Below are 72,089 nucleotides of genomic sequence, written 5' to 3'. Positions count from 1 at the left end.
TTTGTCGGGGAGAGTTTTTAGGTAGCTTTCATGTTCAACTGCACATATGTAATTGGTGTTCACACCAAAGCATGCATGTTCATACTGCAAAAACCCATATTTATTTGTTTCCATAATAAAGTATTCAACAACAAGATATATGCTTTAGTAGATACTCACACATTCATTCGTTGCAAGCTACTTAGCAATGCAATCTCAAGAACCTTGGTGGGATCTATGATAGTACAAAGGACCCTACAATGTCTCTCCTTTGAGGTGGAAAACTTCTCTTTGATAGATTCAGTCCATGCAAGCGTGTGATGGTTGCCCTCCCAAACATAAAACATGTGGTCTGACAGATCTACAAACCTTGGTTGGCTTTTGAGCTCCAACTCATAGTCCTCATTGATTTCTATCCAAAGAGGATCCCACTTTTCCTTGATGTCATCTTCAAAACAAGAAACCAAAATTAGTGAATTCAAAGAGAAGTTTTAAAAGAGAAATTCACTTAACAAATTTAAGAAGCTTCAACTTACCTGTAGCAATGGTTTGCTCTCTCTTAAATGTCCAAAGTGAAAAAATGAAAGCTCCCTATTCTTGCATATATCCTTCCCTTGCAAAAGCCGTTTTTAATCCACCTAAATCATCTCTTAAACCTCTGACTCTAGCATATGGAATCAACCTACACAATGGTATAGGAGGACAGTCGAAGAAACTAAACATACATGTGGTCTGAAGTACATCAGCACCTATATGCATAAAAATATTTTGCTCCTCGTCAATCTCTGCAGCTGCAGTTACCTCATCTCACATTTCCCAAGGGATAATTTGAAGTTCATTTTCTTCAGGAGCCAACGTGTCATCAATTTCATGCATAGACCCTTGGTCAACATCCACAGAGTGAATCTCTTCCTCTTCAGTGCCATGACACTCTGACATTTCTGTTAGTGACACTGATGACACATGTTCACTACTTTCAAGTGGTTGTGTAGACTTTTCATTACGTAGACTTTTCTTTAATCTTCCACGAGATGGACTACAAATAAAATACACAATCAACATCTAAAAAAATTTGTACATTGCCTCTAAACATGAACTTTAACATGCATGTCTATAAGCAATGAAAACTTGCCTCTAAACATGAACGTTAACAATGAAAACATTGCCTTTAAACATGAACGTTAACATGCATGTCTATAAGTAATGTTTCAAACAGAATTTAATATTTACATAGTCCATTGGAGGAGACAAAAAATAAAGATTGAAGAAAATAAATACTATCTCCAACAAAACATTGCTTGTAAAAATGCACGCTAACATGTAACATGTATGACTAGAACCTCTTTTGTGCGTATAAACAAATTCTAGAAATACAACAATATATTCTGCTTCTCTAATGAAACATTGGTTTTAAACATGCACATTGACATGTAGGTCTTTAAGTTGCCCTTCAATAAAATACACAATCAATCTTTGAAAATATGTGGACAGCACCTCCTTTGAATGTGGAACAAAATTTCAAAAAATATGATAATCCAATGGACACCTCACATGAGGGTTTCTTAATATTGAATTAAAAAAAAAAATCTCTTTTGAAACATTAATCACTTTTCTCTAAACATGAATGTTAACATGCAGGTTTTTAGACACTAATTGACATTTTAATTAATCTGAAATTTAGCAAGCTTGGATGATTTGAAAGCTTTTTTTCATATGTAAACATCGTCTCTAGGCATTCACATTAACATGCAGGTCTTTAGACACTAAATAAAATTTAGCAAGCTACAAACATTCTCGTCAACGGGCAGTTCTAGAAGCAATTTGCTTTTGTAAAAATATATACATTATTTTTTATACAATTTGCTTTCAGGCATGCACATCGACGGGCACCTCTACATGTATAATAATGACATCAAAAAATGGTGAGAAAATGTACCTAATAGGATGGCGTCCTTTACGTCCCGCCATTGCTCCTCTCCGATTTTTTGGTGATGTTGGCATGGAGATGCAAGCTTTGCATCGATACTCGGATGACAGATGCTCTAACGCTCAGACTCCGCAGGTGCTTTCTCACCTGCATGTGCAACTCAGACTCATAACTATATTTTGAAAGCCTCAAGAGACCACACGCTCACGGTGAGGATGTCTTAGTAATGTCTTGCTTATTTGAGAGAGAGAGAGAGAGAGAGAGAGAGAGAGAGAGAGAGAGAGAGAGAGAGAGAGAGAGAGAGAGAGAGAGAGAGAGAGATATGGATGTGCGTCTGTTCAATAAATTTGAATATGTGCTTTTGTAGAGACCAACACCACCGAGGAGTAAACAGCTATAAGCTAATGCCAGAGCTGAGTGCATTCAGTCATCATGGGTGCATGCATTCTATACTCTCCACATACTATACTCTGAGGAATTGAACTCGTCACATTCTATACTCTGCACATGTGCACCAATGCTCGAAATAAAATATTTTCCAAAACCTTGAAACCATGACAGAGAAATCTTCACACATTATGGTGCTCATGGTGCTCATGTGACATGTTGGGACTCCGTTGGGCCTTGCTGATGTGTAGAGTATACTAACAAGGACCAAAAGAACACTACCCCACAGATTTCATTCCAAAGAACCAGAAAGACAAACCGCAAAGTAAGGCCGATTGAAACCCAACTTGATTCCTTCTTTTGAGAGCCACACTTCCTACCATCACTTTGCCTTAAGCTTAAAAAAAAACCACACCCTGAGCTTTAGTCAAGGCTTGGATGAAGCTCTTGAAATTTGCATCACTTGAACCAAGATCTGAGCTTTGTACTGCACGCCTTTCGTCCTCACTCAGCTGGATTGCATTCTGACGAATCTTGGCATCTGTCATAACTACTCGAATCTTGCTCTCCACTACAGAGTGAGTGAGCAACTCCTCTCCATGATTCTTAAGGGCCAATACATTCCCCCATTGCTCTTCTATACATCGACAATTCAACATCTGATCATCAAAATACGGGTATCCCAATAGTGGCTTCCCTTGAACAACCCCTTCCAAGACAGAATTCAAGCATGCATGTGTGAAGAAAGCGCCTATAGCGGGATGTGCTCATGGTGGTCATGGTGCTCACGGTGAGGATGTCTCAGTAACATTAAGTACATACAAAGGCTCGCTTTCCACTTAATAAAGAAAATTTTAATGAAAGTAAGTAACAAACTCACACCTGTCGAGATTTGCCAAAGACGTGCGGAGACCTTCCGCGATTTGCTGAGTCCTGCCGCTGCCGAGTCCCGAGATTTACTCAGTCCTGCCGAGCACTACCTCGATTTGCCCAGTAACTGCCGAGAATTGCCAAGAACTGCCGCGATTTGCCGAGACCTACCACAAACTGCGCCGATTTGAGCCTGCTGATGGACACCTGAGTACTCTGCTCCCAAAGACCGCACGTTAATGTGCGCTCACTGATCAGCTAAGCTTTGGTTTTTTGAGCCCAAAGACCTGCTCCCAAAGACTGCACGTTAACGTGTGCTTTTCTTAGCTTTTTGTTTTTGAGAGCTTAACGGATTCGAGGTCTTTCTTTGAGAGTTTCTGTGACACCTGCTACCAAAGTGTGTGCGCTCTGCTGCAGATTTGAGAGCTGCTTCCAGAAGTGCATGTTAATGTGCACAGGAAAGCCAGAGATCTTGAATGGGGTAAGGCATTTGTTAGAATAAACTAGAAGAGTGGAGTAGTGATTTTGAGTTGGTGGAGTAGTTATTTGTTTTGAACGACGTTTTTTGGTGCATTCATGATTTTAATTTTTAATAATTTTCAATCATTAAATGTTCACGCTACTGATTTTTAAAGTTTATATTAAATCTAATTGTATATATATATATTTTAAATATGTTGAAAAGAAAATCGCCACTAATGTGTCTTGAATTGCGGGCAGGATATGGAATAATCATTTGCATGAGAATCGTGAAACAAGAATCATGAAACGCTTTTGTTGCAAAAAAATTTAAACTTTATATTAAATCATGTTTATTTATTTTTGTAAACATTAAAAAAAATATTTAGATTTGTTAAAAAGGGAATCGTCATATTTGAAAGCTGTTGTGTCATTCTAGTGAATTGCAGCTACAATGGGTGGTCAGATTACTATCTATGGTCCAGTTCGTGGTTAGAAACTTTTGTTACTTCTTGAAAACAGATTCCATGAATTACCTTTGCAGTCAGTGAGAGAAGGTTTTGGATTGTTTACCAGTTCGTTTACTCTGCACCCAGTAACATTGAATGGGGAACATGTAAAAATGGAATCCTCGAGGTCAAGTTCTGGTGAAGAGGTCTTTTTACTGGGTCATGAAGTGTGCCAGTTTTTTAAAGTTCGAATAACAAACACTCATGAACATCAAGGCTCCCCGGGAAGTGAAGCTTCTCCAATAGTTCTGGATATTGGTTCAAGTGATGTCACAAAGAATCAGACCAGTGTCATGGATATAATTCGATCAATGCCCAATAAAAACAATCTTCATTCTGCTTTGAAGAAGACTAATGAAATTGTTCAATGTAAGGAGATTCCTGCTCAATACGATGGATATGTTGCATTTGAATTGCCACCAACAAGCAACGACAATACAATGGTTGGCATGGAGCAGCGTCATGATTGTCATTTGTGGACAGAATATGTCACTTGTAGTAGTGATTGCTTTACTGGTGCCATTCGCTTCAGTAGGTGTTCAGATCATCTCCGTTGTGTCAATGATGCATGTCCTTCCTATTTGCAAGCAAGAGTTCATAATGAATCACAATGGCGTGGTTGTCTCTCTAAAGTTATTTCCATTGGAATATTGACACCTGAGCTGGGGACAGTGGTTTGTGTCCATTGCAATCAAATGCCTTTTTGTGTTGCAACATGTCCTGCTGTTATTTATTATTGTTTGCCAAAAGATAAGCAAAGAGTTACTCAATGTGCTATTCATATGGGAGAGCATAAGCACCCTTGTGTTCAGGGAAATAATAGGTCTGCTGAGAAAATGATGATTCTCTTCTGCAAACTAAATCAAACCAAGATACTTTCACAACCGCCAAGCAATTAGAACGTGTTTCTACTCAAGATGTGATAATAGATAAGCTAGTGATGGAAACTGCTGGCAAAAATGACACTATTGAAGATGGAGAGTTTTCAGAATTTCTTGATACCATTACTCCTCTATCTAACAAGCGAAGAATAGAGAGGAGCTTAGAGATTTCCAAGAGGTCAAATAATTTCAGTGCAAAAGGTTTGGAAGCTGTCCTAGACCTCAAGAGCAGGTGTAGGAATCATTTCATTCATAGTGTACTTTTTCCTGGACAGCTTGGAGGTTCAGAGCAGTCACATGTGTTCAAAATGTCGATCATAGGTCCAGGGAGTGGAGTTGACTTGGTGAATAAGATGCATCCAGGAGTAACTTTAGAGAAAATGTGGGTTCACTTTGATCATGTGCACCGGGTTCAAGGGTGGCCAACAATGTCTGCTCATGTCGACAACCCATTTGTGCGTGAATTAATGACAATAGAATTCACTGTTGAAAATAAATTTGCTCAAATAGAGTTTTGGAAAATGTTAAATAAAGTGGTGCAAGATCAAGGGTATGAAAAGCCAAAATTCAGAGGGTTTATGGCAGATGAAGCAAATGCAAATTGGGTTGCTGTTCGGAAAGTTTACTTTGGTGGAGCAAAAACAAAAATACCTTCCAAAGAACAATCATGTGGCTTTCATTGGGAGCAATCCATGATTCAACATGCAGTGAAATGTATCCGTCCATCTTCACAAGAGGATCACAAAATCTTGTGCTGAAAATGGCAGAGTGCACGAGAATCAAGCAGACATTTGTAAAGAAGATCTATGCCAATTTGGAAGGCAGGGCATGTTGTCGATGGAGAGATGGCTTGTTTAGAGACTTGGATGGCTTGGTGGGATGTAAGAGTACAACACTAGGGAGGGAGATTTGTAACACATGATGAGTCTGGAATTTTTGTGCCCACAACAAACTTGTCTGAGGTTAAAGCATGCGTGCATCTATTGGTTACAAAGAGAAAATTAGCTTGTATGAGGCAGTTGGTGCAGACATGGCAATGGCAGTGCTACAAAGCGTCAAATACAATGCTTATCTAAAAGGTGTTAGGTTTGCTACTGGTCCTAGGATTGATGATCTCGCAAAGCGATTTTTGGGCCAATCATCAACAAGGTCAGCTTCCAAATCCCTCATTGACTTGACACACTCTTCAATGTCTGAGATGGGTTTTCAAAGCCCTGAAATGAATAGAGCTCCCTTGCGAGAGAAGAGTGTTAAGAAGAAGCGACCAACATTTGTTGATGCAGAGAGCTGCTTGATGAAGACAGTCATAGACCAGAATTTGTGACAGTTACAGAGCCGGTTGTAGGGCAGATGTGCATCCAGAGACTAGCTGTGGAGTTGGCAAATATTGCCACGAGGTTAATGTTCCAAAGACACTTTGGGCTATAAGAAGAACTGAGACTGGTCGAAAGATGAATTGCTTTGGGATGGTTGATAATCAGAGTGTGTGCATGATACATCAATGAAGGGAATGACGATGTCACACGTGGAACTGCTGCTCCATGCTTTTGGGGACGCAGAAAGTATCCTGCCTCTGGTTCAAATCCAGGTGGTTTAGTGGAAGGTTTTGTGTGGTTTTTCAACTCCAATAACATGCATACATGGTGGATACATGAAATGATTATAGGGGCTCCAGAGCCAGCACCAGGTGTTTGGCCTATAACGCAGGGAACACAATTGTTTCCAGTTGAGGTGGAGCACTTGCAAGCAAATGGATTTTTCCTTCAATCGACAACAAAAGCTACCAATTTAGGTAGTGGTTTTCGATCAAGAAATAGTGTTCCCAATGCCTTCCGTCCTAGGTATAGGAATGGGAAGATTGTTAAGTGGAGATCAAAGCTGACAAAAGATTTTCATACAAGGATTTCTTTGGGGAGCACACTTGAAGCAAAATTGGTGAAAGAAGTGATTATTGTGTGCAATGAAACACATGTTTTCTATGTCAGTACAGAGGGGTCCAAGGCAAAGGGGATAACATACTCAGTGACAATCTCTCATTTTCCACGATGCACATGCGAGGACTTCCAAAAGAGAGAATAAAAAAAACAGACCTACGTGCCGTGCAAACACATGTACTATGTATTTCTTCATATTCTTGGGTTAGACTCACATGCCCATGAGTTCATGCACCATGCTGCTTTATCCAAGGTAAAAATTTTCCAAGCTCTGGGGGGCACTAGGGCAGCTGTGCGTCCTTAGGATACTTACATAACATGATGTTCAAATTATATACTGCACACCATTGCAGTAGTTTTTTGTGGGCATTTACGTTAACTATCAATCACCATCCTAGGAGTTTTTAGGTTGCAATTTTGAAATTTTTGGGAAATGTCGAACGTAAGGCTTCGAACACATAAACTTTCCATGTATTTAATATATTGTTGTCGTTTTTTGTTGGCATTTGGATTTACTACCAGCTTCTATCCTGGGAGTTGATAATTTTTGCATCTTTTGGCTTTGCCTTGTAAGGAATTGCGTGAGTTCAGTTCCTTAGTATGCTCTCGACTATATTTGGTTAAAAATTATAGGTCGTCAATAGCAATGTGTTTAAATGTCTACACTGTTTTTTCATTCTTTACCAACAATCATGGTAAGGGAGTTCATGGTTTTGAATATATTGGCTTTACCTTGTACGACAACACAGTTCTAAATCATATGGGTTTACCTCGTAAGAGGCACGATAAACTATTAATTTATTTCCTTGGAAACTATTGGTCATCAACAAATATGTGTCTAAATGTTTTCAATGTCTTTGCTCGATTTAGTGCTCACTCAGATTTGCTCGTTGCAGTAGTTTTTTGTGGGCATTTACGTTAACTATCAATCACCATCTTAGGAGTTTTTAGGTTGCAATTTTGAATTTTTGGGATACGTCAAACATATAAGGCTTCGAACACATAAACTTTCCATGTATTTAGTATATTGTGGTCGTTTTTTGTCGACATTTGGATTTACTATCAGCTTTTATCCTAGGAGTTGACAATTTTTGCATCTTTTGGCTTTACCGTGTAAGGAATTGCGTGTAAGGAATTGCTTGAGTTCAGTTACTTAGTATGCTCTTGACTATATTTTCTTAAAAATTATAGGTCATCAATAGCACTGTGTTTGAATGTCTACACTGTCTTTGCATTCACTACCAACAACTGTGGTAAGAGAGTTCATGGTTTTGAATATATTGGCTTTACCTTATACAACAATATAGTTCTAAATCATATGGGTTTACCTCGTCAAAGGCATGGTAAACTACCAATTTATTTCCTTGGAAACTATTGGTCATCAAAAAATATGTCTAAATATTTTCAATGTCTTTGCTCGATTTAGTGCTCACTTGGATTTGCTTGCTATATGAATCCTTTGGGTTTTCCTTGAAAACCATTGGTCATCAACAAATATGTGTCTAAATGTTTTCAATGTCTTTGTATTTGTTTGCTCGTCTTAGTGCTCGCTCGGATTTGCTCGCTCGGAGATTGGGATTCTTTGTGAATTAGGGATTGGAAATGGCTGGAGTAATCTAGGTTTCTTCCCTCTATCATACTTAGTATTTTGGCATACCACACATTTTGCAACATACTCTTGTATGTCCACTTTCATGGTAGGCCAATAGTAGTATGTCTCTACTCCTCGAAGAGTAGATTGAATGCCTCTATGCCCCGCATAGGGAGGAGCATGGGATTCATACATGACTTTCTCACGAAGGGAGTGGGTAACACGTAGCCTATTGCCATGGACAAGATAACCACCCTGCAAGGTGAATGGTTCCTCTTTTTATCCAAAGCAAGGGCCGACATTACATCTTTAAAGTCAGGGTTAGTAGCATACTCATCTATCATAGAAGATAGATCATTGTGAGTTGCTATAGCCACCACATTGACTTTTGGTTGTCGTGAAAGTGCATCGGCCACTTGATTGTGCTTACCAGCAATGTGAGCGATATAAAGATAAAATTACAAAAGAAAATTTTTCCACCTCATTTGTTTGTCGGAAAGCTTGGTTTGCGTCATGAAGTACTTGAGACTTTGGTGGTATGTCCGTAAAATGAATGGAGTTTCCAATCAATAGTTCTTCCATGTGTCTAGGGCATGTAGAATACCTAAATTCTCTTTCTCATAAATGCCCATTCATCCGTATCGAGCCTTCGGCTTTCATATGGTATGGCATGCCCTTCTTGAAGCAAGACTTCTCCAAGGCAATCACCACAAGCATCACATTGGACCTCAAATGGCTTTGACAGATCCGAAAGCATGAGAGCTGGTTGAGAGGTAAGATTCTCTTTGAGCTTGTCAAACGCATTTTTCTCCTTAGCAGTCCATGAATACTTAACGTTCTTCTTTGTTAAGTCATGTAATGGTCCTTCTATTTGAGAAAATTTTGCTACGAAGCGTCTATAGTATGCACACGTACCAATAAAGCTTCTTAGTTCGTGTAGATTCCTTGGATTAGGCCATGCTTTTATTACCTCTAACTTTGATGGATCCATACGGATACCATTCTGAGAAATAATATGACCTAAGTATTGAATCTCTTGAAGGAAAAATTGGCTTTTCTTTTGCTTGAGAAAAAGCTTGTTCTCCCTCAATGCTTGAAAAATCACTTAGAGATGTTGCTTGTGTTCCTCCAAGCCCTTGGAGTAGATAATGATATCATCAAAGAACACTCCAGTGAACTTGCAGTAGGGTCTAAATATTTTCTCCATCAAACGATTGAATGTGGTAGGTGCATTGGTCAAGCCAAAAGGCATGACTAGATATTCATAAATACCAAACGTTGTACACAATGCGGTCTTTAGGATAACTTCATCCACTATCCTTATTTGATGATAGCCACTTTTAAGGTCATTCCTATTGAAGGAGGTAGAGCCATGTAGCTTATCAAATAGATCTTCCACGTGAGGCACGGGAAATTTATTTTTGATAGTGATATGGTTTAGTGCTCGATAATCCACACACATGCGGTATGTACCATCTTTCTTTTGCACTAAAAGGATTGGAGAACAAAAGGGAGAGGAGCTAGGCCTCACCATACCTTTGTCTACCAATTCTTGTACTTGCCTCATGATCTCCTCTTTTTGAGCTTGGGAAACTTGATAAGGAGGCTTGCTAGGTGGTGAGCTTCCTGGTAGGAGCTCAATTTGATGGTCATCATCGCCTCCTTTTGGAGGTAAGTCCATAGGGATATCATCGATGAAAACATCTTTGAATCCATTTAGAAAAGTAGACGTCTAACTCTTCTTGATTCCTACCATTTTCATTTGATAAATCAAAAGCGTCAGATTCTTTGACACAAATCATGTACGTAGAAATTGAGCTTTTCATTGGCTTATCAAAAGTTGGTGAACTTACAAGTGGTATAGTACGACTAGACTCATTAGCATCTACATACATGTTCTTTTCCCTATATGTGAGGTAGATTCTCCTTTCAAGTAACTTCATGTTGGTAGCCATGTGATCAAACCATGGTGCCCCTAGGATAGCATCCTCATGTTGGAGAGGAGAGATGAAAAAATATTCTTTGTTGACATAGCTTTGGGCATGAAGCCTCAACTTCCCAATCAAAGGAGTAACGGAGGCTTGCTGTCCCTTGAAAGCTGTGTCATCCATAACAATATCTCCCATCTTGAAAGCTTGAATGCCCAACTTGGTGGCCAACTCCATTGATATGAAGTTGTGAGTAGAGCCCGGGTCAAACAAGATGAAAGCATCATGCTCCCTTACCTTTCCCCAAGCATAGGAGAGAGATGATTATTTGCAATGAGCATCCTCTTTTGGAGCTTCGACGGTGGAAACCCTAGGAGTCTCATTGCGAGCATTTGTTTTGGGGCAAGAATGATAGCCATGTCCTTGCTCCCCACACTTAAAACACAAATGGTCCTTTCGAAAAGCTTACAGCTCTTCATGAGAGAGTGTATTTTTACCTTTGTAAACTCCCTTCTCCTTAGACCTCTTGTTGTTGTTGTTGTAGGACGTGCCTGGGAAGAATTTTGGCCATTGGTTTTCCCCTTTGCACCATTTTTGTCTTTGTTTTCCATGGTTTTGACATTCTGTCTAGCCCCTTCTTGGAAATTGATGCGGGAAGCAACCATGGTGTGGTGGATTACTTGGGTGATAGAACTAGGCCATTGAGAGTTGACATACTCGGCCACTTCTTCAGGTAATCCCACACAAAATTGTTGCTTTTGCTCGGCAAAGTCTATCTTTTTGAAGATAGTAGCCTTGAGATGTAAATCCCAAAACTTGTCCACATATTTGTGAATAGGCTCGTGTGAGAGAAGATTCAAACTGTGCCATGGTAGTTACTTTGTCCTTTGCATCGCTTGCAAGGAATTGCTTCATGATGGAAACTCGTAAAGATTTCCATGTCTTTGGGGCTTCATCGTTGCCATGAAGGCTAGCCCACCATTGACGAGCCTATTTTTGGAAGTGCATAGCTACATTGTGTAGCTTGGAGGACTCCGTGAAGCCCTCGTCTCCAAAGGCCGCATCAAATTGTTGGATGAAGGCCAATACTTTGTCGGTGGCACCAAAGGTGCCATCATAGGTGAGAAAAGAGATACTCTTTCCTCCCTCTTTGAACTTCTTGAGATTTTGTGATCTTTGCCATGTAGGGTATGATTTGCAATGTCCTCCCCTTTTGTATTATCTAGGAGAATAGCCATAGATTTTTTCAAAAGAGGAGGAAGGTGAAGAAGAAGGAGAAGAGGGTGACCTTTTCTTCCTTTGTTTTCTCTCTTCCCTTTTGGAGTGACAAGGAGAAGGACTGTGTGTTGACGGTTTCCTCATGGGAGGAGTTGGCGATCATCTCTAGACCGCTGTCTTTGTGGAGCCACATCTTTAGAGGAACTTATGGACTCATTGCTTTCTTAATCTTTGGATTCCTCCTCTTGTATGGGAGAGAGTCTTCTTTTGGGGTCCTCATCAAGAGGCCTTCTAAGCTCTCTCTCCTTTGGTAGAGGAAGGGAAATCCCATAAGCACAAATTTTTTGAGTAACTTCAGCTTGCAAAGTAGGGTTGTCCATAGCTTGATGCAACCTAGTAACAAGATAATTAATAAACATGGGGGAATCATCATTAGCACCTTCATATGAAAAATCAAAGTTATCAATGTTCATTCTACTCTCTTGGTTATTATCAGCCATGCTAATTATACTTATGTGTTTACTTAGTGTATTCTTTGGCAATTCAAAACCTTAGTTTCTACTCCTCTTAGCCTTTGAAAATAAGCACTTAAGTATCTACACCCACGGCTCAAATTTGTTAATCATACAGTGTAGTAGGGTGGGTCTAACATAGAAGAATTGCCGAGGAATAGCTCCTTTTGGTAGAATTCTGATGGCTCAATAATGGTAAATCTGTAGGCAAGTCTAAAAAGACCCCATTATTAAGACCAAATTTCACGAGGTGTACACCATATCCCACATAGTGGGCTCAACAAAACTGATAACAGATCCCAGTCCCACTTACCCTAGTATAATTAACAAAATCAACCATTAATAGGCTACTTAAGGACCTCTCTTCTTAAGCAAGAAAAGAGAAACCAAATACTCTGATACCAATGTAATGGAAATGGCTATGAACTTTGAGAATAGTGGAATTAAGAGAATTCAAGTGAGCATTTTTGTGAGATTACTTTGAGAACATAGAGGGTGAACTTAATTGATGGTAGCAACATAAACATAGTTATTAATTAACTTGGCACGAACATACTTTTGCAAGACAAAGAGTATTAGAGAACATGAAAATAGTTGAGGACCGGACTTACTTGGAGCCGGTCCCCCCTCCAAAAGGCGTTTGTATTATAGATTCTCCCATCAACAGAGAATTAATACATTACAATCTTTGTGTTCCTTGTGACCTAGGTGATGCAATGAAGATGGAAATCTTCATGCATCACAAGCATACCATAAACTTTGCAAAAATTATTACCTATCCCAAGCCTCAGTCCCAAGGCCTCAAACACCTTCGAAGGTGGAGAGAGAAAGAGGGGAATGAGGGTAGGGAAGAGGAAGAAGAATCATCCATAGGAGAAAGAAATAGTTCCTCACTTATCACCATCACTTTTCTTGATTAGCATAGCATAATAGCATAGTAATGAAGATGAAGAAGATGGTAAGCTTAAGCAAGCATTGAAGCATGGCTCTTGGTTGGATTTGCATTCCATACCCAAGAGTGTTGGCATAGGCTCTCCACTTCCCAACAAGCTTGGAGAAGGCGATGGAGCTCTTGCACTTTGCACTCGAAACAATGAGAGAATGGGTGTGTATGTCTGTGTGGGAGAGTATACCCCTCTCTCATGCTTGATCCACCTCTCTCTCTCTCTCTTGTATTATTTAATTATTTCATTTGGAAATGTGTCCTCTTTTTCCTCTTTGAGAGAAAGAACTTGGTTATTTATTTTTATGCATTTAAATTCTCATTGGACCCCTTTAAAACCTATCCAATAGGATTCAGGCACATCATGAGGGCCACATGTGGAGGATCATTTGAACATGTGTCTTTTATGCTTCTTAAGTCATTTGGTTTGAATTGAATACTTCAAGCACATAGTCAATCAAGCATAGGAACCGTTGACACTTCTTGAGAGTTTATTATCTTTGTATTGAACATTTAAAGAACCTTAGTCACTTCACAAAAATCACCTCAAGCTTTGGGCAAGGTTCCCACAATTAACATTTTAAGCATTGTACTTAGCAAGCCGACACTTCATGCTTGGGTAGGGTTTCCCCTCAAGATCAACTCTAGCTTCAAATGACTTTTTAACCCTAACTTTTGGATGTCTTTAATGAAGCTAACCCTAAGGTCTTTAAACTCCACTAGGTAGCATTGCTCTTTAGCATACCATCTCTCATTTTGACCCCTTTAACCTTGGTCCCGTGTTGAGACAAATCCATAAGCACGTGTCTATATTCTAACCCTTATTCCCGTTTATTAAATGATAAATTTAATATGAGAAAATATTTTGGGTTGGTTAGATATTAGATTTTATGACAAAATATTATGTATGCGGTCAGATGGGACACTACAAGCGCAATTGTTCCCAAGATTTAGACCCTAGAGCTACGACTAGGCCTAACCGCCAACCTCAAGTCAACCAAGGTAACTTACAAACAGGAGGAAGAGATAGAGGACGTGGCAAGGGAAGAGGAAGAGGAAGTGAAAGAGGAGCCCAAGCTTCTGCAGCAGTAGGAGAGCCTACTCTAATGAATGAGGAAGATGAAAGAGCAACCTTGTTTGCCGCAATTGACAATTCTGGAGTGCACCAGTAATATGCGATCATTCAAACTACTGCAAACCGACAAGGTGAAAATTTTGACTTACTTATAGATTTTGGTAGCACCCATTCTTTTCTTTCTCCAAAATGTTTAAGGAAAATTAATTTTAATCAGTACATAGTCAATCAAATGGTAGTGGAATTAGCAAATGAAAAAGAAGTCTTTTCTCAACATTCAATCGGAAAAGTAGAATTTGAATTAGGAGGAGTTTCTACCTCATCTTACTTCCGTACCCTACTTCTTGGAATCTATGATGGTATCTTGGGAATGGATTGGCTAATCAAAAATCAAGCACACATTCACTTTGCCGAGGGTAGTTTATCCTTTTGGAACGAGTTAGGGAGGAAATTTTAGTTTAGGGATGTAATGGGAAGCCAAAAACCCATCTAGCTAAGGCTAGTAGACTTATTAAAGGTCTACGTAAGGGACAACAAATCTTCATGGTCAAACTAAACAAAGCCAAAGATTCATAGGCCAACCAACCTTCGGAGTGGCTTAAGAAATTTTCATATGTGTTTCCAAAGAGGACCTCTCAAATTTACCTCCCCCAAGGGACATAGACCACGAGATAGAAACGTTTCCAGGTAGTGAACCTATTTCCAAAAGACCTTACAAAATGTCTCTACCCAAAGCCATAGAACACAAAGAATATCTTTGACAACTAATCGAGCAAGGGTTCATCCGACCAAGAATTTCTCCCTAGGGAGCACCTATTTTGTTCCAAAAAAAGAAGGATGGACCCTTAAACCTCTGCATATATTAATGAGGCCTTACTCAAGTATCCATAAAGAACAAGTATACTATCCCTCGCATATACAAACTTCTGGACGGATTGCAAGGGGCCGAAATGTTCACAAAAATTGATCTCAGGTCAGGGTATCATCAACTCCAGATCAAAGAAGCAAACATATATAAGATTGCATTCAACACTCGATATGGGCACTATGAGTTCATAGTCATGCCCTTTGGCCTTACAAATGCACCAACAACTTTTAATCAGCTCATGCAGGATATATTTCAAGAATAGTTGGATGATTTTGTTCTGGTATTCTTCGATGATATATTGGTATATTCTAAAGATGCTAAGGAGCATGAGGAACATGTATGCGTATTCTTTGACAACATCAATTATACGCCAATATGAGCAAATGTGTCTTTTTCACTCCTGAAGTCAGCTATCTTGGATTTATCATATCTTCTAAGGGGATCTCATTGGACCCTGTAAAGGTTAGGGGCAATATAGAATGGCCACAACCCAGAACTATGAGTGAAATTAGAGGGTTTCTAGGTATTACAGGGTGGTATAAAATATTCATCAAAGATTATGCACTCATTGCTACACCCTCGACTCAGCTACTCAAGAAATCCTCTATTCTTACATGGGAGGGAGAACAAGAATATTGTTTCCAACAACCGAAACAATACCTCACCTCCGCTTCGGTACTCAAGCTACCCAATTTTACTCAATATTTTGAGGTGGTAACAAATGCAAGTGGACTCGCTGTAGGAGGAGTCTTAACACAGGAAGGCCGACTCATTGCCTAAACTTCTAGAAAATTAAGGCTTCAAGAATTGAACTATCCAACTCATGACTTGGAATTATTAGCTGTTATACATGCCCTTAAGTTTATGGAGACATTATCTATTGGGATGCAAATTGCTGTTGATCACTGATCACCAGAGTCTAAAATGGATTTTTTCCCAACTAACCCTTATTATGAGACAAAGATGCTGGATAGAACTTCTTTAGGGATATAGTTTCCAAATAAAATACAAACCAGAAAAGGAAAATGTGGCTGTCGATGCCCTTAGCAGAAATGACTTCCTTGGAGCCATCTCCATGGCCAACAACCCAATATTGGATAAGGCAAGGGAATGCTTACAAAAAGATGAAGCCTATCTTCAAATCATTCAAATTCTGAGCCAAGAAGATGCAACAAAAAAGAAAAAGTCCTAGCAAGGGAACATTCTATGGAGGATGGCCTTCTTTACTATAGACATAGACTTTACATTCATAAGGATACCTCCCTAAAGCAGTTAATTCTTCATGAAGGTCATGATATTCCAGTATCAGGACACCTTGCATTTGAAAAAACTCTTAATACCTTGAGGAAAAGCTGCTTTGGGACCAGAATGAAGAGGGATGTACTTTGATACATCATACAATGCCTCTCTTGTCAAAGAAACAAGGTTGAACGAGTGATGATGTCAGGAAAGCTGCAACCCTTAGACATACCGCAAATGAAGTGGGGATTCATTAGCATGGATTTTGTCACAGGCGTTCTCACAGTTCAAGGAGGGTATGACTCCCTAATGGTAGTCGTGGATATGCTTATTAAAGCATCTCATATAATATCAGTAAAAACCACTTATATCGCCTCAGATATAAGCAGGATCTTTTTTAAAGAGATCTTTAAACTACATCGGCTTCCAAAGAGAATTATCAGTGATGTGACAGGGATGCAAAGTTCACTTCCAAGTTTTGGAAGGCTCTATTTGAAGCTTTAGGAACACAATTATGTTTCAGCTCAGCATATCATCCTCAGACAGACGGACGAACAGAATAGGTAAACCAAGTAATTGTGAAGATATCCCTCAAGCTTATTGCCAGTAGTAGAGAACCCCGTAAGTGGATTCAATTTCTTCCCTAGGTAGAGTTTGCCTATAACTCCTCTTTCCATAAAAGCATTGGGATGTCACCTTTTAATGCTCTATATGGGCATGAATGCATATCACCATTGAACTTTTTTCACCCTACTATAAGGGTAGAAGCCTCAAAGAAAATGCTGAAGGAAATGAGAGCCCACACCAAAGCCATACAACAAGATATTCAGGCGGCTAAGGATCGTCAAAAGCATTATGCAGACCAAAGCGATCCGATCGGATCTTTAAACAAGGAGACAAGATTTTTCTTTGAGTCCGTCAAAAAGAAGCAACCTATCTCTGTGAAAATTCAAAATTCTTAGTCCCAGGTATTGTGGTCCTTATGAAATAATTAAGGTCCTCAGGAGTCCTACCACATGGCGAGAAAATATTTCCGAGCAAGGAAATAACCGAGCAAGAAATGAGAATGAGAGAGAGAGAGAGAGAGAGAGAGAGAGAGAGAGAGAGAGAGAGAGAGAGAGAGAGAGAGAGAGAGAGAGAGAGAGAGAGAGAGAGAGAGAGAGAGAGAGAGAGAGAGAGAGAGAGAGAGAGAGTTGGGCTTCTCCCTAACTTTCTCAACTGAAAGATGTCTAGTCAGAGCTAAACTAAGTATTTCGTGTCACATAAATGAATCAATTGGTCATACTTCCAAGATCTTGGAAAGTTGCTTCCTCTGCTGAGTGAAATCAAGTAGACTCACATGTCACCTATGTCCCATGAAGATCACAAAGCACTACAAACACAAAAACAATGACCATAGCTTGAAATTGTTTTTATCATCGGTATTGATTGAATTTTCAATAAAAGTAAAAACATGCTTTACTCGGTGCAGTCACCCAAGAAATCAAGATAGCCAAAAGAAATATGGAGAAGAACCATAATGAAATGACCAATAATCAAGGCTAATGGAGTATACTTTGCCACCCACCTTAGTGCATCATGTTTGCAACAAATCAAGGGCAATGTCTTCATTATAATCAAACTATGTATTTTCCTATCAGTATATACTTAATTCAAAAATTGGAATGAACAACCCGCTGCATGTTGCAATGACACATGCCCATGGAGATTCATCTGTCTAGTTAGTTTTGTGTTTTATACAATGAAAAGAGAGCATGTCACATTTCTCTATCTAGATATTTGAGAGCAACAATGCATGGTTTCTCATAATTTTTTTTAAAAGTTCCTATTTGCATCTTTTTGTATTGCTTGTAGCCGTCCATGGAGACACAGATGGAAACATGCAATGGAAGGTGACAAAGAAAAGAGATTGTGCGCACTAGCTTTGGTTTTTGGGTGAAGAGAACTAGCAACCTTTCAAGGTACCGTTAATACCTATGTGCAGTTTTTTATGGTAGAAGATAGCCATCATAGGCCAACTTAGGGCATTAAAATTAAGTTTAATTTGTAATTTTTGATGTATGTCAAAAATAATTTCCTATGTTGCTGTGTCTTTAGCCATCTCTGTCGGCAAAATTATATCCTCTCTCTATGATGCCATCCTTTCTAATGAAATCAAAGGATAACAACATTTTTGTATGGCACTTTATGCAAGCCGACTAATATTGTTCGCAACCGCTCAAGTGAAAAAAATGATGGTCTTGTTCCATACGAAAGTACTCTAAATAAGGCCCCTGTTAGACACATCCGCCCGGACTAGAGTGGGGATGTCGTGGCAAAAGACGGTTGGATAGAGAATATGTCCACTGCTCTACGATCAGCACCGGGGCAGACCCCTCTCCCATCTTGACTCGTGGCAGACGTCTGCAAAAGAAGTGGCGGGAGGTGCAGTCACGGGATTTGAACTCGAAATAGCAACCGTCAATCGCGGATTATCTACCACCTGGGTTACGGATATTGGGTGTCCAATATATTGGAAAGTATAAATATGAACTCTGTCCGCCCTATGTGACAAGCAAGGCACCCAAATTTTATTTTTACTATCCTATCCGCCGCCCGTGTGTGACAGGGACCTAAGAAAACTACATTAGAATATTAAGAGGGATCAAGTCTTCATGCACTAAAAAATTCAATAAGTCTGTTATATGGTTTGAACCATGGAAATGAAACGGATGATACTTAATATTTTGGTAGAAAATGCAACTGCCTCTAACCATCCACGCCGGCGTGGATGGCTAGAGGTAGGTTTTTATTGGAAATTTCATTCTTAGTACCAATTGCCTATAGCCATCCACGCCGTCTTGGATGGCTACAGGCAGGCTTCTTGTGGAAATTGGGAAATTTTGGCTTTAGCTTTGCATCTAGCACCCTCATCTTACAAAGCCGCCAAGTGCTTGATATCAAGACCTGACTGCAGCATTGCATCTGGCACCCTCGTCTTACAGAGCCACCAAGTGCTGTGTATCAAGACCTGACTGCAATCTGATTGATTAAAAGGTGTCTTGATCTTCCACCAAAAAGGCCGGCACCCACAGGGTAGGTCGCTAGTACCCATTTGTCGGGTTGACTGGTGCGTTCAAGCTACTGCCTACCGTGTTGCTCAGTCACAAGCCTGGAGGCGCATTCAACACTCACCTTCGCGACTGACGGCAGCAGTACTGCTTATTGCCAGTAGCGCCAAAACCACGATCATCATTTTGCAGGCCATGCTTGGTGTAGACTAGTACAAGCTGCCAAGTAAACTAGGCATTAAAGTTTTCCACTTTAGTTTTTTAATAAGCATACATAAAACATGTGTATTTGAACAAGTCTATGTGAAATGGAGCTGGAAATAAATTGACTTTTGCCTGCTACTCAGGCCACTTGAAAGGAAAATTAAAAAGAAAAAGAAAGAGAGAGAGACAAAGAGACAAATCTTTCTTCAATACTCTCTAGACGCATGTCTTGCATGGCATATTGGCGCCCTATATAAGGGGTTTGATCAACCCTGGATGGACTATCCTCATCGAGACTTTAAAAGAGTCCAAAAGTTCAGTACGTTAAAGAATCACGTGCACCTGCAGGTGAGTGCTGGACAATGGGAAGGGATTGCCAATATTAGGGAGGGTACCGCTAGACATGAGATGACACCCACACTCGAGTGACCACGATCATGTGTGATAGAGAAAGACCATCTTTTATAGGGCGAGCCCATACCGAGCCTCGTCCAATCGACGTACTCATATGTCAAGGGCTTCAGTCTTGTTAGCGTTTACATTTTGAGTAACTTCAACATAGGAAAAATGTTATTTCTTCAATTACATGAAGTAGCCCTTTTGATGAGGAAGCTGGACCACTATTCCGAAAAAGTATGTCAACTTAGCCTTGAGCTAGTTAGGAATTTAGTACAACTAGATGAGAGCAGAGTGAAACCCAAAAAAATATGTTAGATTTATCAAGAAAATATAGTAAATATAGTTAGAAATATGGCTCAATTTGCCAAAAAATTCACTTAAGTATTACCTATTAAGGGATTTTCGTGAAGATTGATGAGGATTGTTATTAGCGGGTTGTTGTAAACAACCACCACTATAAAGGATGACCAAAAACCCAAAGAAATTGAAGGTCATGTGTACATCCTTGGTAGGGGTTATCCAGTTTTTTTGAAAGAAGTACTATCTGTGCATTATTGAACAGATTATAATTCAAAAGCAAGGTGTGATGGAACTTCAACCAGATTGTATCCTGGAAACTAGAGAAAGAACTCTTAAAAATAGAGTAACCAGGAAACATTTGGTAAAGTGGAAAGATTATCCCACTGAAGATGACACTTGGGAAGATGAAACCTCTCTTCTCAAAGACTTTCCCAATTTTGGTTGAGATGATGTGAGTGCGCGAATTGAAAAGAAAGAGGAGAGAAGAGAGAGACCTTCTCTCAAGCTACACACAAACACACACAGAGAAGAAGATACACACGGTAAAGGGCTGAACTTTCTTCTTCATCTACTTCACAAAATGAGTGTGTATATACATAATGAAAAACTAACTACATAAGTAGTACAAACAAAAGAGAGATGCGGTCCATAATGTGAACCTGCTAATAAGTAGTTGTGCTGGCTAGATAGATATACCAGCTGTAGAATCCCTGCCGAGGATACACCATGTCGGTCACCAACTGTGTCGGTGATGTAAATGTGGCCAACGGTCACCAAGGACTACCAAGAGTGCTAGCTCATGGAGAGCTCGACATCTCAACACTCCCCCTCGAGCTCGACGCCAACTGAAGGACCCCAAGCATAGTCTGAAAACGACGGAGCTTCTCAGCTCCCAGGGCCTTGGTGAAGATATCCGCTACCTGCTCCTCTGTGCTGACGTAAACCAAGTCGATGTCGCTCGCCAAAACCTGATCTTGAACAAAATGGTAATGGACCTCTATGTTCTTGGTCCACGCATGAAATATTGGGTTCCTAAGCAACGGAATACTGCTAAGGTTGTCACAGTAAATGACAACCTCTTTGTCCACCTGCAGCTTCAAATCCATAAGTAGCTTGCATAACCAAGCTACCTCACATGCTGCAACTGCAACACCTCTATCCTCAGCCTTTGTACTAGACAAGGCAACTATGGGATGCTTCTTGCTACTCCAAGTGATGATAGCACTCCCAAGTCTAAAACATAAACCTGCTAGTAGACCGTCGATATCAGTGGTTCTACCAGTCCAATCTGCATCTGTGTAACCATGCAACTCCACTAAAACATCTGTAGCATAAAACAGTGCATGGTCCAATGTAGCCCTCACATAGCGTAATGTATGGTGCACTGCATCCAAGTGCGGCTTCCGTGGAAGCCGCATAAACTAACTCTGAAGTCCCATTGTATAGCTCAAATCTGGCCGCGTGATAGTCAAGTAAATGAGACTGCCTGTGTATACCATTTTTTTGCAAAAAATCAGAAAACTCTTTGGAGAAGTATTCTCCCCCTCCATCTGATCTTAGTGTATTTACCTGTTCACCTGTTTCCTTTTCAATAGAAGCTTTGAAGATTTTGAAATGATCACATACTTTTCTCTTCTGCTTCATAAAATAGACCCACACTTATCTAGTATGGTCATCAATGAATGACACATAGTACCTGCTTCCATGAATTCTGGTAGTCTTTGTTGGGCCCCATACATTGTATGTACCACCTCAAGTGGCCTCTTACATACATTATGTTCTTGTGAAAAGGGATTATGTGGCTGCTTACCAAATTGACATGCCTCACATACTTTATGCATGCCATCAACCTTAAACTTTGGCAAACCTGCAACAATCTGTTTTGATTTTATAGAGCACAATCGCTGCTCATTTACATGACCAATGCGTTTATGCCATATATCTACATCGGTCACAATACCTGCACCTTGTGAAAACATAGCAACTTTTACCGTAGGCATATTCACATCCAAAGTAAACATCCTGCCAACACGTTTTCCTTCTGTAATCAACTTTCAGTCATTCTTGTAGTCTTCCACATAGCAACCATCTGGATAAAACCGGACTTGCAATCCCTGTTCGATCATTTGCCCAACTGAAACAAGATTCTTTGTAATATTTGGAACATGAAGCACATCAGCCAAGTACTTCATTTTACCATCTTGCATTTGCAAGGGAACTTTTCCAAAATGTGCAATAGGATGAGTTGAACCATCACCTGTTTCTACATAACCTGGTTCATCTAGTTGCTTCATCTCTTTGAACCACTCACTGTGGGATGTCATGTGGGTAGAAGCACGTGAATCCACATACCATACATTGTCACTGGCATGTACATCTGCAGTCATAGCATTTACCATATGCTGCATAACAAATAACTGCTTGGACCGATCATCATCATTGTTGTTCTTGTTTGTTGCAACATAATTTTTTTGCTGCCTTCTCCCTCTACCTTTGTCATTTGGCCTCCTTCGTGTTGTTGGACATTCATTTGAGTAGTGACCCTGCTCACCACATGTCCAACATTCAACATGAGATGCATTATTTTGATCTCTGTTTGCATTCTAATTTCCACCTCTCCCCCTGCCTCTATAATTTTGTCTTCCTCTTCCACGACCTTGACTCTGATTTTGGTGCCAGTTCTAATATTGACCGCCGCGACCACCACCTGTGCCACGACCTCTGCCTGTGCTTCTATTTGAATAGAAGGCTTGCTGATCAAAACTAAAATTGCTCTGAGAAGAGGATGCACCAAGACCAAGACTCTTCTCTTCACAAATTAACACGGTTGTCAATTATGTAAAGTCAGGAACATCTTCTCTAGTATTCATAGAGGACTTGAAGTTTTTGTATTATGTTCCAAGCCCTTCTAATGTTGCAGCAACAACATCATCGTCTGAACCTAAAACTATTGAAGCCCTCCAAAAACTGACTACATAAGTAGTAAAGCCAAAAGAGAGATGCGGTCCATAATGTGGACCCGCTAAGTAGTTATGATAGCTAGATAGATATGCCAACTGTAGAATCCATGCTGAGGATACGCCATGTCGGTCACCAACCGTGTCGGTGATGTAAATGTGGCCAACAGTCACCAAGGCCTACCAAGAGTGCCAGCTCATGGAGATCTCGACATCTCAACATGAATGCAGTGCGTGTGCAGAGAGTGAGAAGAGGGGGAGAGAGAGAGAGAGAGAGAGAGAGAGAGAGAGAGAGAGAGAGAGAGAGAGAGAGAGAGAGAGAGAGAGAGAGAGAGAGAGAGAGAGAGAGAGAGAGAGAGTACACATGTATGTATAAAGAATAAGCTGATAAATTGGGTGGCCGAACATTGACCGGAAAACACGGGCAAAGCATGGTGAGGCACAACGCCTTTACCTAACATTATCCCACTAAAGGTTGTGTGCTGATAAGTGGTGAGAAGACTAGCCTATAACTAGAATATAAAAGACGTGAGAGAAGACGGCTTTGAACCTATGCCTACTGGCTCACTCTGTAACCGCTCTAGTGTAGATGCAACATGCATACCACTAGGGCTAGAGCTACAATGACACTCCTGATGCAGGTATCGAGTGACGTCCTACATGGATCCACAATGCACAATGACAGTGTCAGTCATTGCATGATGACAACTCCCACTGCAAATGCACCAACTGCATAAGCAAGATCATGTCTCAAGACCAAATGGTCAGACATGAGAGACCCGAAATCCAAAGAAATGTGCACTATGTGTGTCAAACTATCCCTATCAGCAACCTCAGTGTCATATGCATCCTCATCACAGGAACCACATGACTATGCATCACCATGTCACTATTGTCTAGCAAAAACATATCTGTTGAGAATAACTACAAAACCAAAAAATCAACACCACCGCAATCATACACAGCTGTCTGAAGGACACTATCACTCTAAAATGTCTCAAAACGCATCATAGAACAATGCATCAGTCTCTGGCTCAATTGATGTCACCTCAACTGATGACTGACCAAGTTGTGCATCTCCAGACATACCATTGTCTGCGTGAACGCCCGGGGCGGTCACTTTTTAGAATGTGTATGCTATCACGTGAATTAACCGGAGAGGATTATTAAAAGATCAAAATGTATCAAAATGTATACATACAGAGGGGGGTGGGGGTTTTTTAAATAGGCACCTAGTGTAAATATAGTATGTATATTGAGGTATTATTAATAACCTCTTGAATGCACATGATATAGGAAGCTTCTGATAAGTGACCGAGACCCGAGAGTGAATGTCACCACAAGACAAAGTCATAACCTGCTCTCCATGCAGCACATTGCAAAAGAGACACGTCTTGTCTCTTGCTCCAAACATGGCTGCAAATACAGAGAGACTACACCACCTCGTGTGTCAAAAATATGCAAAGGGTATACCAGATTAGTCCTAGCACCTCTGGCTATCACCAGTGATCCCCTATGCATCTGAAATGATCTCTCTCTAAGCAGTACACATTGTCCACTACTCTGCATCTGACGCACTAAAATAAGACTCTGGCTGAGTCTTGATACATAACGTACATCTCGTAGCGTAAGAAATGCACCGCTAGGTAAAGACATGCATACATCTCCACCACCCTCTATTTCATATGTTGAACCATCAGCAAACTGCACACAACCAAGTTTCCCACTAGAGAAAGAGCAAAACAAATCACGACGTGGTGTCACATAAAAAACTGCATGCTCGTCTAGTAGAAAACGTGTAGACAATGTGCTATCCCAAGACACAAAGTAGTATGAAGGCAATCTAGACTCAAAAGTGACATGCCCATCACATGCATACTCTCTAGCATCTATCCTCATAGTAGCACCTTGCTTCTGTCTCTTCCGCTACCTCATATGTCTGAAACAATGATGCCTAATATGCCCATCGTGGCCACACTACCAACATGTCAGTTGCGATCCTTAGCGAGAACCGCCTCTAACCTGAAGTGTCTCCATATCCATGCCAAAACTATGACAAACAAACTATGGCAAACAATGCTCAAAAGCATGATCAATCGCATCAAAAACAATGCTCACATATGCATAAAACAACTCCACAAATTGCAAACTCTACAAACATAAACTGGGACAAACTGCTCAACCGAGCGTAAAGCGCATAACCATATATGCAAGTAGAGAGCAAACTAGCTCAAAATGCGTCCTACAGGAGAAACTGCTTGCAAAAAACCTGTGAAACCTATGACTACCCTATATTATAGTCACACAAGCATACACAAATCCTCACTCCTGCGAGAGTGGGTACAAGAACACCAAACCGTGTCCAAATTGACAAAACCTCTCAAAAGTGAGAGTAAACACTCAATCACTGTCAAAGTGGGAATATGTCAACCACTGTACAAGATGGCATAACACTACAAACCTTTATGGTAAGAAGACAGGGAAAAACGAACAGAATTTCCTTTGCAAAATGAGTCAAAACTCAACACAAATCGCAAGCCAAAAAAATATAGATAACTACCAAAGTGGGAGTCAACTCGAACACTAAACCATCAAAGAGAAAACTACAAATACGCATAAACCATGGTGAGAAATTTTGGGAAAAATCCGGTAGAGTTTCCCCTAGAAACTGAGCAAAAACTCAAAAAAAATTATCACCAAATACGCATGACAATAGACACTATCTCAGTAGAAAAATCCACAAATGGTCTACATGCAATGCCAAAAGCCTGGCAAACTGGCCTCACTCTTGACCGAGTAGCTCCATGGACGTGTACCTGTCCACATATAAATACAACAACATATAAACCTGCTACCTGCAAGCTATGGCTAGGTTAAATTGTATGCGCATAATTTATACATAGAATGAAACTGCATAAAACTGTGCCAAAAATTCTCTCTGAAATGCCCCACACAGTCAACCAATGCGCATGAAACCACTTCTAGATGTGTAGCAATCCGAAAGTCACATCCCAAAGTATCACTTGCATACACAAAAACAAGGTGAATTCTCTCTCAAATGGCACCACAGTGTGCCATACATAGCCAAAGATGTAAACCACATCATTCTCTACATTGTAGGAATCAAACTACAAAACCTTGATATGTCGAGATTGTTGATAGTATGTATCTGAGTCCGGTGTGAGAGATATGCTAAAAACTTCTGTTTTCGGCCCAAAAATGGAGCATAAACTTATTGTTGTTTCACTTGCTGTAATTCACATCAGAATTTTAAAAAATGAACATTAGTATCGCGTCCAAAATGTGCTAAAACCCCAACCTATACTCCTGGATCATATCCATCCGAGTCCATGTGACAGGGATATGCAAAAAAACACTATTTCGGGAGCCATAAACAGTAAAAACGAGCTGCAACACTTCTTGTTCCTGCTTTTTTCTGCAAAATTTAGCAATGGCTTGCTGCACAAGCTCTACACAAGCTAAATATACATGTGTAAGCTGAGATTTGACACAGTCGAGCCGTATCCACCGCCATCGAGCTCAAGCCGCCATAGCCGAGCTCCGTCGCTTACGTCTCGTCAAAGCCGTCGCATGCGTCACCAAATCTCTGATACCAATTGTGAGTGCACGAATGCGGTGCATGTGTAGAGAGTGAGAAGGGGAAGGGGAGAGAGAGAGAGAGAGAGAGAGAGAGAGAGAGAGAGAGAGAGAGAGAGAGAGAGAGAGAGAGAGAGAGAGAGAGAGAGAGAGAGAGAGAGAGAGAGTACACAGGATGTGGGTGGAGCTCCCAAATCTCACTGTATGAGCACAATGTGAGAATTAAGTGAGAGCTCCTTATTCTTTGTATGTATAAAGAATAAGGAGATAAATGTGGATGATTGGACACTGGCCGGCAGACACGGGCAAAGTACGATGAGACACATCGCCTTTACCTAACAGATGAGGGCATCTCAAATTCTTAAGTTGAGGTGATTGTAAGATCTCCACCTTTCTAGCTACCGAGAATGAATTCAAAACTTTAGGAGAAATCCTTGGTCATACAAGCAGGTAAAAACACTATCTCAAAAGCAATTAAAAATGGTATTTTTGGAATCTTAAGCTAGAAATTTTTAGAATTAAGTTTGGACAAAAACTGACCCCGCTAGTCCTTGCGGAAGATTCAATGTAAATTGAATTTCTAAGAAAAATTGGATGGTTGCAGTAATCATTTAAGCATAAACTTTTACTAAGGCCTCCCAAATATTTATAAAAATAGCAAAAAATAGCCAAAAATTTTAGCAGGGCTGATGTTTTTAATCAGGCAAGATGTGAAAGGAGATTACAAGAGCTACGAGGCACTAATTTAGAATTAGATGGCACCTTCTTGAGGATGGGGGCTGCTTGGCTAGCAAGGAACTGTCAAATGCAACCAGAGAGAGCCTGTGTGTGCCTAAAAAACTATAAATAGGACCCTAGGCCTCTCATTTTCACTTAGACTCGAAGACCAGGCCAGTTCTCTCTCACATAGAGGGAAACTCTACTCAAAAATCACTAGAGAGCAAGAACTCTAGTTGATTATCAATGGTAATTAGCATAATCTCTTTTTAATTATCAAAATTATGCTAAATTACCTTTATTTTCTAAATTAATCTAATTAACTAAGAAGATTAAACCTCTTTACATTATAAATTACTCTCTTAACTCTTAATATTTTGCTGATTACTTAGAGTAAGATAAGAGATATTAATCTAGTTAATTATTAAGCCATATTAGGACTGCAATTAATCTTTTTAATCTTAAATTAAGAATAAATATACTAATTAAGCTTAGATTAGTACAAGATAACTATCAAAGCTTGATTAGATTGCTAGAAAGCTAGAAAAATAATATTATGATTTTCTTATCAGTCTCTGTAACTAATTAGGTAGCAATTAGCTATTTTTAACCAAAAAAACTAATGGAAAATCTACCCAATTAACTCAAATATTCCTAACTATCACAGTTTGGAAATACATTAGAAACACGGGGTAATTATCTCATCATTAGAAAATTAGTCTAAGTATTTAATTGAGTTTAAACAGGGTGATTTTAGCTAAAAATAAATTAAGGAAATTAGCTAATCAAGCTAGATAATTATGTGCTATTTATTAGAGTTAATAAAAATCATGAGTAAGTCATAATACTTATCTTATAATCAAAAAGTCTATCTAGCTATTTAATTAAGCCAAAACATACTAATGTTAGCTAAAAATAAATAGGGAAAATTAATTAATCAAGCTAGATAATTATGTGCTATTTATGAGAGTTAGTATACATTTTAAGTAAGACGTGATAATTTTCTTATGGTAAGAAAGATAATCTAGCTGTTTAGTTAAGCCAAAATAGATTGATTTTAGCTAAAAATAAATAAGAAAAATTAGCTAATCAAGCTAGGTAATTATGTGCTATTTATGAGAGTTAGTATACATTTTGAAAAGTCATGATAATTAGCTTAAGAAAGTTAATCTAGATATTTAATTAAGCCAAACTAAACTGATTTTAGCTATAAATAAATAAAAGAAATTAGCTAATCAAGTTAGATACTTATATTCTATTTATTAGAGTGAATATATATCATAAATAAGCTGTGATAATTATTTTAATTTAATTTAGTTATTTATCTAAGCCAAAATAGACTAAATTTTAGATGAAATTAAAGAAGAAAAAATAGCTAATCAAGTAAGATAATTATGTGCTATTTATCAGAGGTAGTATACATCTTAAGTAAGCCGTGATAATTAGCTTATGGTCAAAAAGATAATTTAGCTATTTAATTAAGCCTACAGAGACTGATTAGATAGCTAATTTTGATAATTAAAAGATAATTTTCAAAGTTATTAAATACCATTTTCTACTTGTGATAATTATCACATAATTAACTAATTAGTTTAAGTAATTATAATTGGTTAAAATCCATATTTTTATCTAAATATTAGCTAGGATAAATAAAATCTACTGTCAAAAGTCTCTAGCAAAATTACAGAAAGTGTAAACCATTGATATAAAGCTAAGGAAATGCAATCTTTACGAAAAAATGAATATAATAAATATTAAGCTTAAAATAAACAATTTTCAAGCTTAATAAAGATGGAGAAATTAGGAAAAAGATGTAGAAATTTATAAAAAATTTCAGAGAGCTTTAAAAACACTTAACACTAGTTTGGTACCAAAGCAGGACACTTTAAGTGTCCTTTTTTAACAAATTTAAATTAAATGCTACTTGCATAGACGGTTTCTTTAAGAAAACTCTCTTGTTATGCTTAAATATGTTAGCTAGAGGATCTTTTAAAAATATAACCTTGCATTTTAGAATCTATCATGATCAAGAACTATACTGACCAAGTTGACCCTCGTAAGATTGTGATTGACGCTTTGAAGAAATCGCCTTTATAAGCTCAAGAAAAAATGAAGAAACCTTGTAGAAAATTTTAGGTGACTCTTCCACAATTTTGCTATAGATAGTTGAAAGTTTCATGTGCAAAAATATTGCCTTTGAAGTATAGAAAATGATGGAAAGTTCCATGTGTTTGATATGGTCATTTCAAGCATATCGTTGTATACAAAGAAAAAAATGTTTTTGATGTATTTGTGAGTTTTAGAAAGTGATAAATTTCTTGCCCTTTCCATTGAGCCCTCAAAGTGGCAAGTAGAAGGACTTTGGTATGCAACAAGTATTGGATCATTTTAAATATCCAAAAGTGCATAAGAGAAAACTTTCATATTTTCCTTCTTGAGACATAAGCGTTCAAAACCTCAAATAATATCAAAATTTCCATGTAGATAAACTAAATGTATCAAAGTATGTGGTACGTACACAATTGGGGTGCCTAAAACCTTGGTTTCAATGTTATTATGGAGAATTCAAGATTTTTAAGATTTTTTGCACGATAAAAAATTCAAGATAGAATTCAAGCAATGAGATTTACTTGAGTTAGGGAGCCTAAAAAATATGTAGTTTCTTGGTTTAAACATATAAATTCATTTGTAATTCTCAAATTACACTAGAACAGTAGCAATTTCATGAGGGGGCCTTTCGAAGACCAAAATTATGCTCTTATTCAGCACATGCTCAAGTATGAAATCATGTTTATAGCTTACATGTGACTTGAAAACTTATCTTTGAAGTAACACTAAATGCTAACACTTGGATTTTATAAACATAAAAAATGCCATCTCTACAAAAAGATATAATAATTTTATGATTTTTTTGGCAAAACAGCTTAAAATTTTACTAAAATTCATGTCTTAGAACTTACGATAATTCTCTCCATACAAATTGTATTTTGATATGGATAAAAATCCAGTGTTTTCTTTCCCTCATAACCAGTCTATGGCAGAAGCAAGGTGTAAAAAACTTCTTTCTAGCTTGACAAATAAATTGCCAAAACATGGTAGAAAAACAGGACACTTTAGTGTCTCAGGACACTTTAGTGTCCAATTACAGAACTAGTGTTGTAAGGAAGCTATGAAAAACTTATCTTACCCATATAAATAGATAAGAAATTACTAGGTCAAGAAATTACCATCTAGGACTACAAATGAAACCTTGATCAGGTTAAGAAGAGAGGAATTACATTGAATACGAACTTTAAGTCAAATTTTTGGATGATTTTCCTAATAAATAGACGTCCTTTTTTATAAGGATAAGAAATCATGGCACCAAAAAGGACCCGAGCCAATCCTCCATCTAATGATGAGGGTAGTGTTCCTAAAAGAGATAGAGCGTCGCACGACGATGAGGTTGGGCCTAGTAGTAGGCCTACTAGCGAGAGCATTCAAGCCCTGACACTACAAGAAATTCTGGATTAGTCCTAGGTAGGACTTCGTTATGATTAAGTTTAAATAATTCAACTTTTTCTTTCAACATTAACATTGCATACGTAAAGAGAGAGTAATGAATTAGAAAAAGTAAAACTGGCTGAAACGAAAGACATCTTCCAAGAAACCTACGTGCACTTGTTTGTAAATTAGGAAGGAGTTGTTTAAGATAAGGCTAGTTATCTTAGGAAAGAACGATTGGTCATCTTTAACACTAGTTTGTACCAAAACAGGACACTAAAGTGTCCTTTTGAAGTTTTTTTGTAAAAAATCTTACACCTTTTCCAAAAACCATACTACTAATTCCTTTTGAGGGACTCTTATACCATACGTAAGTCATTTAAAAAAAATTATTAGACAAAGAATTAACCATTTTTAGGAACCTGATAAAGCATCCCAACGTAGACCTATGGTACAAAAGAACACGCTTACATCAGTAAAAATATGGATTACACCTCAAAAACAAATCTATTGGATATGAAAAATATTCTCGGCTCACCCTTACAACCAAATGCATGACACATGATTGCTCTCATCCACTTGAAAAATCATCTTCACGACCAAATAATTCAATCTTCTTGTCCCTATTCAGCAAAACACCAACTCTAAATGCTTGTGGAATACATGTGCAATGCGCACATTGAAAATCTAACATATCGGCAAAACAAAAATTCTTGAAACCAATATAATGAAAATATCTGCTACCACCTAGACATAAACACTTCATAAAGTTTCCATAAATTTTGTGCAATCACCTTATCATTGCAACTCAAGCATCATCACCTCATAAACTTGCCATGGAGCTTCAAACTGTCTCACAGGGCAATTGTAGGATCTCACAACTCGTCATGCCTATATACCAACTTGCTCATAGCTTGCCATTGCATGGTACTTATAGAAACATGGCACCACACATAAAAACGTTTTTCACTTTGTGCATCCATACAGAGTCCTTGTTGGCTTTGATCCAACTACAATCTTTCCCTCATGCAAAGAATGATTTCTTTTGTTAGCACATACAAAGCAACACTTACTTGCATTTGAGCTCATCTTCATCAAAATGTGTCCATCCATAGCATCACTCGCACACAAAACCTCCCTTGGGTGCTGAAAAGGCCAAAATGATTATCCCCACTCTTTGATCTTGCAATTTCATGAACCAAAAACGATTGGTATATTTCTTACCATGCAAGCATTTCCATACAATATATGTATTCACAAATACATAATCTAGCATGCCACATTATACCATTTCCAGCCATGGATACTTGTCTCTAAGCTGTATCCAGAACTCAACACCATACTATCAAAGTCATCACAACCTGCTTTGCATTTATTACACATGATAGCAATCTCAGGGCGTGTAATAGCAACTCTCCAACCACTTCCTTGAACTTCACCACTCTTCATCATATACATTTGATGCAAAAAATAGCCTTTTTCTCCATCCAGCTGAAACTCAAGAGTCCTCTCCTTGCATCATATGCATAAATACCTTATTAGAGGTTTTGAGACTTTAGAGACAATTTGGGAATCACCAATGTCTTAAAGATTTGTCCATATGGACAAATCTTAAACTATTATTTTAAGGCCAAATCCTGCTACAAGGTACTACTTGGAAAGCTCTTTCAACCCATGCTCTCAAAACTTTGGCTAAGATTTGGCCATGTGGTCAAATCTTAAGCTCATTTTGAAAGTGGAAATTGGGAAATTCTCAAATTAACTCTACTAATATGATGTTCATAATGTGATACACCTCTTTCACAATGATCAATCTCTGCAATAACGGTGACTCTGGGAAATTCTTCCTTATTGTCATATATGTACATGTGCCTCCATGGCCCTCAGCCGTCAGATGCAACAATAGCTTCACTGATGTGAACCATTGATAAAAAAAAACATGATGACCTCTTTGCTTCAAGTCTACAAAACAAGTGTAGACACAACATGACATGACAACTCAGAACATGGTAATTTGTCATAAATACAAAAAGAGTAATTGTAACCAATTTCTAAGTCACATAAATTCCACAATTGAATTCCAAACTTGTGTGGCTTCTTAGGATTATAGACTCGACAAGGATTCAACTTACATTTAGATGGAACTATTCTCTCATCAGCAGTTACATTCTTTCCACAATTGTAGTGCAATTGAAAAGTGGCATTCAACCTTTCTTCCAATAATAAAACTTGCCATAGCTTGTACTCTCACGTTCCCTTCACAAGAGGCCGTTGCAAGTTATCCTGTACATGTAAAAAACTCTTTATTTGTTGATATTATGTTTGCCCCATATTTTTGGCATAGTTAGGCTACCGCACAACACCGCAAGTGTCTCTTTTCCAATAACAATTTTGTCTGACATAAATTGCAAGGCCATTCCAATAGACACTCCCAAAATCCGCAAGAATGAATGTCTATCTAATGCATTCCATTTTCGATTTGACTCGTGCTTTTCCAAAACCTTTTCACGTTTTTCCGTGGAATATCTATTTGTCTCAGCCACAATAGTGTCTACCAAATCAAGAGGAAATAGAGACAAAAAAAGTTGAATCTCTGTAAGCTCTCTTGGAACCTGCCCCAAGTCTAGACCCACAATATCTACAAACAGTAGTAATCTTTTGAAAGTTCCTTCAGGCTCCACAGGCATTTTATCACCACTCTTCCAAGTTGGAAAGCTTACATTTGACCAATCACCCTCATCATTGGAATCCCGCAAGACAAGGCCTTCTGCCTCCAAAAGCTCATCTTCACACTCTTCTTCCTTGCCCACGGATGCATGTTCATCTCCAAAATCATCACCATCTTGCATAGCATCCATAGATCTACCCTTTTTTAGGACATGTTTCCGTGAAGTGCCCCGCTTCTTGATAATTTTCTTTCCCTTCTTGTGAGCATGACTACTCTCAGCATGAGCATTTTACCTCCTTGCATTTACCTCCACAACTGCAACATCACAATGTCTTACAAGACCCTCGTCATCGGACATCCCAACAATTGCTGTCATGAAAGCTAGTACAAGTGAGGAGGCACCCACATTAGTTGCATCCGCATGACTACCAAAGCACTCTTTTGCATGTACTATCCTTGGTCGGTCTCGACCGACAATGTTCTTCTTAGGAGATCAACCTCTCTTAGCAACTAGAGAGGGCACACTAGGCACTCCAACAAGAGGCAAGCTTGCATTAGAAGCAATTTGAGACGCACCCAAAACATCCATAGACAAAGATTTCTCATGTATATCCACAACATTGGAATTCAATGCATCATCCATAGCATCCATCACATTCATTATATAATCATCCTCAAAAGGCATTTCAACCACATCAGATGCAAGTAGAATGTCCACATTAGATAGTACATTTGACTTTACATTAAGAGAATCCCTCTATTGTGATGCCAAAACTCTATCAAAGTGAACTCATCAACCACTTATGCAATGCATTGACGAGTTTCCAGCCTTGCATAAGCAATCGGAAGAAGATGCATTTGCAAGGTCTCCTATGATAGCATGTACATAGTGGATTTGCCACATAGACACATTTGAAAACTGTTTGTGTGCATTGAATGACAATATTTTGCTTGCATAACATTTTTCTTGCCAATCAAGAGGATGGGTTCTCTTTGCCCATGCAAGCCCAAACTTTGTGGAAGAATAGAGCAACTTGCGACCCTCTAAAGCAGCACACAATTCCAAGGAGGGTAGCCCACACCCTAGTGCAGGTGTAGCCGAGAGCAAGGCTTCAAAGTTTCTTGCCATGGCACTCTGTGAATGATTCTCTACAGTGCTATCTGCGACTCTTTTTCTCTGTAAAGGAAAGGACCAGAGAACCGTTTTTGGCTCTGTAGCGCTAGCCAGGCTTTTTTGCAAGCTTGGGTAAGTTCATTGTGGCTTGTTTGTGGGTTCAATTTGAACCATTGGATAGCCTTGCCCATCCAATGGCTCTCCTTTGCCAATCCTCTCCCCTCCAAGGCTCCATAGCCAAATCCATGAAAGCATAAAAAAGTCACCCAAAAATGCTTTAATTACAAGCTAATTAGGAAGTTTTTTTGCTTTTAAAAAAATTGGGACATTTTTTCAAGTTTTGAGAGACAAACTAGGCTAGCTTTCTAGTCAGTCTTGATAAATGCTCCCTTCCAAAAAAAAACACACCTTTTAAAGTGTTTGCAGGACATTTTAGTATCTCATGACATTTTAGTGTCTCATGACACTTTAGTGTCCAATTATAGGACTAGTGTTAACACAACTTGTCTCAAGACACCTCTAATTCCTTGGAATATTTTCACTTCACGTGATGAATAATGATGGCTTGTCAATCATGGATGAGTTAGTTTACCCCATGTATATGGAGTTTGTACCTCCTACATGTGTATGTTTGTGGATACTACTTAGGATATCGTTCTTATCCTAGGGAAACCACCCGGTTGTATGGGAAACTAGTTTGGCATATGGACGCCCCAAACTTTTGGGTGATGGGTTTCCACCCTGTTTATAAATAAGGAAGGGTGTTGTTGTTTCACCCATGTATAGGTATGCGTGAGACAAGTGGAGTACATGTTAGGATTGTCAAGATATATTATAAGTGACCGTACCTTGTCTTATGTCATAATAACTAATATCTAATTCTCCTAAATGATTTTCTCATGTTAAACTGATCATTTAATATGGGGAAGTTCTAGGGGAGAAAAATCTAGAATATTGGTTAAGCTGGCAGACCAATAGGGATCCAAAGGGGGGGCCATCTGCAAAAGAGCAATGTGTAGCAATGGGCTTTAAAGACGCTAAGGTTCAACCCATTAAGACTTCCAAAATGCTAGGTTCCAAAAATCAAAGGTTGTGTCCAGTGGTCAAGCTTAGAAAAATTGGATGCTTTGTGTGTGTACAAAAAAGTCTTCATGATTTCTACATGGGTGGGGGCGAGCCCTATAAGTAGGGGATGAGAGAGAAACACAGACACACACTCACAAGCTTCCTTTACACAAAGGGAATGAGGGACACATGTTATTTCCTACTATTGAGGATAGATTAGATGGGAAAAATTACCCTATCATCTGGGCTTACATGATGCAACATGTAATTGTATCAAAGGGAGTTTGTAAGATTGTGTAGGGCATTGATGTACGTCCTGGTACTGTGGATGTAGGCAATGTTGATGATGCTCCAAGTTTTGTTGCTAAGGTTGCTGTTGTCAGAACTGTTTTGCCTACAGCCAGCTGAGAAAACTTTTTGGGATGTAAGAGATGCACAAGATCATGCATTGACTGCATTGTCTGTGAAGTGCACTATCACTCCTCACATTCATTCACCAAAATTTGCAAAACAAGCTTGGGATATTCTAGCAATTCTTTATGCAAGCCGCAATGAGGCTAAAATTGCTTTGTTACATAAAGAGCAGGAATCGAAGATTATGCATGAGGAAGATGAAATGGACATTTTCCTTGTTGGTTTCAAGGATGTTAATGAGCAACTAATTTTATAGGAGAAGTCATTTTTGATAGTTCACTGTGCAGACTGTTCTTGATGCTTTGCCAGATTCTTATCGGACTTTTTGCTAGTACTTGGAGACTTATGACCCAAGCAAATCTTGAAGTTGTCAAGTTTGATGCATTATGCACCTTGCTGTTGCAAGAGTCACTTTCCAAAAAAAACAGGACTAGGCAGCGTGCAGTTGAATAGGATTTTATTGCAGCTCAAAGAACAGGTGGGAACAGTAATGTAGCCACTTCTTATGGTTCTGTTGCAAGTGCAAAACTTTTGTTCCTATCGCTTTTGTTGGCAGCACTTCGTCTGTAAATTTTGGTGATAAGGGAAAAAAGAAGATGCGTTGCCATTATTATAAAGCTAATGATCACTTGATCAAGTAGTGTCCAAAATTGAAAGAAAAAGAGGCTAAGAAGAAAGAGGCTGGATCCACTACACGGTCCAATACAAGTGCAGCAATTGTAGAGTCTTCAATCAAAGGAGATGTTTGTGGGCCTATTCAAACTCCATCCTTGGGAAATTACTTGTACTTCATGACTTTCATTGATGACTACTCCAGGCATGCATGGGTATATCCGTTGAAAGCTAAGTGTGAAGTGTTTATGTGCTTCAAGCAATTTCTTGTTATGATTGAAAATGTCTTGAAATGTACTATGGGAGCCCTCCGTTTTGATCAAGGGGGGGAGTATATGTCTCATGAATTTAATGCATTTCTGGCTAGTTGTGGGATAAAACACCAATATACAGTGTCGTACACGCCTCAGCAAAATGGTGTTGCTGCAAGGAAAAACAGGACTCTTACAAAAATGGCACGATGTATGGTCAAGAGTCAAACTTTACCACATTTTCTTTGGCTTGAGGTTGTTAGGTGTGCCACTTATTATTCACTAGGTGTCCTACAAAAGCATTGCAGTCTATGTCTCCATACGAAGCATGGCATGATAGAGAGCCATCTATTGAGCACCCCAAACTTCTTTGCCCTAGTCTCCTGAGTAGATCACGCTTCACAAGCCAGACCATCCCATGCTTGAGTTGGCCAGCACAAGCCTCTTCTCCTCTCCCAGCGCTCGTTTTCGCTGCCTGCACGCCATTTTCCTCTTTTTATTTTTCTCATCCACACATAATTTTCATATTTACCCAATGGGTGGCCATGGTTTGAGTTCTTTGGGTGGCCTTTGGCCCTTGGACGGGCATTGCCTCTTGAACACGCCTCCACCAAGTGCTTTGGGTGGCCATTTAACTTTGTAAGGGCACCACATTTGACATGCATATCTACCAAGTCATCGCCAACACCACCTTCCACTAACATGTTGCGCATTCCCCGCAATAGAGTCAATCTATCCAATCAAAATCTCATTAAAACCTCATGTGCTTTCATTATGGCCCACATTTGGCATATACGTCAATCAATAATTTCTTATCATGACATCCATTTTCAGCAACCCTTGACTGGCAATGTTGTCATGAATTTTTATCGCCCATCATAATTCCTAGATAGTGTCACATGCCCTCAAGATTTAGGTATAGGTGATTGCATTTGCCAGAAGGCATCCCTTTTGCACTCGGTGAAAAAAGCCCAGAGTTCCTTACCATAGCCGTGTTGGGAATTCCCCACAATCATTGCATTCCAAGAGACTAAATTTGGGACACAAAGCTCTTCAAAAACCTTATGTGCTTCCGTATGGGCACCACATTTAACATATTTAACTTCCAAAGCATGTGTTTCCATTTGCCGTCTGGCATGCAGATTAACTCAAGCATTGCCAAGTACAGCATTGGTTGTCGGCATTCCTTGATTGAAGCTCAAAAATTCCCAGATGGCACACCGATCGAGCGGACTAGAGTGGTACGAAACCAGTCCCCTATGAATATTTAACGGCCAATTTCTTGGCAACCGGAACTCCGATCGCGTATCTAAAAAGACCATCATAGTCCACAAAGTGAGCACTTCAGGCCCATGCATTCACTCCATCTTTGATCCTTCATCTACATTTGCCCAATCCGATAGGGATCTGCATCAACTTAAACTTCAAATTGCCATAACTTCTTCACCGTAGCTGCAATCGACGAGCCATAAAGACAGGCCGGTAGAGCACTTCAAGCACTACAATTTTAGATCATAAACCTTCATCTATTCTCACTTCAAGTATACTCTTTTTTAGCATCATCAAGGCATCTGTTGTCCCTTTAAAGCCACATGTGGCATACATTAATCATTAAACTTGGCCTGTTCACAAGCCCTGATCACTGCTCAATAAATGTGTAGGATTCAAAGAAGGTTATCTTGCATTTCTTTGGTCTTTTTCCCATCATAGAAGTGGAGCTACATGACATCCACCCCCTCTGAACCTGCACAGCCTCTTGTGTGTGCCAATTGCACTTCAATCTGCATCTGCCATTGGTACCTCAAGCTCTTTGCCATCATCAAACTCATGTAACTAGTAAACATATGAAAAATAATATAAGGCTTATACCCTATCATCAATGTTCTATCTTAATCATTAGGTATTTTCCCATCAGAAATCTTTAAACCTATCTGTCGTATCTCCAAAGCATTCGATTATGGATAGCCTATTTAGTGAACCACGCCAGACTCAAGTGCTTGAGATAATGATTCACACAGCTTGACCATTAGGCTCGCTTTAGGGAACCCTATCAAGCTCAAGTATGCCTTACTCTATCTACACACGGAATGGTCGTCAAGTCCTTTATTTCAAGTTCTGGTAGCAGAACCAACTCAATAGATGTTAAGATACTTCATCAATTGTCCAAAGAAGTCAACTGGAAGCCAGCCGTGTAATCATATTGAATGCATAACAAAAACTCTTTTGACTAAGCATAATTTAGAAAACAAAACCTTGTACCATGCAGGTTGCTACAATAGATAACTTGTACTCTTTGAATCTGCAACTTGCACTTTAGTAGCCCCCGAGATCAAATGGAAACCGGACATTTTCCCCACTGTTAGCATTCCTTTTAAAAAATTGCACCATCCTCCAGGATTATAGGGAAAATACAAGAACTTCCAATCAGTAGAGCATAAACATAAATTAACCCACAAATCTTCATGAAAACTGCCTGGAATCATATGCCATATAAGTCAATTTCCCCGGACCATGCATATATATGTCACCTCCTGGGTCAAAAGCTAGCTTAAAATCTCCTACATCATAGGGTAACATCAGATCCCATATAGCATCAGGTATCACTAAATACTGCCATATCCCCTATGCAACTGGCTCATCCAATTGTCGATCATTAATCACAGGGAAAAGGATTTTTAGTGCATCTTCACTCTCACTAGTATTGGAATCCCAATCATGCACATCTAAATACATCAAGTCTCTAGAACAAATCTCTTCATTAGGCTCACAATATGCATCAAAAAACAATTCTCTATCAAGTAGACCATCATCCAACAATTGCATAAGGCCATCATCAGCTGCATCTAAAAAAACTTTTTCATGCACGAATCTAGATTGATTGGTATCCTTAGCATTTGTATTTTAGAACCCTTCCAAGGCTTTTTCCAATAAGCACATAAGATGTAGGTCCACCGCTTTAGAAGGTTCCCCCATCCTGCACATCCCAGGCTGCTGTAAACTAGGATTTCCACATATGACATGCATACTAAATACATCTATTGTAAACTGCTCTGTAAGTCTTTCCCCCTCATCCAAATATCTTTGCACTTTTGTAGCACAAAGTTCAGCATGCACATTAAAACTTTCATCTACTGCCCTGTCTGTATCATCGACACAATGAAACCAATCATAGTCAACACCAAGATATTGCACTTCACTATGCACCCCCTCTAAATCAGCATCATCAAGTTCATGAACATTCTACCATAGTGTGATCTTCGTGTCACAAAATCTTGATAAAGAAGAAGTATGCTCCCCCTCTAAATCATCAGCAAATTCAGGATCAATTTTCCACTTCGATAGTTCTGGGTCATAGAAACTTGCCAAAGGAGTTTGCACCCCCTCTGAATCATCATCATCACATTCAAGATCATTTTTCCACTTTGGTAGCTCGGCATCACAACAACTTGTCAATGAAGGAGTCTGCACCTCCTCTAAATCAGCTTTTTGCAGATCTTCAAACACATACACTTGCTTAACCAAGTCCTCAAAATCTGGTATATCCAAATTTGGCAAATCAGGTATACCCAAATCCATGGTCTTGTTGCTCTCAATTGAAGTCTTACTTTGACCTATAACATCTGTATCATCAATCAACTCTATGGTAGAATTTGCACCAAAAAACTTTTGCTCTAATTCTAAGTCCATAGCAAAAGTATCAGTTGTAAGTGAATCTTCATGCATGTCTACTTGCATATGGTTGCACTCATTCACCTGCACAATTTTTTCTTTAGCCAATTTGTTCTTTTGATCCCTTAATTTCTTTTCCTCCTGTACTGCATGTATAGGTTCTTTGCAAAATTCACCCTGTGTATCCTGAGGCTGTAGAGCCTCACCCTCAAAGACTTTTATTTCATGCAAGGCATATGCTAAACCTAGCCTTCCATACATAGCTGCAACAATATCTTCATCATTAGCCTGTAAGAAGGTAGCATCTTGTACCATACACTCATGAATCATAGCTTCTAATTTTGATTGTACTCCTCAAATATCTGCGTAGTTTGGTAGACTTGGACTTTGTTCTTGATAGCTTGCATAATGCTCATAACTTACTTGTACAATAGCTTCTTTGAAATATTCCTTGTTGTCATTGTAGGCTTTTGTAACCTCTTGAATCTGCTCCTTCAAATATGAACTCACTAACTACTCAAAAGATTTTATCATTAACTCTTCTAGTATTCCTCTTAACTTGGTTTCCAACTCATAACACTCTAGATAGCCTTCTAGACCATATCCATCAAAGACTCGCCTTTTGTCGTAAATCGCATCTAAAGCTTCATCCATTTGATTATTCTTCTTCATGGTCTCCATTTTAAGCAGAGATCCTTGCACCAATGGAAGCATCTTTGAAAAATCTCGAACTATTGACTCATCATCAAAACCATTTACACTCAACTCTCCAATCAACTTCATCATCTGCTCTAAATTATCCATCTTTACCTCCCACCCTAGCTCTCTTTACATCGGATTCACCAAAGATGTCGATGGATATGTGTTCAAAACTGAGTCGGTAGGTGCTCGGCCTCTGGCTGTGAGAGGTGTGAGAGAGAATAAGAACAACAGGTGCAAATGGCTATGGCAATCACCATAAACTTCAATTAATCAAGTCAATCTTTAAGTACAACTGAATCCTTAGATAAGGTGGACTGTTAACAGCACCATCACTTGGATCATCTGCTAACTAGGACTTTAAGCTCCCGTTTTATAGGATTAATTGGGCCATTAATGACATCGAGACTTAACAAGATGTTTAATCAATATTTAGTTGATGACGATGATGGAAATTCCCTCCTGCCGCTTTATCTGCTTCAACTGCCCTTGGATTCTGCAAACTTAAATTATGCTCACTGCCTCAATCTTCATGCTTCAATTATTGCCAAATGTTCTGCAACTTCTTACTCTATTTTCTTTACAATGACATGATTGCCGCTCACAAGCTTCGACTTCTCCTCTAATTGCCTTGCTTTGGATGCCTTCTATTTCCCTTAAAAGACTCTGCCAAGCTCGCAGATAGCTTTCACAACTCTTGTTATCCTTTTCTTTACTTAACCTAGTTTCTCATTTTCCTGGCTTTTTCAATAATAGCCGCTCGCCTTATGCTCGACGAGAGACAAAATTCTTGCTTGCTCATTCACGAGAGAGAGAAATCCCTTGCTTCCATGCTTAACTCCGACAGCGAAAGGGGGAGACAGAGAGAGAGAGAGAGAGAGAGAGAGAGAGAGAGAGAGAGAGAGATTTTTAGATAGATTTTATTATCGTCCTTGGAGGTCAAATATGACCTATGGGACCAAAGTTACATGTGATGTAGTATGTGTATGGCTGATGAGTGACTCTCGATGCTCCAAAATTGTAGTGATGAGAGTCGCAATGGAGAGCCCACACTTTGGCTGGGAGAGGAAAGTGTGTAGGTCTAAGTTATGGCTGAAAATGTGAGAGAAGCAAGTTCGGATGTGATCAAAAGCTGAGCACTCTAGTAGTGTGTGGTACTCAGACTCTCAAACTTGCAGTGAGCATAATGTGCACAATCGATTTGACTCTTCTCCATTGCCCCAACGCCCTATCTCGCATCGAAGGAAATGGGAGCTAAGCCAAATTGCTGCGATAGTGCGTATCGCGGACAAGGGAATAGGCTCAAGCATGTAAGTGTGAGTACGGTTTCCTCTCTCAGCGAAGAACATGGTTTTGTAGTTGGGGGCAATATAGGTGGTGTAATGTATGAAGCGTGACCCACCGGATTTCTCCCAAGCCGTAATACATTGGCATTGTAGAAAAGCTTCATTCACTTGAGAGTCAATTGAAGCATCATGTAGCAAGTGTAATGCATCCCATCTCCCAAACCACTTCTTTATGTCTTGCATCCATCCCGTGCTCAAGATCTTGCTTTTATGCGTCTTTTGAACTTTTTTGCTTGCTTCCCATGCAATTGTAGGAAGTCGATGTGAGGGGTTTTGACGCATCTTTATCATGTACTCCACAACCCTTTCCATGCCCATAACCTCAATTGGAAGAGATCCCGATTCAAGAAGTAGGAGCATATATGGTGTTTGTGTCTTAACTTGGAGAAAGTTTGTAAGAAAACGCTTTTGGACATTCTCAAACTCTTTCCAAGTAGACTTTGAGATGCTCCCGCCCCACACTTCAACTCTATAAAGAAGAACCGGTGTCACCAATGCATCAAAAAGATACTTCTTGAGAACCCAACACTTGATGTTTCCTGCATTACACATGTTCTCAAATGCATAATATGCTCTCTTTTCCGCTTCCAAACGATGCATAGCACATTCATGCCACTTGTGATTGGATGGAACCTCAAGGCCAAGGTACTTAAAGCTCTCAACAACTTCAAGTGTCTCGTTGTTGTACACAATGCATGGCTTCTCCTTATGGTTGGTTTTCACAAGCATAACCTTTGTTTTGGATTCATTTACAATCAGCCCACTATGCAAGAAAAAGTTCTCAAGGACAACCATAAGCTTTTGTGCATCTTCTAAAGTGTGTGCTAGAAGCACTACATCATCCGCATACAACAAAAGCATGATTACCGCATTGCAAATAGTGACCTCTTCAATGCCTTCTTCTTGCATAAAGTCAAGTACCATTTGTTCCAATTTATCGATGCATAGACCAAAGAGAGTTGGTGACAATGGACATCCTTGTTTAACCCCAATAGTGCTTACAAAAATTTCTGAAATTTCTCTTCCCATGCGCAATTGACAAATCACCTTCTCATAGATTTGAGAAACCGCAAGCATAAACTCACTTGGCACGTGGAGTTCTTCCATCCTTCTCCACAAATTGTTACGTGGAATCATATCAAAGGCTTTCTTAAAGTCCACAAAACAACAATACAATCGCTTGCCTTTCAACCGACTTTCCTCCATGAGAACACGAAGAGTGACAAGATGATCAATGGTGCTATGGCATCGACGAAAACCCGCTTGTCCCTTTGCACGCTTGTCATTCTCTGCAGCCCAATCACTCAATTTCATCTCCATTATGCACCCAAACAACTTTGCCATAAGAGACCCAATCATTATAGTCCGGTAGTTGCTTACATTCTTTACATCCCCTCCTTTATGCAAAGGCTTAACCCAATTAGTACTCCAATCATAAGGCATACCATGTTGAAGTGCAAGGTTGAACATATCACACATCCACTCATGGGTAAAATCTCCCGTCCATTTGATCATCTCCGGCTTGATACCTTGAAGATCTCCTGCTTTGCGAGTGGCCAACTTTTCAAGCCCACCGCATACATCCTCAATAGTAAAAAAAGACGGCATACATGGGAGTGAACCATAAAATGGCATTTTTTCAGTATTTTCTTGCTCATATAATTGCCTACAATGTGTGTACATATCCACTAGACTCAAGTTACCAAAATTCTCAACCCGCTTGCCTCTCAAGTTTCTCCAAAATCTTCCACATGCATGTGCCTTTTCTTGGACTTGAAATTCTTGTTGCTTTACTTCCCATCTTCTTCTCTTCTTTTGAATCAATGCCTTGTATGTATGCAAATGACTTTGATAGTTGTCTTTGTCCATAGTTGCATCAAGCTTTATCAAGGACTTTCGAGCATCTTGACATTCTTTATCAAACCACCTTTTGCGTTATCTATCTTTGTTGATACCATGGAGATGCTTTATGGCAAAGCATTCTTCCGCACAAGAACGAATAGCTTTCTTGAAAGCTTCCCATTTAGTTTCCAATGGTGCATCACATTGAAGCTTTGTCATTCATAATTTTTGCTCAACCATTTCAACGTACATTGGTGCCCGTTTGAAATCCATACATAGTGATAACTTCTCTTTCCTTTGGCTGAGATTATCATGCTTAGTTGCTTCTCCACATGAAAGATCAATACATAAGGTGCGATGGTCGGATTCCGGGGTCCATTGACCAAACATAAAACTCTTTATGCGATACATGATGGCTTCAGAGAGTAGCATATAGTCAATCACACTATTCCCATTATGTCTTCTACATGTAAATCCATTGGTTCCACTCCACAAAGATACACCATTGGCAATGAGCATACACGTGCTATTACACATGTGTAAAAGTAACTTTCCATAGTGATCCGGCTCTTTCTCATCCATTGAAGTACGATCATACAAGTGAACCTTCTCCAACTCCCTTGAAATGTATGGCATATCAAATTGTTGAGTATCATGTTGCAATGTTTTTGTGCGAGCATTCATATCCCCAAATACAATAACATCACCTTCACCTTTGAAATAAGCAATGTCCTCTTCCAAATCAGAAAATGGTTGATCTCTATCCATGCAAGCATAAAAGGGAGAATCATGATGAGGAATGTAGCAACCGGCTACAAAAATGGGTGCTCTTTTTGGTGTCATAATTTTCAGCCATACATAACGTTTGTACTTGTCATCTTTCACAATTGATACAAAATCTTCCAATCCTTTCTTAACCATACATGCTAACCCTCCTTGTCCTCTTCGTTGCTTGAGATTCTTTGACCACATCAATGAATGTACATTGTAATCCTCCAAGCCGTTAATCCTTTGTGTATCATGCTCCCAAGTTTCAACAAGAAGTACAACATCGGCTTTGCTTGTTAGTTCATCAATGCCAACCCCCGCATTCCATGGGTATCCATTACAATTCCAAAAGCATATTTTCAATTGTAACTCGGTCTCATAGGTCACGCATCCCTATTTGCTTGAGAGACTTGCCTCCTCCTTGGGCACATTTTCTTCATGAGAGATCTCCTTGTTTTTATTATTCTTTTCCTCATATGCCTTGCGACGCATATTTTGTTGCTTAATAGTGCGATCTTCACATACAAAACATTTTGTATCCCTCAAATAGATCAACTATTATCAAGGATAATCTTTCGCTTGGTCTCATCCGGCATGGTGCATACAATTGGCCGTTCTCCCGAGCGAGGAGCTCCTTGCTTCCCCACTCTATGTGCTCCATAGACCATAACTCCGGACATGCCAAAGTGGGTTTTGAAGAAATCTTCAATAACAATGGCAAGAGAAGGAGGTGTCTCTAACTTCTCTTCGGGAATTCCACGAATAACAATGTTCTTGGAACGTCGCTCCCGTTCCTTCAACTCCTCCACATCCACATTCTCAACATTCTTTGTTTGAACCATAGCTTGCATGAGTGAGGAATTAGAAACCACATTGCTACCACATACATCAGCCCAAGACTTGTTTGTGCATACATTTTTCATGTCGCATACATCCCGGCTCATAGTGTCAAATTTCTCCTCTTTCAATACATGGTCATGCTCTACTTTGCTCATCCGCTCCTTCAAAGCATTTAAGTCCACAAGAGAGCGTTTACATTCCTTGACTTCCTCTTCAAGTTGCATCAAACGTGTTGTTTGCATCTCAAGTGTCCTCTTGAGATTCTCATTCTCAACCACAAGTACCCTTAGTGTGCCATTCTCCATTGCAAGTGCTCGTAAGTCTTCGCCTTGTTTGTTTACGGTCTCTTGCAATGAGTCTTTTTCCTCCTCTTGCTCATGCACGAGTGAGAGAAAGATGCTCACTTCCTTACTCCGAGAGTTTCCCCTCCTTCCTCTTTGTCGAGTTGCTTGCTCGCCCTCTTCCTCCGACTCCTCTCGTATCCTCTTTAACGTGGCATGAGAGAGAGAGAGAGCCACCTTTCTTTTTCACTCACACGAATCCCTCACCTCCATGCTTCCTTCCCGTGCATGCAATTATTTTCGCATATTCAAAATCTTTTCCTATTCATAGCCTCCCCCTCCCTTAGCAATGACGGCACCATCGTTGCTAGGGAGCACTACCCCTGCTGATGTGGCATGGCAAATTTATAGCAGCGCCAAAATCGGCAACAATGGCCCCAAAATTCTTTGCCCCCGTCTCCTGAGAAGATCACGCTTCATAAGCCAGGCCATCCCATGCTTGAGTCGGCCGGCACGAGCCTCTTCTCCTCTCCCTACACTCGTTTTTGATGCCTACACGCCATTTCCCTCTTTTTATTTTTCCCATCCACACATCATTTTCCTATTTACCCAATGGGCAGCCATGCTTTGAGTTCTTTGGCGGCCATTACGTCTTGGGTGGTGGGCCTCCACCAAGTGCTTTTGGCGGCCATTTAACTTTATAAGGGCACCACATTTGACATGCATATCTACCAAGTCATCGCCAACACCACCTTTCATTAACAGGTTGCACATTCCCAACAATAGAGTCAATCTATTCAATCAAAAGCTCATTAAAACTTCACGTGCTTTCATAATGGCCCACATTTGGCATATATGTCAAACCAAGAATTTCTTATCATCACATCCATTTTCAGCAGCCCTTGACTAGCAGTATCATCATGAATTTTTATCGACCATATCAATTCCTTGGATAGTGTCACATGCCCTCAAGATTCAGGTATAGGTGATTGCATTCATCGAAAGGCATCCCCTTTGCACTCGGCGAAAATAGGCCAGAGCTCCTTACCGTAGTCGTGTTGGGCATTCCCTGCAATCATTGCATTCCAAGAGATGACATTCCGGACATGAAGCTCTTCAAAAACCTTATGTGCTTTTGTAGGGCACCACATTTAACATATTTAACTTCCAAAGCATGTGTGTCCATTAGTCCTCTGGCATGCAGCTTAACTCAAGCATTGCCAAGTGCGGCATCAATTTTTGGCATTCCTTGATCGAAGCTCAAAATTTTCCAAATGGCACATCGACGATCTAAAAAGACCGACGTGCTACACAAAGTGAGCACTATAGGCCCATGCATTAAATTTATCTCTAATCCTTCATCTGCACTTTCCCAATCTGGCACGGATCTGCATCAACTTAAACTTCAAACTGCCATAACTTCTTCATCATAGCTCCAATCGACGAGCCGTAAAGATCGGCCGGTAGAGTGATTCAAGCACTACAATTCTAGATCTATAAACCTTCATCTGTGCTCACTTCAAACATACTCCTTTTTAGCATCGTCAAGGCATATGTTGGCCCTTTAAATCCGCATCTGGCATACATTAATCATTAAACTTGGCATGTTAACAAGCCATGATCAGTGCTCAATAAATGTGTAGGCTTCAAAGAAGCTTAGCTCGCATTTTTTTTCTCTTTTTCTCATCATGGAAGTGGAGCTGCATGACAACAATCAAGAGTAAGTTTTTCTACTTGAGTGGCACTTTGCATCTTGGCTTGTTTTATCCCAAGGGGGGATCATTGCCGCCATATTTACATGCTTTTTTGGACTCATATTGGATTGGTTGTTATGACATGCGAGTGTCCACATTTGGTTTTTTTGTGTCATGCTTGGCAATTCATGTATTTCTGGTTGAGCAAGAAGCAACCTACTGCCGCCCTTTCAATTGTGAGGCTGAGTACGGGAAGTCTTCACAGCTACGGTTGAGTGCGTATGGCTCAGACTCCTTATGGCTGATCTGGGTGTTGGACAAGACATTGCCAACATCATCTACAGTGACAGTCAGAGCACCCATTGGCAGTTGCAACAAGGAACCCAGTTTTTCATGCTCGCAAAAAGCACATTGAGGTGCATTACCACTATGTCAGGGAGAGGCTCTTAGCAGGAGAGATCAGCTTGGCTTATGTGGCAACACAGGAAAACCTTGCAGATCATTCAGAAAGGAATTGTCTCATGAGAAGTTTGAAGCTTTTCGCAAAGCTTTGGGCTTGCTCCCCTTTGTGGACTGATCTTGTCCTCGGGGCATGGCACTTCCCTTTACTCTTCATGCCAGCCCTTGTTCACAGCATCACTCCCAGGGGGAATTTGTTACCATATACATGTGGTAGTGATGTGTGTGAACACACTAGGATCGTCGAGGAGGTTTTTTCCCCCGTGCATTGTATATACGCCCATCACTCTAGGGCTATCTATCTTTCCATTGCACACTAAGTAATACACTCTTTGTTGTGTGACTTGAGCTTCCTTCATCTTCTCCAAGCTGTGTGTGTTTCCCTGCAACCCTAATTCCAACAACATCTCTATCCCACTTACATCATTAATTTGATGCTCTACTCGAGTACCCTTTATTTCTCCTAAAAATGGTTAAAGTTTGTCCCAAATCATCATCCAAAATAAACGTATTAGGCCCTACAGATGTAACTATTTGGAATGGTCCTACAAACCTGAGTTTTAATTTACCAAGCCTTGGTCCCATCTTGTTGTTGCATACCATCACCCAATCTTCTGCAGAGAAAACTTTGAACTTTATGTTCCTGTTGATCCAAGCTTGCCTTCTTTGTTGGATAACCTCTGCAATATACATGCTTTGAATTTTGTCCCTTTCCAGTTTTAGTAATGCTTCCTTTTTGCAATTGACTGACTCTTCAGGAGATAGTTTCTGTTGAATTGCAGCCCTGAGGCTTGGTACTAATAACTCCATAGGAACTACTTCTTCCAATCCATACACCAACTTGAATGGTGTCATGCATGTTGTTACTTTAAATACTGTCCGAAAAGCCTAAAGTGTTGAATCCAACTTCTCATCCCAATCTATCATGTTCTGATTCACCAACTTTCTGATTATCTTGATCAAAATCTTAATGGTACTTTTTGCTTGTCCATTTGTTTGAGAATAGTACATAGTTGATTTCTTGTGCAAGATAATATGAAGTTCACTTAGTTTACTGATCACTTTGTTAATAAAATGTCCTCCCTAATCATAAGCCAACTCAATAGGGCATCCAAATCTGGTCATAATATTTTTATACAAAAAAAATCCATACTCCTTGCTGTGTTATCTCCCAAAGCCACAACTTCTACCCATTTTGTGGAATAATTAGTTGCAACCAAGATGTGCATGTTGTGTGTAAACCTTGCAGGTGGCTTGATGAGACCAACAAAATCTAGTCCCCACTTTTGAAATGGTTACAAAGGTAGTATAGGTTGCAAGGTTATCCTGTCTACATTCAATGGTCTACCCTCTCAGGTGGCCACCAAAGTCCAACTTGAAATATTTTTCTTGTAGTAACATCTCCTGAAAAATGTCCTCCTAAATTACCTGCATGAGCTTTTGCCAGTATTGCTCTTTGTTCAAACTCAGGAACACATCTCCTGATCAATTCCTCTTTTGTACAAAACTTCTGCAATAGTTGTAAAGGTTTGCTTCTTAATGCTAATCTCTTCCTTTGATCTTTAGTCATTGCTTCAGGTAACACCCATTCAGTCAAAACTGAAGCATATCATCATACCATTCCCCTGACTAGTCAGTCATTTGAACTAGAAACAACTTTGCATGAGGCAATTGATCAGGTATTCCTCCAAAATCTTCCTCTCCTAATTCCAATCTACTCAAATAATTGGGTAATATGTGTAGTCTTCCCAGAGTATGTATCACCAAATTTTTGCAAAAGTAGTATTCATCTTGCCAACCTCCCTGAAAGGTGGGGTTTATTCACCAAGTAGATCAATGGTTGGTGATCCACATGACAAATTACCCTATTTGCCAATAGGTAATGTCTAAACTTTTGTAGTGCATAAACCATTCCCAAGCACTCCATCTTAGTAACTATGTAATTCTTATCTACAAGTGTCTATACCGTGCTTGCATAGTAAATAGGTGTGAACCAACCTCTACTGGTTTCTTGCATTGATGTTGCACCACTGCTACATGAGATGCATCCACAAAGATGTGAAATGGTAACTTCCAATCAGCAACAATCAAAACTAGTGCTACAATCAACATGTTCTTCAAAATCCTGAATGCCTTGCTCTTCTCTTCTCCCTATTCAAATACAACATCCTTCTTTGTAAGCTTTGTTAATGGTGTGCACACATGAACCAAATACCTCAAGAATCTGTTATGACACTTGACTTGCCCCAAAAATTTGCTCAATTGTTTAATTGTTCTTGGTTCTTGTGCTTTACTAATAGCTTCCACCTTTTTGGGATCAATAGAAACCCCTTATTTAGAAATCACATGCCCTAAAAGAACTCCTCTTTTCACTGCAAATGCACATTTGGTTGGGTTTAATGACAATTTTAATTTCGTGCATTTCTAAAAACACAACCTCTAGTATTCAAGATGCTCCTGTTTTTTTCCCAAAACACAAAATTCATCCAAGAAAACCCTCATAAATGTTCTAAGGAATTTAGAAAACACATGTTGTACTGCTTTTTGAAATGTTGGTGGATCATTTTTCAAGCCAATTATCATCACATTGCTAGCATAAACTCCTCATTCAGTCACACACAAAGTTGTTTTTTCCCTGTCTTCAAATGCCATTGAGATTTGGTTGTAACCACTAAAACCATCCAAAAAACAAAAAATCTAATGTCCAGCTACTGCATCCAGTAGTGTACCACAAAAATTTAAGAGAAATGGATCCAGTACTCTAGCAACATTTTGTTTCATGTAATCCACACACACCCTAATCTTTCCATTCTTCTTTGGAACTACAACAATTGGTGACAACCAAGTAGCTTTCTCCAAAGAATAAATGAAACCCACAACCAACAGTTTTTCAATCTCTTCTTTAACCTGTTTGTCATAATTAGGATTCATCATATACCTTTGGTGTATAACTCAAATTGCCTCTACTTTCAAATTAATTTTGTGTTGGGACAAAAGCTAACATCTACTCCTTTCATATCTGTGTATTTCCATGCAAAAACATCTTTGAATTCTAATAAAAATTCCTTTAGTTTTAGTTTAAATACCTCATCCAAATCTGCTGATACCTTCACTGTTTGTGGTTCCTCCTAAGTGTTCAAGTTCAGTTGCTACAGCTCTAGTAGTTCTTGCCATCTGATGCTCAAAGGCAGAGACTGCTTGCTTCACTACTTGCTTCAATGCTTCAATGCCTTCCTTCTTTTCTCTATTTTCAATCTTTAGATTCTTCAATAGCTCATTACACATCTTGTTAGTTGATTGTTTACTCCCCTCAGTAACACTGGTTTCTGAGTCATTAATTGTATTTCATTATCTTCTGGATGTAGCACATATTTGGTTGCTATCTTTTGCACATTCACTTAAAAAATAAGTACAAGTGACAAATTAGTTCTAAGAAATTCTTCCTCTGTACGGTAGATGGACTAGGCTCAACATAAGGTGTAACAGGCGCTACTGCTTGTTCATCTATGACTCCTTCTGAATGCACATACTTTACAGGCACTGCATTATGTCTAGGAAATGGAGTTTGTTGACCCAACACTGGTTGTGGTCTTTCCATACCCATAAGTGGTCTTTGTGCTTGGGCCATATTAGGTTGATATCTCTACATTGGTTGTCCTTGTGGTCTCATAGGCACATATTGAACATTTCCATCGTACTTTGGTTGGTAATAGCACTCATTGGTCTAATTGGTTGTCCCTATTGAGGTATCCCTTGCCCAGGTTCTCTCATAGGATCTTTTTGCATATTATTCATCATTTTGTTCATCCTTTTGAGCATGTATTCTTTGGCTGTAAGTGGTGCTGCAACGGTTGTTCCCAATTGTGTTGGTTTTTTGGATGCTTTTTTCTGACTCTGAGTATCATTAGGGACATCTCCTTCATTGAAAATATCACAATTGTCTCTGAAGGTAATAGCATCTAATACACACTTTTCTAGGATCGTATGCTTCTTGCTATGCAATATAGCATGAAGTTTTTTGTTGAGAAATCCTTCTAGAAATAATGACACTAACCTTTCTACTCCTACTGATATTTCTAATTTTGGGCATCTTGCAACGTATTACTTCATCCTCATTGCGCAATCCCTAACAGATCACCTTGTTTCTGTTTGAAGCTATAGATTTGAGCCATCGTATTGTGTTTGATCCCAGTTTTGGAACATGCAGCTACAAATCCCTAAGCTAATGTATTTGAATCCATGATTGCCCTTGGTGGAATGTTTAGGAACCATGTCGAAGCTTTTCCTTCTAAATTCATTCCAAATCCTTCAAATTGGGTGTGGAAATCAAATATGTGTTCTGCTCTTAGCACTTGCTTGAAGCTAGCTAAGTGGTCATATGGATCCCTAGATTCACTGTATTAAAATCAATTGGTCTGACACGTCTTTTCGGCTCATCTCCAACTCTTCTGGTAGTTGGTCCTGTCTCGAGTCCTTCAAACAAATCTATAGGAAATAGTGACTCATCTAGCCCTACACTGGCTCTAATGTCACTCTCTTTTTTTTGTGATGAGGTAGGTTTGGGTTTCTTAACATTGATCCCAAAAGATCTCTGGTGGCGTACTTCCTATCTTGGAATAGTGGGACCATTTTGATGTTAAACAGATACGAATCGGGAAGATCATCATCAATACCCTCAGATGCTTCTCCATGAAACAATCGTGAAAGACAATCTTCTTGTATGTGTGTGTGTGTGTGTGTGAAGTCTCCTTTTTTACGACTATCGTGAAGTCAAACTCAAGCAATAGTATAAATCAACAAATAATTATTCCAGTGTTGCAAGGTTTGTTTACTAGATATAGCAGTGCTTGGTGATCCATGAAGAAAATGACCTTCTCTTTCCGTAGTGGTATAATTTTTCTCTGTGTTGTTTAGCTGCCAACTAGAGTAGAAAATGGAAAATTCCATTTTCTTCTCTCCTGGCTGGGCTAATATGCATCCAATGGTATAGGCTGATGCATCAACATGAACATGAAAGATTTTGCTCCAGTCAAGGTCTTGCAAAATTGGAGCAAAAATTAATTGCTGCTCCAATTTTTGGAAAGCCTGCTCGCATTCTTATGTCCATTCAAACTCAGCAATGAGGGAGTACGATGGCTTAGCTATTATAGCATACATATATATATGAAACTCCTGTAGTACCCACAATGCTCCATAAATGCCTGCACTTTCTTCATTTCGATGGTCTCGATAGTGCGGCAATTATTTGTACCTTCTCTTTATCAGTGGAAATTTCATTTTTGGACACAATGTGGCCCAAATTTTTACCTTGTCTTACCATGAAGATGCATTTTTTTGGGTTTAAGAAAATACGATGCGTTCTACACTTCTCAAACACTTCCTAGATGAGTTATGTGGTCACTTCTTTGATGAGAATGAACACAAAGATCATTCATGTAAATCTCTAAAAATTGTCTGAGATATTCCTTCACTGCATGACCCATTAGTCTTTGGAATGTAGCAGGGGCATTGGTCAGGCTGAAAGGCATTATCCTGTAGGCAAATATACCTCACTCTATTGCAAAAGCTTCCTTATGCTGATCTTCTTCTTTAATTGTCCAACTGATTGTAGCTTGAGAACACATCCAAAAAACTATAAGCCTCTTTCCTTGCTACCCTCTCAATAACATGATTTGTTATTGGTAGTGGATAGTTACCCTAATGGTAGCTACATTTACCTGTTTGAGGTTTACACAAACATGTAGTTTGCCATTCTTTTTGGGTACTACCACAATAGGGGACACCCAATCCGTGTGTTCAATATCATAGATAAACTTGACATCCTTCAGTTTGTCTATCTCTTCCTTAATTTTCTTGGCAAAAGTCTCATTGTACGTGTAAGGATGTTGTCTGCGTGGTCTGGCATCACTCCTAAGGGGTATCATGTGCTGACAAATCTTAGGATCTATCCCCTTTAGAGCTTTGTATGACCATGCAAAGACATCTTTGTATTGTCTGAGCGTATCGACTAGAAGTCGCTCTTCTTCGTCAGTAAGGTCCGTGGCGATGTATGTTGGTTTAGGCTCTTGCTTGGTTCTGCTAAGTTGATGCATTTGGCCTTTTCAGGTTTGTCATATGAAGTTCCTGGTTCTTTGGGATCTCATTTGGATTTTTGCACCACAATTTTCCTATATTGAATAGTATACTTATATAGTGGGAAGGTGCATCGAATTTATCGTCGTTTGATTCCTCAGTTTCCATTTCTATTGTCCAAATTTCCTTCAAGGCTCGTTTCAAATTGTATTTGATTTTGCACTCCATTTTGGACAACTTCGTCGATTTCTTTGAAATTGCTCTCTTTTTCTGGTTTTTGTGTGTTCTTCTTTTTCGTTTTTATTTTTGGTTGAGGCAGGTTTCATGTATCTCTTTGATATCCTGTCTTTGAGATAGTCAATTGCTTCTACTAGACTTAAGTACTGCGTTTTGTTGATTAACAGAGGTACTCGGTCTTCATTGGGCTTGTTTTGGTTGTTTCTGCGTTTATCTCAATATCTGTGTTGTCTTTGAGGATTTTGGTTTGAGAAATCATAGTAGATCACCCATCGATACTTTTGTTTGATGTTCTGACTTGATCTACTAGACAATTCGTCATCTGCGTTGTCCTCTATCAGCTTATCAGTCGAGTCCTAGAAATCATCTTCGTCCGTTTGGTCAAGGTCTCTTATTGAGATTCGTCCACTATGCGTCGGCACTCAGCAATCCCCTCCTCGTCAAGGACTTCCCATTCTAACTTAGGATTTAGGCTGACACCAAACATCTGGAATGGACTGATATCATATCCTTCCTCATCGCAGAATTTGGTGAGGGTCACCTCATTTACACAAATATGCCTCGTCTTGTGTAGTCCTATCAAAAATGCAGTTTTCCCTTTTTAAACTTCTACCTTTGGAAGCTTCTCGTGTCCACTGGTGAGCTTTGTTCTACAATCAAGATGGTATTCCCCCTTCTTGGTCAGTTGTGGAGTTCAAGTCTTCTCCTGGGGTTTGTTCTACATCAATATAGCTATGATCTGTGACACTAATTTTTGTAGTGACATTCTTGTTCTTTAGATAGATATAGTCATAACCCCAATCTTGCACCATTTTGAGTTGACACATGAATGGTCTGCCCAATATGATGTCTAAATTGCTGCTCTTGTCAAAATTCATAATAGCGAACATGTGTTCATATGCAATTCCGCAAGAGGTTACCACAATCTCCTCCAGGATGCCAATAGGTCTTTTCAGATACCCATCTTCTAATTGGAGTTTCATTCTAGTCTTTTGGAGAGCAGGTTTCCCCCATTTTTACCACATTGCTTTGGTAGCTATGGCTATTCCAGCCCCACTATCCAACATTGCTATCGGCTTAACCTCTTTGTACTCCATCGGTAGGGTAGTATTTCCTTCTTCACTTTCACAATAATCCCCTACCTTGTTCACTAGTACTGACTCATGTTTATTTTGTTTTGAGGGTTGTGTCTTTAGTGTGTTTGGAGAAGCATTGGGTGGTGGAATTATCAGCCCTATTGTTTTTAAATTTCTTCCAACCTCCTCCCAAAGTTTCTTTTGATTTGTAGTAACTCTGACAGAGTTAGTGTACAATGGATAGGGGATGACATCAGCTCATGAAGAGTTTTGGTAGCCATCATCTTGGGATTGGCCTTCCATTGAGATGGTACTTTCTTCACCTCCAATCGGGTTTCATGGTTACCAATAAATGAAGGTAAAGTCTTCAATGACTGCGGTTTACTGTCTTCCGATATCATTGTACCTGCATCACCATACAGTGATCTAATGTCATTTGGGTAGAGCTCATGCTCCAAGTGGATCTCTGTGATGGGATTTGATAGAAGTGTAGCACTTCCATATTTTCTATTCCTGATATGTTCCCATAGCTTATGAGGCCATTGTTCTTCTACTTTCAGAATTGACAATGGTGCTTGAGAATACATTCCATTTGTCGTATTGGCTGCCACCCTCATATCCAATGGTGTTTCGTTTACAAAATTTGGTTGGTCTTCCTTTTCAATTCCCCGCCCCTCCAACTCTTGACTTTTTTCTTGAATTAATACCTCAATTTTTGGAGCATTAGGAAGTGATGGTTCCATAAGCACTTGAGCGGCTTGGATGAGATCCTTGCACATCTTTAGCTTCTCTTTCTCACACTCTGGATGAGGGTACGTTAACCACTTGTCCTCTTGGGTTTAGTTAGGCTTTAGCCTTGCATCGTAAGCTTTTAAAATTGCGTCCAAAGGTTCAAAAACCTTGTCTACTAAGACAGATCCTCCCGATGGTATAATCGATGGTTTTTTTATCTTGTTGTTTCCCTGAAGGTCTCTTTCCCTTTGCAGTTGTTCCTCTATTTTCAATAATTTGGTTTCCAATGCCGTTTTTCCTTTTCCTCTTTTTCCTTTCATCTTTTCGTGTTTTGCCTTCTAAGATTTCCTAAGCGTTCGAACATACAAATTTTCTATCTCTGTTTGGTTGGCTGGGATGTTCCTTGCTGCCTCATGTGCTTGAGCTCTAGTTACCACGTTTATCAGAATGTTTGGTTCTATTTCTAATCCACTTGAGTTTGGCACAATCCCCATCTTGTTCATGGTTGCTTTCCCTTTGTTGGTTCAGGGTTTTTGGACAGTGTGCAATGAGATGATATATGGTACATCCATTCCAGAATCCAAAAAGTTTTACCCATTCTCCTTTGTTTAGACAAACTCTTGCCCAATGATCACCGCCACATTCATAGCATGGTCCTACAGGTGGTGGACAATCTTGTGGATCCTCCATCAATTGTCCTGCTCTAGGAGGATACCCCCTAGGTTTGCAGCCCTGGTTTTCCATGAACATAAGCATATTTTCATCAACCAAGTAATGGTTTTTAGTTGGTTGTGCTATGTATGAGGACTCGGGCATCTCTTCAATAATTATCCATGGATTTTGTTCCTCCATATCATATGCATTCCCATCAAAACCCCTTTTGTAGGTATTGTCTAAATCTTCTCGATATGAGACTACTTGGACCATACTCTGATCAGAAGGTGGTTCTATGAGTTGAGAAATCCTTATCGTAGCCCTATTTTCCTGGGGTAAGGGAGGTTGATGTCCCAACACAGGTTGAGGTTTTTCCTGCCCTAGGATTGCGTTACTTGGTCCTACTTGGTACCTTGGAGCGGGTGAAAATTGTTTCCCTCCATGTGGTCCATATTATCTCTCTCTAACAGAGATCTGATTATAGAAACATTTGTGGGTTTCATGGTTTGTCCATTTTTGCTCGGTAGCACACCACTTTAGTACTCGTTGTGAGTTTACTCTGGGACTTTGTTGAAGGTTGCACCACTTGGTTGGATGATATCCTCCACAAGTGTCGCATTTTTGGGTGGGCGGTTGTCGTATGTTTGGGGCGTCTTGTTTCCTTGGTTTATCCTTCTAATCACTTCCTCGATCATTTGATCAATGTCCAGCACAGTTGGGTTTTTTCGCCCAATTTTTTCATGGACTCACTAGTGGTTGAAGAGGTGCTACTCGTTTCTTGATCTGTGTCTTTAGTCACCTCTCCATATGCCTTGCAATTATCTACCAGATACAATGCCTCTTTCGTGACTTACTCAAAAGTTATACATGCCTTCAAGTGTAAGACCTTTTTGAGCATGTCATTTCGCAATCCTTCTATGAAAAGGACTGACAGTCTTTCATCCTGAGGTAGTTCAAAGGGCATCTTTCTATATACTACTTGAAACAAAGTGATGCTTCCTTCACCTTTTCTTTCTCCTTTTGCCTAAATGCATAGATCTAGGAGACAATGTTATGCTTGATTCCCCTCTTTGAGAATTCCTCAGCGAACTCTCGGAGAAGTTTCTCAATACTTGGGAATTCCAAGTTGTTTAATGGTTGGAACCAATTCAAAGGAGTCCCTTCTAACATCAACCCAAAACATTCATATTAAATATGAAAATTAGTTATATGTTCCGCTCTCAACACTTGTTTGAAGATCAAAATATGGGCATACGGATCTCCTGATCCACTGAACTTTTTGGGTACGCATTTTTCCACTTGAGATGACTCCGCAACCATTCTTACAACACCTAGTCCTCCTGGTGTGGCTTCTCTAGGTTTATAATCTCCTCTTGGTACTATCATTGGTATCATATCCGCTATATATTTGTCAAGTCACTCTCGCATAATAGGCAGAGGGATTCTAGTGGTGTAAGTGACATCAGGAACAATACTGCCCCTATGTGTGTTCATGGAAGCCCTAGACGTTGTTGATCCTAAAGGCCCTCTGGTTGAGGCTCGTTCATGTCCAAAAGACTCCTCCACACCCTGGTTCTTACTGGGCTCACATGTATAGTCTCAGGTCTTGTGTGAGTAGTGGCGGTCTTTACCTCTTTCAGATTTACATAGTATTGGTGGAGTGGTCCCCCAAAATATGTATATCTCTCAAACTCCCTACGATCCATTCGAGAGTACTTTCGCCCATACTTGTCTATTATGACCACATAAATACTTCTCCCTTTTGTGTACGTGAAAACATACAATTTTTTATGGTTTGTTAGTTCCTTGATGTGGGGTTCATCACATCTGGAATAGAGTGTTTGTTCTCCATTATTAAACTTATATAGCCCCACATACGTGTTGTCTGTATTAATGCGCTTTGTCTCATTGGTGCATCTGAGAAACGTGTTTTGTTTCTCCATTTTGGGTGCCTCATTGTCCAGCTCGTGATCTACCTTGTCCTTGGTGCCATTTATCCCCCATTTATCCACAATAAAAGGGTTATGAACCACTAGGTACATCATTCCTCTCGATCAAAATATCTATCCCCGTCATAATTGACATCTACAAGGTCTCTGTACTTGTTCGGCTTATTTTCCAACTTAACACAGTAGCGGTCCATTCCATCCTTATTGATTTTGGCCTTAAGCACATTTTCAAATTGAAACTTTAAATACAACAATTTTACATTAGATGCGGGTTGAGAAGGACCTGCCCCCATCAAAGCTATTCCCTTAGGGTTTCACTTGTTAGAATCCTCAATCATGAGGTTGTATAATCTTTCTGACGAAGTGTCAGAGAAGCTCTCCTCTAAAATGGGTTCTAAAGGTCTCTAATTCAAGCTTTCTTCCATTGAGCAATTGCTTCCATGGTCAAAGATGCTGGGATTCCTATTCTGGTACAATATTCCTGATCGCAAATTCATGAAGAATTGGTATTGTAATTTCCAAATTGGGTTACCTCATTAGCTAGTTTGAATCCCCCGTTTGATCTTACTTGCTCGTTAGTATCCTCTAGTACCCACAACCTGTCAAAAATTGCTTTGATAGTTGTGAGCTTACATCCGTTCTTATTAGTTCTTGCTTTTAATCGACAAAATTTAGCTAGGTTTTTTTAGTAGCACACAATTCCTCACACAACCTCAACAATTTAGGTCCAATTTCAATTTTGAAAGAACCACCAGGGTATTGTGGACTAGCTCCTTGTGTGTTGAAATTCTGCTTCTGTTCTGACTTAGAGGTACATGGATTGTGATCCATGTTTGGAAGCCAAATGGACTTTTCTTGGTACTACCAAGTTCAGCATGATTAGGAGGTCTTATGGTATCAAAAGTTTTAGAAATGAAACTCTCAACTAGAAGCTAGGTCAATTCTGTTACTTTGCCAGAGCTCCTGTCAGTTTTCGGCTTTTGGGATGGTTTTTTGCATCCAAATTCAATTTTGGAAGGAAAACTAGACTCTATGTGATGCCCTCTAGCTATGGTGCCAGTTTGGTATCAAAATGTGTCAAGGGAACATGGATCGCGATCCATGTTCCTTAGTGTCAGAATGCACTAAAACTTGACCCACAGCTAGTCCTTGGCCTTTGATGCTGGCTATATGGTTTTTGAATGTTTTGGAGTTTTTTAGGTCATCCAAAAGTCAATTTTAGGATTTGTTCCAGTGGTTTTCCCCTTGATCTAATTTTTGTCCCTTTTGCCCTCGTTTTGAACTTTTCTAATAAGGGTTCCTTAGAATGCACAAAAACTTGACCCACAGCTAGTCCTTGGCATTCTGATGCTGGCTATATGGGTTTTCAATGTTTTGGAGTTTTCTAGATCATCCAAAAGTCAGTTTTAGGGTTTGTTCCAGTGGTTTCCCCCTTGATCTGATTTTTGCCCCTTTTGCTCTTTTTGGACTTTTCTAATAAGGGTCCCTTGGGAGAAAGTACTTCAAATGATATCACTTTTCTACTTGCCCAATATGAGCACCAAATTCCAAAAAGATACATGGATCGCGATCCATGTTTGGCAAGATTTTGAACTGATACTTTGTGAGTTTGTGACAAAAGGTTTGGTGATGCTACTCCCCTAATCTTTTTGGACTTGATCAACTTTTTCCAAGTCAAAAGCAAGATTTTGTGTCTATTTTGCGGTTTTTTGCAAACAACTCCTTTTTTGGTATTTTGATCAGGATTTTTCACTTTTTGTCTATGGCTCCTTTGGGAAAAGTTGTTCCCTTAGTAATTAGGAGTGCACTGGTCAAATCTCACTATCAGATGTCTACCTAGAACATGGATCATGATCCATGTTGGGAAGCATCTGGACATGATTTTTGGTTATGTTGGTTCCCTGCTTCTAGTTGATCCTAATTCTCTTCCCTTTTTGAATTTAAACAAGTAAAAGTTCAGTTTTTGTTATTTTCCTCAGTTTCTAAGATTTTTGCTTTGCTCAATCCAATTTCTTGATTTTAGTGATCTTTTAGCACTTTATTTCTGACCAAACTCAAGGTTCTAATGCTTGAGAGCCTGTTCTAAGCAAGGGAAATAGTTTTAGTACTTTTTGCCAAAAAGATACATGGATCACGATCCATGTTGGACAGGCTAATTGGAAATTTTCTGCACATTTTGTTTTTAGCAAGTGTTTTTATCCCCTTTCTAAAGGTTTTGCTAGGTTGGGTTTAGTTTTGAATTTCTAACCATCAATTCTTCAACTTTTCAGAGTTACAGTCTTCAACACCAAAATAAGGTTTTTGACATTTTTTTCCTCAATCCTTTTGGCCTCAAATGATGGTGTAATTTGTTCCCTAACCTACTCCTATAAACTGAAATAAATTTGCAAACATAAATGAAAACAGTACAAAAATGACAACGAAGTGTGTGGTGGAATAGTCCTTTCCAAGCATGGGAAATTCAAACAACAAAATACTATCTTGTACTTCAGTCACAACTTTCTTTGCTCTTAAGGAGTAGCATTGGCTAGTCTCGGACTCCAATCTCTACTAAGCACTAAACCTACATCTAGATGCTTTACTGTCTATGCGTAAGCGAGATGGTTGTCAAAAGCTTTGGAATGAAGTTTCTCGTACACTGAGTCACTCACCACCTAAGGATCGGTTTTCCCGGAAGTGGTGCCAATGGTAGCGAGTTGCCGCTACGGACGTATGCAGCATAGCTCTTTTGTACTAACATAATGTCAATATGCAAGGAAGCGACTCGGGATGGGGCACCGAGACTTAATGAGAGTGTCAATCTCACCAAAGTGAACTGAAAGGGCTACTCATACTACGACAAAACCAAATCAACCATTTCCTAGTCAAAAAATCAGTATGTGTCCAATCTCACCGCTCTACGTCATCACGCCTTTTTTGGCATCCAAACAAATTTGGAATGCAATGAAACTTAAGGAAAGGTATTAAGACACCTAGGGGCACAATCCTACCAAGTTCTGTCACCATCTGGAAAGGTATATAAATCACGATCCATCACAAAAAATGTGCAAAAAACTGAAATAGAACTACTTGAAAGGTCCCCCTTAAGCATAGAAACAGTTATCCATGGTCAAAACATCAAAAAACAACCATTTTAACCTTCAAATCAATGCATTTTGCTCACAAACAAAGCGTCATGAACCAGAATGAAACAAAGAATGGTTATACTTAAAATGTAGAGCATGAGACTAGGAACACAATGTGCTCTTTGGAATTAAATTCTATTTACCAATCCACGAGAAAAGAGGATTACAATTTGTAGCAGTAAGAAGCTCTCACACTGAATGTTTCCAGAAATCCTCCTTGCTAATGATCTCTCATTAGTCCAAAACCAAGGGTTTTGACTTAAAGGTTAAGGGAGATTTTCCACGGCCATTCGGTCACTTACAAGGTGTTGACTCAAAGACGCTGATAGGGTATGTCAAATAACATTACAATTACAATTCATCATAAGCTGAATTACACGGCTTCTTTCAAAAAATTGAGTGAGTGTTTACAGGGTTTTGTGTGCATCCTCCTCCATCCACCAAACAGTCTGATTGTCTGTCTTAGTCAAGGTACCAACCTGTGTGTCTGGCTGCTGGGCTTGCTCAGTGTTGGGAGGTTGCACAAGTGTTGTAGGTCAAGGTCTCCTACAAGGACAGGAAAATGGCCCATCTGTCTGCAAATGAAACACTAATTTGGGAGGCCCAAATACTCCATGCTCTAATAGAACCGACCCCAGGATGACCTTCGAGAGAGTGTGGGTGTCCCGAACCAGAACACATACTAAGGGGATGAGGGCCACCTTGGCAGCTACTGAGGCTACCGTGCGAGGTATACCCAAGATAGTCCCAATCTCTAATCCTATCATGGAAAAAAGTGGCAGGTACTCCCTCTTCAAATTACGAAAGCATATGGAGATGGGAAGGTCTGCCTCCTCTACCAGAACATTTGTAGCTAGATACAAACCATGCCTCCACTATCAAAAGTGGGCTCGAAATGCTCATCTGGCCAAGGGGCTCATTGTGATGACCTTGGATGCCATCTCGAATGTCTCAAACTCTATGAGGAATACTAGTAGCCGCATCCAAGGAACTTAACATCCAAGATCTTGCCCACCTCTACGAGAAGGCGGGCCTGGAGATGATCATGTACCTCTCCTCTACTGGGTCTGGTGCCAAGAATCTTGCAAATGATGGAAGTCTCTTGAAGACGTTCTACCTCTATGGCTAGGCTCACTTGCTCTATCAGGGTGACAGCAACTTAAATTGTTGGCTCAACGGGATCGGGCAAGGGTACTTCATCATAGTCCCTTTGTGGAGGACTTGAGCCTCCATCTCTATGTGTTGCTACTAGCAGAAGAGAGGTAGGGATGAATGTGAGGCCCAGCCTTGCTGAAGATAGCCCATCAAACCACTATTACATAGCAGGGCGAGTCCTTCAAGCAAAACCTGGGGAGGGGGGGAAGGGTTCTCGACTGCAAAATCCCTATATTGTGGATAAATGTGGATTAACGGGCATCAATGATAAGGTTGAAGTCATGTGCATGAAGCCAAGCCACCATAGCTAGACATTCCTAATGTGAATCTTAGGCAAGTGAATATGCCAACTTGAGTCAACACTGATAATACACATGTGAGTTTATACAAGTACAACAATGGAGATAAAATTCTCTATTATAAGTGCAACAAACATTAAATAGTTATCAAAACAGAATGCTTGTATGATTTACATATAAAGAAGGTAGAGATACCCAAGTGATAATGCTTAATAAGTATGGCCAAAGGTACTCTATTGTAGACCGCAAGGAGCTATGGAGATATACGTACTTTGGAGGACCCCTCCATCAGTACTATGTCACACCTAGCACATATAGATTGATTGTCTTAGAGACAAGGCTAGAAACCGCAAGAGCGAGTCCTATTAGAACTTAGAGCTATAGTGGAAGACTTGCTCAATCAACCTCAATTTTTGGTACCAAGACCAATGGGATCCTTGAATTCTAGGATTCCAATGACCATATATTGGGGCAGTGATGCTCCAGACACTATCCATACTGTGAGAGTTCTAGACACTTGGAATGAAGCTAAGGATATGCAACGTGATGAGAGAACGACAAACAGAACTCCAATCAAAATTTTGGATGGTGGATATAAAGCTAGATATTTTGTATTAGGAGAACCAAGAGTATTGAGAATGGTAGCTAAACATGAAGGATGCAACTATCTTAAGTGGAGAATGTGCTGCCAAAAAATACAATGCACTACGGGATGCATACGCACATGTTTCACTTTTTAAGCAAGTCTTAAGAGTTGAACAATTCATAGATTTCCACACTCACTACAAGGGATTTGGGTTAACTTTGGAAGCAACAAAATTGACATGGTTCCAACCATTGAATAGTGGAGACTTATCAAATATCAAGAAACTCTTACAAGAGTTTGAAGAGGAATTCTCAAAAAGAGGAATCAAACACAATACAATTTCCTTGATCTATGCCTTTAAGAGAAAACAGAATGAGAAGATGAAGGAAACTTCACTTTGATTCAAGTAATACATCGAGAGGTGTCCTCTATGATAGTTATCGCAAGACAAGAGATTATCAGTTCTCTTTATAGAGGACATGAGAAAAAGAAATCTCAATAAGGATTTTCACTTAAAGGCATGCACCACCTTGGAACAGGTCACTAGAGAACCGTTGTATATAGTTGACAATTGCAAAACTTACGGAGAGGTATTGAAAGATGCAGACACGACCACCAGCAATTCCTCTTCAATCATTAGCGATGCATCAACAAAACATAGGGCTCTTACTTCAATGACACCAAAAGTTGATCAAGTGGTTGAGGAAGTGATCCAAAGGGTGAATCGAATCTATCAACAAAATTTGAATCTAAGACAATAGCTGCCACAAACAATAAATGTGTCTAGAGTTTTGAAGTGCTCCTACTTCAATCACACCAAATTTTGATCAAGTGGTTGAGAAAGTGATCCAAAGGATGAATTGTATCTATTGACATAGTTTGGATCTGTGACATTGATTGCCACAAGCAGAAAATGTATCTAGAGCTTTGAAGTGGTTCCTAATGAAGTAGAAACACACCAACCATAAGACAAATGATTGTTTTTAAATTCAAAACTACATAAGGGAAAGGCCATATGGACCTTAATCAATTCAACCTTTTCTACCACCACCAAGGTACCAAATAGGTCTAAACAATGGAGCAAAAGGGAGAGATAAGTTGCAACCTGTGTTGGGCCAACAACCTCCTTTTCCTCAAGACAATAAAGCTATTTTTGATATATTCAGACAATATAGACACTCAAAATTCATCAAATGTTGCCTCCAAATGCTTATTACAAAGAGATAGTGGAAACCTAAGGGAGAGAGCTTGAAGGAGCTACTTATTTCAACAAGAGTAATCCTTATTAGGTAAGCTCAGATGAGCCTATAAAACCTTCATATGTTCCTCAACCAACAAAAAACCATTACACAATGGATAAAAACATGCTCATGTTCATAGGGAAGCAAAATCACAAGCCTAGAAAATATTTTTCTAGGATAAGACAGCCAATGAGAGCACCACAACTGCTCAATCGGAAGGTCCTTGCTATCAATGTGGAGATAATCATTGGGTACAAGTTGGTCCACACAGAGTAAAGGGAACAAAGATATTTGGGTTTTGTAAGGGTTGTGCAATAGATCAATTGGTTCCAAACTACCCAAAGAATCCAAAAAAGAAGGGAAAAGAAATTGCATTGGTCAGCATGTGCTAAAAACCCACGTTTTGATAGAGTTTTTCGCCTACTTGCTATGGTCCTTGGAGCATAGGCCTTTTTGTTGGGGTTTATTAAGAGTTTTTTTGGTATACTTTTTCGTGTTTTGGTTTAGGTTTGCATTCTCTTGGGCTATAAAGCTATAGAGGTGTCCCACTTTTCTTTTTGCCCAACAATGTTTTGGTGCTACCATGGAGGAATTGCTTCAAGTTACCTTTAGTTTACAAGTTTTGAAGACATGGTGTTTAGTTGTTTGGAGTTTAGTGAGAAATCAAATGAAAGTGACAAAGGTTTCATTGAGCAAATGAAGTCTGCTTGCCTTCTTACTAACAAGCAAAACCAGCGCTGGTGTTGTGAATCTTCTACTTCTATTTGAAGGGAGATTCTAGGGAATGGTTGGAAGGCTACAAAAAGGAGCTACAATATCCTCAAGTGATTACTTATGAAATGGTAAGACATGATTTTCTTACACACTTTCAACAAGTGAAAGACCCAAAAAAGGTATGGCAGTCTATTCAAGGCTTGGTACAGGATGAAGGCCATACCATAGAGGACTTTGTGAAGGCATTCAATGCGTTATGGACAAAGTGGTGTACATCTTTGGGGGCTGAAATTCATCCAGCCATGTTGAAGAAGGATAGGTTTCTTGCAATCTTGAGGAGTAGTCTATGCTTGAAGGTAGAGCTTGAGCAGCCAAGGACCTTCGAGGAGGCAATTGAAATTGCAAAGAATAAAGAGTGGAAAGTAGAGCGTCTTCATCGACTTGAAATCAATGTCGAGCCAGAGTTTGAAGTGAAATTTGTAGAGCAACCAAGGGTCATCATCAGGGAGCTGGATTATGATCAAAAACCTTCTCATGGTGTGAATGCTTTTTGCAAGGAGATGCAAGAGGTTGTAGATCTTGTGAAGAATATTAGTGCGCATATGATGGGAGTTGGAAGAGGTCAGAGCTATGGATATAGACGTGTCTATGGAAGCAATGAAGGGTTTATAGGTGGTAGAGAAAGAGGAATGGTTGGAAGAGGGGATATGTTTCAATGTTACGATTGTGGTGAATGGGGTTATAAAAGCCCTCAATGTGATAAGACAAAGAGAATGGGTGGTGATATGTTTCCTCTTCCTTCATAAATTCCTTCTTGAACTCAAGATTATGGTATCGAGATTAAAGGGGAAGCAGGGGCAAGTGGTTTGACGGCTGAAGAAAAGGGAAAAACAAAGGTGGTAAGAATAATCCTTTTGGAGAAGAAAAAGGATGATTTGGGAGCTATTGTCATGCCTGTAGGCAAGAGGGTTACAAGATATCATGACATGAGTGATGCAGGTCCCAGCCACAAAAGAGGGAAACAGGGTGAAACAGGTACAGGTAAAGAGAAGAAGAAGAGAAAACCCAAGCAACATTACAATGCATCTGAATTTTCTTTGGGAGAAGGGCAACCAAATTATAGCTTAAGGGCTGATTTGGTGAGTAGACTGTAGAAAGGCTACATTTGGGAAACTCATGGAGATGTGTCCTAAGTTAGAAAGGCAATATGTAGTCAACCCCATAAAGAAGGAGCCTGCAAGGGGGTTTGTGAGAGTCCTATCTTTGAATGAGCTACCCAATATATGCCTACTATGGATGCATGGCATAAGAGGATGTGTATTGGGGAGGGTTATATTCATGAAGGTGCACAGATGTGAGTTATTACTCAAACTTGTGTATCAAATTTGGAACTCAACATGGTAAAGAATTCAGTTTTTGGCATAAATCTTTCCAACCAATCAAGGGTGAAGTGCTTGAGAGTTATAAAGAACTTGGAGATGGATGTATTTGATGTTAAAGTGCTGGTCAATGCCATGTTATGCCCATGGGTATTGGTGCTTTCCCTCTTATCCTTGGAAGACCATGGTTACAAGCAACCAAAGTTGTATAGGATTGGGGACGTGGAGCCGTCACTCTCTACAATAGAAAGGGTGATAAGAAGGGGTTTCACATGGCTAGAAAGAAATCTTTGGATGCTGATTTTGATGAGCAAAGTGATGAATAATAGTACTGAAGAAGAGAAGAAGACAATGAGGATGATGGCAATGAGGTGGAAAGATAGCATTGATAGTGATCTAGATGTTTCCCCCTTGTTTCTTGAAGAAGAGCATGATGAGAAACAAAGATTTCTTGGCCTTATGGATAATGAGGATATCTCTCGTCCTTATGAGAAAATTGAAGAGTTGATGCAATCCAAACTTCAACCTAATGTCAAATAAGAGCTGATACAAGGTATGATGTCTCCCAACTTGACTAGACATGAGAAGGGTGAGTACCTACATATGATACAACAATTTTCCAATTTATTCATCACTTTTCATGACGAAATTATAGGCTGCAAAAGAGAGAAAACCCACATTCCAATTAAGGAATGAGCTCAGCCCGTACAACTTAATGGTTTAAAGGAAGACAAGCGTCTCAAAGCAGGTTTTATATGTCGTGTGAGTACTACAGAATGGGTGAGCCCTGTTGTTGTCACACCCAAGAAGGATGTAAAGTGGATAATATGTGTTGATTTTAAACCTCTAATGCATCTATGAAGAGAGATCCATACCCTCTTCCTTTCATAGATGACATACTTGATTTTATTGCAAAGGGCATGAGAGATATATTGTATGTCATTGGATTCTTTGGATATTTTCAGCTCCCCTTGGCTTTCGAATATTTAAAGAAGACCACATTTATCACACGATGGGGATTCTTTTGTTATTGTGTGCTTCCTTTTGGTATTATGAATGGTTGTACATGGTACCAAAAGCGCGTCAATAAGGTGTTCTGTATCTTTCTTGGAAAGTTTGTGAAGGATCTTCTTGATTACTTTTGTGTTTATATCTCTAGAAAGGATCATTGTACAAAGCTTGGGATGGCATTGAAGCAGTATGTTGAAAGTGGAGGTCAATTCAACCCTAAGAAGTGTCATCTTGCTAAACCAAGCATGAAGTTTTTGGGCCATATGATCTCGAAGAATGGGATTGAAGTGGATCGTGACATAGTGAAGGCTTTGGTGCTCCTTCCATCACCTAAGGATACAAAGCAACTTGCTACTTTCATTCAAAAGGTGAAGTAGTCAAGGTTCATTCCTTTTTCTTCTCAACTTCTTTATTCTCTATAACAAGTAGCAAGGTTGGATCCTCCACAATGGGCAAATGAATGTGAAGAGGTTTTTCAAGGTATCAAATAGGTTCTTGGTTCTCTTCTTGCTATGCGAGCTCCTTATTGGGATAAGGAGTTTTATGGGAATCCATCAGTAGGTGAGGATGCTATTGGAGCTATGCTTCTTCAACGAGGTTAGAACTCCCACTACATGAAGCCTATCTGTGTGTGTGTGTGTGTGTGTGTGTGTGTGTGTGTGTGTGTGTGTGTGTGTGTGTGTGTGTGTGTGTGTGTGTGTGTGTGTGTGTGTGTGTGTGTGTGTGTGTGTGTGTGTGTGTGTGTGTGTGTGTGTCATAATAATCAATATGTAATTCTCCTAAATGATTTTCTCATGTTAAATTGATCATTTAATCTGGGAAAGTTCTAGGGGAGAAAAAGCTAGAATATTGGTTAAGCTAGCAAACCGGCCGCATTAGGGACCCAAAGGAGAAAAAATAGGGATCCAAAGGAGGGGACCATCAACAAAAGAGCAATGTGAAACAATGGCCTTAAAAGACCCTAAGGTTCAGCCCATTAAGACTTCCAAAATGCTAAGGTTACAAAATTCAAAGGTTGTGTTCAAAGGTCAAAAGCCTAGGGAAATTGGATGCTTTGTGTGTGTCCCAAAAGTCTTTCTCAAGCCCTACAAAGGAGGGGTTGATCCCAAGAAGTAGGGGATAAGAGAGAAACTCACTCACACACACACACACACACAAGCTTCCTTTGTACACAAGGGGAAAGAGGGACACATGTCAACTCCCTATCCCAGATGCCCACAAGGCATCCTCAAATCCTATTGGATGGCCTTGGAGGTGGACCAATGAGTTAGAGTAAGTCTAGTTTAATTTATTTAAAAACACTTAATAAAGGAACCAACAAGAATTAAGCTCTCTAGAAGACTATTGGACAGTCTTCCTAGGGGTCCAATGAGCATTCAGCAGCGCAATGGCTTGCCTCATTCCTACTGGCTCTCTAGAAGACTATTGGAAAGTCTCCCTCGGGGTCCAATGAGCATTCAGCAGCGCAAAGGCTTGCCTCATTCCTATTGGCCAGAAGACAAAGGGTCCAATGAGAGTTTAGTTGCATTAATTAATTAGCAAAAGCTCTCAAAAAAGGGCAAAGGGGGATAGATGTGATAAGGCTATCACTTATGCTGCTTAATTTCCATTGGCTGAGTTGGGGAGGTCCAATAGGGTGTGAGCATGAGCAAATAGCAAGAGGGGTCGACCAAGAGAGAGAGGGGGCTTATTTTCTCAAGGCATTATCCACACACACTCACACAAACTCATGTGTGAAGCAAGAAGACTCTCTCTCTCCTTCTCGGGATTTAATGGAAATCTTACCACCTACTCCAAGCTTGTGAGAAGGGAGTCCTACACCAACAACTCTTGGTTTTGTGATGCAAATCCAACCAAGAGTCAAGCTTCAATGCATGCTCATCTCCTCTACCATGTTAATTACTAAGCTAATCTATGCTAGTATGAGTGATTATGTGAGGAGATGTACATATTTCTCATAAGAATACTCCTTCCTCCTCTCAATTTACTCTCATACCCCGCTAGCTCTCACCATCTTTGAAGGTGTGTGAGGTCTTGGGTCTGAGACCGTGAGGGAATTGATGTTGTGTTTGATAAGTCTTTTGCTTAGTGCATGAAGTTTCCATCTTCATTGTACTAGCTAGTATTAAAGGAACACAAAGAATTGTATTGTAAAATGTCTCTGTTGATGGGAGAAACCATAATACAACACCTTTTGGAGGGGGGACCGGCTCCATTAAAATTTGGTCCTCAACTGTTGTCAATAGCTTAATTTCTCTCTCTTTTGAAGTATTGTTCATGCTATCTAACTAGGTGGTATACTTTTTGTTGCTCTCTCCACCCAAGCACTCTTGTTATTCTCATTAGTAACCTATTTTAATGAAATGCTCACTATGTTCATGCTATTTTCCGCTACACACAATTTACTAGGCCGTTAAATGTTACATTGGTATCATAGCACAAGGTTTCTCTTTTCTTGCTCAAGAAGGGAGGTCCTCAAGATAGCTATAACTGGTTGGTATTATTAATTGCATGTGAGTAAGTAGAATAGGGATTTTTCATCCTTGCGGTGCGCCTTCCTTTATGCAGATAACGGGGCATCACCATCGAGAGCTATGGTCTTGATAGTGGAGTCCTACAGGGCTTGCCTATGGCTTAACCACTATTGAGCTATTAGACGCTTGACAGGAGCCGGTGTTGTTTTGGTGTTGAATGAACCTCTCTTCTATTCCTTGCAATTAATGGTATCCGAGCCACGGGCACAATAGCTTGAGTGCTTTTTCTAAAGGGGTAAAGGGGAGTAGAAACTAGGGCTTGAAGTGCCAAAGTACACCTAAAACTTTTACACCTAAAGCTTGTTAGAATGGCTGACAATAGTAAAGAGAGTGAAATTAATGTTGATAACTTTGATTTTGCTAATGAGCAGGCTACTAATGATGCCCCTGTACTTGTTAACTACCTTGCTTCTAGTCTTCAACAAGCCATGGGCAATCCATCCCTCCAAAGTGAAGTGCAACGGCAGCTTTGTGTTCGTGGGATTCTCCAAGCTCCCCACCATGACAAAAGAGTACCTAGGAAGCCTCCTTGTGAGACTTCCAAAAGAGGCCTCTCTCCGATTTGGGAAGAAGAAG

The 72,089-nt window shown here is 39.6% G+C and overlaps 2 pseudogenes; both read right to left on the bottom strand.

The window, feature by feature from the left end:
- LOC147425221 (uncharacterized) overlaps positions 1-1,947 on the bottom strand; it is a 4,963-nt pseudogene extending 3,016 nt beyond the window's left edge.
- A 31,819-nt stretch (positions 1,948-33,766) lies between these two features.
- On the bottom strand, positions 33,767-34,284 carry LOC147425220 (uncharacterized; annotated as a pseudogene).
- Positions 34,285-72,089: the final 37,805 nt, after the last annotated feature.

The sequence above is a fragment of the Adiantum capillus-veneris genome, chromosome 25 (assembly GCF_014529385.1).
Source record: "Adiantum capillus-veneris isolate H3 chromosome 25, ASM1452938v2, whole genome shotgun sequence".
NCBI classification, from domain to species: Eukaryota; Viridiplantae; Streptophyta; class Polypodiopsida; order Polypodiales; family Pteridaceae; genus Adiantum; species Adiantum capillus-veneris.
Note: the sequence above shows the minus strand (reverse complement) of the source record. Positions and strands in the feature narration are given on the sequence as shown.